The following is a 72,089-nucleotide window of genomic DNA, read 5'->3' on the forward strand; positions in this document are numbered from 1 at the left end:
GTTTAAAGTTAGAGAATCAAGCATTCCGTTCTAATCACGCGACTGGACAGCAAAACGTTTTCAGAAATTTACCTCAGAAACTGACATCAATACCTCGACAAACTCATTCTAGTAATCTAGTTTTCCAAAATAAACCACTATATCCACCAAGAAATATCCAACAACAAATCCCATCTATGATTCCTAGATTTGCTAATTTTGGACAGTTGCAACAGAGACCAATCTTTACTAATCCTACCAACCAATTTGGACAAAATTATAACCCACAATACCAGCCACCTCGTCCGTTTGCAAACAAACCACAACCAAAACCTGAACCAATGGACATCGACAAGAGCATTCAGACTAGACAGGTTAATTACATGAATAGACCACAATTCGAATCAGGGAAAAGACCACCAATGCCAATTGCAGACGTTAATAAGCGACAAAGAAATTTCAATATCCAAACGGAGACCGAACAACAAACTGCAGACATAGGAGAACAAATGCCAACAATGAATGAATATGAACAAATCATAAACGAACAAGAAGAACAGAACAACTACGACGACACACTCGCCGAATATGTTGACCAAATTTCCGCAGGTGAACAAGAATCACAATACAACGAATACACTCAGCTTAATTTTTTAGAATAGCAGACTCCTCACTACCCTATTTCGAATGCAAGGTGAGGAGCGGAGAAACACTCAGTATATTAATTGACACCGGCTCTAACAGAAACTATATTCAACCCAAGTTTGTTCCAAATCCAATACCCAATAAAAACAAATTTCATGCTGTCTCTATAGGAGGCAATATAGCAATAACCCATCACAAAATGGCTAATCTCTTTAATGATCCAGGAGCAATAGTTAAATTCTTCCTATTACCGACTCTCAAAACGTTCGATGCAATATTAGGAAACGATAGCCTAAAAGAACTTGGTGCCACCATCGACGTTGGAAAAGGAAAAATGATCTTAAGGAATGGAACAATTATCCCTATCAAACAAAAGAAATTTGAATCAGTAAATTTAATCATCCCTAGAGCAGATCACCTGACTCATCACCAGAAACTCGTGTTAAGTCAACTCTTAAAGAAATATCCTAAACTCTTTGCAGAAGCTAATGACAAACTTACCTACACCACTAATGTAAGAGCAGAAATACGCACAAATACAGATACACCAGTTTATTCTAAGTTCTATCAATATCCCATGGCTTTAAAAGATGAGGTTAATAAACAAGTTAAAGACCTTTTAGAAAACAATATTATACGACCCTCTAGATCACCATACAATTCACCAGTGTGGATTGTCCCAAAAAAATTAGATGCGTCAAATATAAAAAAATACAGAATGGTCATTGATTACAGAAAACTAAATAGTGTCACAATAGCAGATAGGTACCCTATACCAGACATCAACGGAGTACTTGCACAATTAGGTAACAACAAATTATTCTCCGTACTAGATCTTAAAAGTGGGTTTCATCAGATCCTCTTGAAAGATAAAGACATAGAAAAAACAGCGTTTTCCGTGAACCATGGTAAATACGAATTCACAAGACTCCCCTTTGGATTAAAAAATGCCCCCTCTATATTTCAACGCGCCCTTGATGATATTCTGAGAGATCACATAGGGAAAATTTGTTATATCTATATAGATGATATTATTGTCTTTAGCAAGGACGAGGAAACACATTGTACGAATCTCGACATAATCTTCAATACACTAAACGCAGCAAACATAAAATGTCAGCTAGACAAATGCGAGTTTTTCAAAACAAAAGTCGAGTTTTTAGGTTTCGTAATATCAGACAAAGGAATTGAAACAAATCCAGCAAAAATAGAAGCAATAACCAACTACCCTCTCCCAAAAACACTCAAAGAACTCAGATCATTTCTCGGACTGTCAGGATATTATAGAAGATTCATAATGGGATACGCATCAATAGCCAAACCACTTACATCATTACTTAGAGGCGAAGACGGACGAATATCAAAAGCAGCTTCATCCAGGAAGGTAATACAGTTAAATGAGGAAGCTAGGAAAGCCTTTGAGCAACTTAAAAATGCTCTAATTTCTGATGAAGTAATATTACAATATCCCGATTTCACTAAAGAATTTACATTAACTACAGATGCTTCAGACTACGCAATAGGAGCAGTACTTTCACAAGCCGATAGACCGATATCATTTATATCCAGAACACTCTCAAAAACTGAAGAAAGCTATGAAACTGCAAAAAAGGAAATGTTAGCCATATGCTGGGCCGTAAAATCTTTTAGAGGTTACCTTTATGGTGGCTCTAAGGTAAAGATCTACACAGATCATGAACCCCTTACACACGATTGTAATTGGAAGGGTGGAATAGCAATAAGGCGATGGAAATCGTATCTAGATGAATATAACAAGGAACTACTTTACAAACCAGGAAAAGAAAATGTAGTTGCTGACGCACTTTCCAGATTACCTAAGCAGAATGAAGTTAATGCAATAACAGGAACTCAACACAGTGCCCAAAGTTCTTCGCACAATCTTATTTATAGCATGAAAGTACCAATTAACGCATTTAAAAATCAGATTTTTATCCTTAAGGAACAGCCACCTGACTACAAATTCACTATTCCATTCCCTACATTCCATAGACATACCATTTCTCAGCCAACATTCTCAGACGAAGATCTTATGAAAATATTAACAAAATATTTGAACCCCTCTGTAATAAACGGAATACAAACGACAGAAGACATTATGGGACAAATTCAAAGACTATACCCGGACCATTTTAGATCTTTCAAGGTTAGATTTACTCAATCAAAAGTACAGGATGTAACAGTAGAATCACAACAGGAGGAGATAATTCTACAAGCACACAATAGAGCTCATAGAAATGCCCAAGAAAATAAGTTGCAAATATCAGAAAAATATTACTTCCCCAAAATGAAGAATAAAATAGAAACATTAGTAAAACAATGTCTGGTATGCAAAGAAGGCAAATACGATAGGCATCCCACAAATCCAGAAATAACAAAAACACCAATTCCTGAATTCCCAGGACACACGATCCATATAGATATATTTTCAACAGAAAAAAAACTTGTCCTCACAGCAATAGATAAATTTTCAAAACTAGCACAAGCAAGAATAATTAAATCAAAGTCCCTAGAAGATGTTAAAAAACCATTACACGACATCCTATTCTACTATGGTATTCCGAAATGTGTAGTAATAGACAACGAGAAGTCCCTTAACTCAGCATCCATCACGTTCATGATGAAAGACGAACTAGGCATTCAAATTTTTAAAACCCCACCTTATAAGAGTACAGTAAATGGACAAGTCGAACGATTTCATTCCACGCTTGCAGAAATAATGAGATGTTTAAAAACAAAACAGATACACAGAACATTTGACGAACTTTTAGACAGAGCCGTTTACGAATACAATTATACAATACATTCAGTTACAAAAAAACGACCCCTTGAAATATTTTTTGGTAGAAATATAACAACCAACCCTGAACAGTATGACAAAAGTAGACAAACCAATATAGAGAAATTAAAGCAGAAACAACTTACCGACATAGAAAATCATAACAAACACCGCAAAGAAATCAAAACCTACACTCCAGGGCAGACAATATTTATTAAACTTAATACCAGACTGGGATCCAAACTCACCCCTAGATACAAAAAGGAAACAGTAAAAGAAAATAGAAACACAACCATTCTTACAGAAGCAGGAAGAGTTGTGCACAAAAGCAACATAAAGAATGATTGAAAAAAAAAAAAAAAAAAAAAAAAAAAAAAAAAAAAAAAAAAAAAAAAGATGAATAATAACTAGATATTATGTCCTTTTGTCCGAACAAAATTAAGAGAATGTAATAAATGTTTCACTAACTAATTGAAGTCGTCCCGATCATGGGTATGTATCCGATTGTGACGAATCGGCCCATACCCCTAACCAATCACTGTTTAATTCTCCCGAAATTCCCATTTCAGGATTCTACTCTTGCTCTTTTTCTTGCCTACGGCAATGCCGCATATGGAGATATCAAACTACACAAAGGCCCACACTATTTCAATTCATAAAGGGATTGGAAGATTGCAAACTTCCTCTATAAAACTAATTCATATAATCGACCTCAAGCAGATAGAAACCGAGCTTTTAACTATTCGAGATCATACTATGACAGACTTAAAAAAAAGCTATCTTTATCATACATTAACTCATGAGATGGTTCAAGCCTTATCAGCATTAAGTACACTATATTTTAAAGACAGGAAAACAAGATCAATAAACTGGATAGGCTCAGCATGGAAATATGTTGCAGGAAGTCCAGATCACGACGATCTGATGTTAATCCATAATAACCTAAACAATTTAATTACAAATAACAATGACCAAGTTATAATTAACAGTCAGTTACAAGATAGGATCAATAATCTCACTTTTGTATCCAATATGTTAAAAAATTCTATCAGGGATGACAATGGATTCAGTAACGAAATAGCTATTAGCCTTCAAAACCAAGTTCGACTACTAAAAGAGGAAATAATTAATGTCAAGTACGCAATCCAATGGGCTAGACTCAATGTTATAAACTCACTTCTCTTAAATGAAAAGGAACTACAAGAAGTTCATAACATTTTCCAAAAAAATAATATGTCATCTTTAACAGTTGAAGAAATGTTAGAACTCACCGATATCTCTGTGTTGCATAATAAAACTACTATTATTTACATTGTAAAAATACCAGAATTAGATTCAACAAATTTCGAAAATTTAATAATAAAGCCAGTAATAAAAAATAATCTGATAGTTAATATTGAAGCAAACGAAATATTTTTATCTGATAACGATATATTAAAGATACCCAATAATTGTAAAACAACTAAAGAATTTAAAATATGCTATAAGAAAAAAACTGTAAACCTTCAACACACAAATTGTATTGCTAAGTTAGTTAGGGGAAAAGAATCGCTGTGCGGCTTTACCAACGCAGACCACATCCAGACAATCGAAGAAATAGACAACAGCCTCCTACTACTAAACAACTTTAACGGCAGTATACGACAAGGCAACAAAACACACCAACTTAGAGGAACTTACCTACTACATTTTTGGAATGATTCAATTATAATAGATAAAAAAGAATTTAATAACAAAGAGAAGACAATACTTAAACCCGGAGTCCCACTTATCCAGATGACCCCGACGGAAATGGAAAGGTTACAAATACTTTCATTAGAATCCCTCCAAGCACTAAATGTAAAAAATACAAAACATTTAAACCTTATAAAGACCCATTCAACGAATAATAGTATCGCCATATTCTGCCTACTTGGTACAATAATTACTTCAATCTTCATCACAAGATGTGTTATGAAACCTAAAGATAACATAATCATCCAGGAAACTCTACAAATCCCAAACAATAACATAAAGTTGAACAACATTAAACCAATTCAACTAGAATTTAACAACATTCCATATTTCTAGTACCAACTTGAGGACAAGTTGAATTCTAAGGAGGAGGAGTTAACAACAACATTGTTCGCCACATGAACAAGAGTTCAGTGGCGGAAACAATTCCGCAACTTTGTGACCAAACAGTTGCGCCGACCCAAGATTCCGGGAACATAAATAAAATCCCAAAATGCTTAATTAACAATTGTCGCCGCCAACGGAAAAGTATCCGTTTACGCCGACGTCGCCACCAGCTATAAACAAATCCAAAATGCTGAAACTGCAATTGTCGCCGTCAGCAGAAAAGTATCCGCCTACGCCGACGTCGCCACGAGCTACGCCAGCGTCGCTGCCGAAAGCGCACAGCTAGTTTAGGGATATCTTAAGTTTATAAATTCAGTCCGATTTTTATTCTCCAATAAAGAAGTTCAACATTAAATCTTTTGGAAATTAACTTATACAAGCCGATCGCGGAGCGTGGGAATGCTGAGCATGCACTTTGCAGCTCAACCCATACACGACATATGCATGCCTTCTGCATACATATGTATATACATATATATAAATACATAGATATAAGCATTGCATGTTTTCGGGTTAGCTGGACCCAAGATCAGTATGTAAGAATCATTCTAAATGAAGTAACAGAACGGAGCAGACGCTCCTATAAAAAGATTAACAATAAATTTATTAAGGAAGAACCTTACATGGCGACCGTGACAGCTATGGACTCGGTCCATAGTTGGTGAAAACAAACAACAAAAATAAAAAGAAAACGCCAAGTGCAAGTGTTAAATGGGCTGTCTAAGTTGGAATAAAATATAACATTTAAAAAAAAACTGTGAAAATAAGCATTGAACGTGTCTTTGGAGCACAACGGCCCACCGAGAAAATGCAGAAGTGGATTCTTCAGTGTTGATCGTTTTCTAGCAGAAAGAAAATCGGTACAAAAGGAAAAAACAAAAATATGTACATTCAAATGCATGTTAATGCAAAGACAAAACCTGTCCTTTAAAATTAAATTACAAGACAAATAAAAGAAGATAAAGACCTGAAAAGGCACCGACAACGCTACATAGAGCGTACTTAAATGACCTGTGCGATGACCGGCACCGGCACCGCCTGAGCCCATAGGCCCCGGACAACTGCAGCGGCGAAAATTACGCGTGAGAGGCCTGTCGCCACTTACGCCACCGTTGGAAACAAACTGGAGACAGATCGTCTTCAACACATAGATGAGCAGCTTCGCCCTGGTGCGAAACAACGCAAACGGGCTGCATAATTGCGAATGCCCCAATTTGCCTTAGCATTAAGTTCTACCTTCAAGCCGATGCGGGAAACCGCTGCTTGAAAAATACTAAACTCTGATAGGCTTTTCACTAACAAATGTGGCTGGAGAAATAAAAAAAAATTGTAAACCAAAATGTGAGCCAACCACATTCAATAACAAATAATACATTTTCATGTCTCATTCGTGAAATGATAAATTAAAAAAAAAATTTATATATTTTCGTAAAAAATTATCACTTATAATTTTATTTTTGATTTTCAAAGAAGAAAATATTTTTCTTTCCTTCAAATCCCACAATCTAAAATCTAAAACCTTACTTTTTTTTCATGAACGTTAGAACATTTTTTTTTTCATTGAATAAATAACAACAATTAAATTACATAATGGGATGGTTTAGTGATTCTAGTGAGGCAAAAGGCAATACTGCCAACGTTGTAAACAACGTCAAGATAATTGATCACACAGACGATATAAAATCGTTGTGGATCCTGTTATTAATTATCACGGTAGTGTTAGTTTTACAATTTCTGCTTACAATCTATGTTAAGCATAATAAAATTATCAAGAAAAGATACATGAGTAGGGCAAATAACTTAGATAGGATCTAAAAATGAATAAGGAGAAAACAGATCATGATTTCGAAAGATTTAGGTATAGCAACTACATGGTAAAAGTAAAAGTAAAAGGATGGAATGGAGAGAAATTGCGAAACAAATAGACACATTTCGGAATAAATTTGATAAATCTTACAAATGCATCAATAGAGATGCAGTTATAAAAGCGGAAACACTAAAAAACCATATAGAAATATTAGTAAGGGAATACAATAATATAGTTACCTTAGTAAATAGTTATGAAAATAAATTCACATCTGAGCACAATAGTAAATGTTTAAGGGTAATAAAATCCCTAAACACAAGACTGATTACTGTCAGCAATAGGCGACACATTCAGATAAACGTGCCAGAAAGTCTAAATCAATTGGCGGAGTTTGATCCCGACCAATTTAAAGAATTAAACGAATCAATTCAACCAAGCGACGCTGAATCTGATAGTGACATTGAAACTCTGGAGGAAAGCGATCCAATCGAAACCTAACCGGAAATAATAACAATATCTGAAATGGCACAAACATAAAATCTCAAGGAACAACTTCAATAGAAATTCAATCAACAAAATATATTATTCCACACGAATTTCATTTAGTAGATTCAGATTTTTCAATACCGTGTGATGGAATAATAGGCATTGATTTTATTAAAAAATTCAATTGTCAATTAGATTTCAAACCAAGTGAAGACTGGTTTATAATTAGACCTAAAAATTTAAATTATCCTATTTATGTTCCGATAACATATAGTGCCGGCAACAATACAGTTCTTCTGCCAGCCAGATACCAAGTAAATCGGAAAATAGACATTAATACATTAAATGATTATATATTCGTTCCTAATCAAGAAATACATAATGGAATTTATATTGCAAACACAATATCAACATCCAAACATGTATACATTCGCCTTCTAAACACAACTAATTTCGACGAATTGGTCAAAGTAAACAAACTCCAATATGAAAATTTAACAGATTACGACATTCATACAACTAATCCTAAAAATAGAAGCGAACAAGTACTTTCAAAATTAAAGAAAAATTTTCCAGAACAATTCAAAAGTCAACTAACAGAATTATGCACCAAGTATAGTGATGTGTTCGGACTGGAAACCGAACCATTAGCGACAAATAATTTTTATAAACAAACATTAAGACTTAAAGATGATGAACCAATTTACATTAAAAACTACAGAAGCCCGCATAGCCACGTGGATGAAATTCAAAAACAAGTAGGGAAATTAATAAATGACAAAATCGTAGAACCGTCTGTATTCGAGTATAACAGCCCACTCTTGTTAGTTCCAAAAAAATCATTACCAAATTCGAAAGAAAAGAAATGGTAATTGACTATAGCCAAATCAACAAAAAACTACTTTCTGACAAATTCCCGCTCCCCAGAATTGATGATATTCTAGACCAACTGGGCAGAGCTAAATACTTTTCATGCCTTGACTTAATGTCAGGTTTCCACCAAATTGAACTTGAAGAAAATTCAAGAAATATAACATCTTTTTCAACGAGCAATGGCTCATATCGCTTCACGCGATTACCATTTGGTCTTAAAATAGCACCAAATGCATTTCAGAGAATGATGACTATAGCATTCTCGGGTTTAGAACCCTCTCAGGCATTCCTTTATATGGATGACTTAATGGTGATAGGATGTTCCGAAAAACACATGATTAAAAACTTAACTGATGTTTTTAATGTATGTAGGAAATATAACCTAAAGTTGCATCCAGAAAAATGTTAATTTTTCATGCATGAAGTGACATTCTTAGGTCACAAATGCACTGACAAAGGAGTATTGCCAGATGACAAGAAATTTGACGTCATCAAAAATTATCCTGTCCCTCATGATGCGGACAGCGCGAGACGATTTGTAGCATTCTGCAATTATTATCGTCGATTTATAAAAAACTTCGCCGATTATTCACGGCACATAACTAGATTATGTAAAAAGAATGTTCCTTTTGAATGGTCAAGTGAATGCCAACACGCATTCCAATACCTTAAAGAAAAGCTTATGCACCCCACATTATTACAATATCCTGATTTTCGCAAAGAATTTTGCATTATAACAGATGCTAGTAAACAAGCTTGCGGAGCGGTTCTAACTCAGAACCGTGACGGAATTCAGCTCCCAATAGCTTATACATCTCGTTCATTTACAAAAGGGGAAAGCAATAAGAGCACAACAGAACAAGAGTTAGCGGCAATTCATTGGGCAATTACCCATTTTAGACCATATATTTATGGCAAAGACTTTACTATTAAAACGGATCATAGACCATTGACATATCTTTTTTCTATGACTAATCCCAGTTCGAAATTAACTCGCATGCGGCTAGAGCTAAAGGGGAAAGATAATTTCGTAGCAGACGCACTTTCGCGTATTAATATAAAAGAACTCAAAGATATGCAATATAAAGTCCTGAAAGTCACTACCAGGCGACAAAGTAAACAGAATAAAAACTGTACAGTAGAAAATTATGAACATCTGCCAAGGCAAAGTCATAAAAATGTATCTAAGCCCAACGTACATGAAGTCATTACAAATGATGAAGTACGAAAAGTAGTGACCTTGCGCATAACAGAATCTAAATGTTTATTTAAACATGGAAATAAAATTATCGCAAGAATTGAAGTTAGCGATTTATATACTAATGGAATTCTCGACCTAGGTCAGTTCTTCCAAAGGCTCGAAAAAGAGGCCGGTATATTGAAAATCAGCCAACTCAAAGTGGCACCGAGCGAAAAGATCTTTGAATCAGTTTCATTAGATTCTTTTAAAAATATGGGCAATAAAATATTAAAATCATTAAGAGTAGCGCTACTCCAGCCGGTGATCCAAATACAAGATGAAAAAGAGATACAAAAAATACTGTCTACATACCATGACGACCCAATTCAAGGAGGGCATAGCGGCATAACAAGAACGCTATTGAAAATAAAAAGACACTACTACTGGAAAAATATGACACGTCATATAAAAGAGTACGTACGTAGATGTCAAAAATGCCAAATGTCTAAAACAAAGACGCACACAAAAACTCCTTTGACCCTCACAGAAACACCTGTGAATGCTTTCGATATAGTGATAGTGGATACAGTTGGTCCACTACCTAAATCGGAAAATGGCAATGAATACATAGTCACATTAATATGTGACCTTACGAAATATTTAGTAGCCATTCCAATAAAAAGCAAAAGCGCAAATAATGTCGCAAAAGCTATATTCGAAAATTTCATACTCAAGTTCGGTCCAATGAAGACGTTCATGGGACATGGGAACAGAGTATAAAAACCAGATTTTAACTGATTTATGCAAGTATATGAAGATCAATAATCTCACCTCTACTGCATATCATCATCAAACATTAGGGACAATAGAACGGCGTCATCGAACATTCAATGAATACATTCGTTCATACATCTCTGCAAACAAAACTGATTGGGATGTCTGGATTCAATATTTCACTTATTGCACTTATTGCACAACACCATCAGCAACGCATGAGTATTGTCCATACGAACTAGTATTTGGCAGACTACCAAAACAGTTCATAGATTTAAACAAAACTAATTACATAGATCCGATTTATAATTTAGATGACTATTCTAAGGAAATAAAGTTTAGATTAGAAATAGCATACAAAAGAGCTAGAATTATGTTAGAAAAAGCCAAGGCTTATAGGAAATTAGCATATGATGAAAAAACAAAAAATTTTGAATTAAAAGTAGGAGATAAAGTACTTATAAGAAACGAAACAGGGCACAAATTAGACCCAGTATATTTAGGACCATATATAGTAGAAAAAATAGAAGATAATGACATTTTTATTAAAAATAGTAAAGATAAGAAACTAAAAGTACATAAGGATAGGCTAAAAAAATATATTCAATAGAACGTTTCATGAAAAAAAAAGGGGTCTGATCAACGAAAAAAAAAAAAAATTTGTTCCCGTTATTCTTCTAAGAAAGTTAACAATAAAATAAAACATAAATTCAATTATATTAAAAACAAGAAATTTGTCAATGAACACAAATGGAAAAAAAATTAAACCATTTTCAATACATAAATTTATAATAAGTAAACAAAAAAAAAATTAATTTATTTCTTTTAAAAAAATTAAATACAATATATTAACGTTGACACTAAATGACTACATGTATTACGTCATTTCTTTAAAAAGGGAGGTGTAGCATATCTACCCTACCATTTTCATAAATCAAAGGGTATAACAATCCGTTAATACATTGTGACACTTTGTCATAATGAATACAAATATACAAATGCCCGAAGACCACTAAGAATTACATAAACATTCCAGCGCACAAGCAATACGATCCATCGCTTATATACAAGCCGATCGCGGAGCGTGGGAATGCTGAGCATGCACTTTGCAGCTCAACCCATACACGACATATGCATGCCTTCTGCATACATATGTATATACATATATATAAACACGACATATGCATGCCTTCTGCATACATATGTATATACATATATATAAATACATAGATATAAGCATTGCATGTTTTCGGGTTAGCTGGACCCAAGATCAGTATGTAAGAATCATTCTAAATAAAGTAACAGAACGGAGCAGACGCTCCTATAAAAAGATTAACAATAAATTTAATAAGGAAGAACCTTACACGATATCAACTAATAATTTTTATAAACAAAAGATAAGAATGAAAGATGATGAACCGATATATATAAAAAACTACAGAATTCCCCACAAAAAGAGGAAGTAACAAAGCAAGTAGAAAAGCTCATAAAAGACAAAATAGTAGAACCCTCAGTCTCTGAATACAACAGTCCATTATTAATTGATAATGATAGTAAAAGATGGAGCCTAGTGATTGACTACCGCCAAATAAACAAAAAAGTTTTATCAGACAAATTTCCACTTCCCAGAATAGATGATATTCTTGATCAATTAGGTAGAGCTAAATACTTTTCATGCCTAGATCAAATTCATCAAATAGAACTTGAAGAAAGTTCAAAAAATATAACTTCATTTTCAACGAGCAATGGCTCCTATCGCTTCACGCGATTACCATATGGTTTAAAAATAGCGCCCAATTCTTTTCAAAGAATGATGATAATTGCATTTTCAGGTATCGAACCTTCTCAGGCATTCCTGTATATGGATGACCTAATTGTCATCGATTGTTCCGAAAAACACATGATTAAAAACCTCACCAGCGTTTTTGATATGTTGTGAGGTCCTATTTCAGGCTGAGGTAAGCATCAGCCTGTCCAGGGTCCACTACAAGACAATTTGTAGATCGCAGGTGACTTTCAGGTTTGGAGCGGCCTTGTCTGACCGAAAGAGAGGTAGGCCACCGGGGGGAGCGTTTTGTTGCTGACGAAAACACTTCAAGAAAATCGTGGTTTTCGGTTTTGCTGGTGTTTATTATTTTTATTACTTAATTCTTTGTGGGTTTGTTTACGATGGATTACTCGCGGATCGTGTTACTTGTCCTGTGAGCCGGTGGTTGGTTGTTTTTGTTGGGGTTCTTTTGCGTTGTTTCTTTTATTATTTAATTCTGGTTTGTTTACAATGACTTAACTCGCGGATCTAGTTACTTGGCCTTGGAGCCGTTGGACTGGGTAGTGCAGTGTCATGTGTTTGGGCTGAGGGACTGCCTTGTGCAGTGTCTTGGGTGTGTGACTGAGGAACTGCGTAGTACAGTGTCTTGGGTGTGTGACTGAGGGACTGCCTTGTGCAGTGTCTTGTGTTTGGGCTGAGGGACTGCCTGTATCTTGTATTCGGGCTGATGGACTGCCTGTATCTCGTATTCGGGCTGATGGACTGCCTACTCTTTCAGCCGATCTTGGCCTTTTTATGCAGCTGGCGATCGCACCTGAGACCCGGAAATAATTAATTCTTGCTAACTTATGATTACGACAATAAATGTGGGGCTAGTAAGTGGGTCGAAGCGTGGTGCTTCGTTGACAATTGTTAGTGGGGCAGTGTGTTTTTGCTGAGGCTGCATCCCGTAATTTGGGTATTGCTAACTTATGATTACGACAATAAATGTGGGGCTAGTAAGTGGGTCGAGTGTTAGTGGGGCAAAAATGTGTAGAGTTGAGAGTTCTTAATTAAATTGTGAGCGTTGCTTAGAAGTATTTTTATTTCCTGGGTGCTGACACACAATATTGGTGGAGAACCGTGGCTAGAGCCATGGTTCTTCTGTTCTGCATATCTTAGTTGAATTTTGGTTGCTACCTGCCGTGGAGGTGTCGCGGTGGGAGTTGTTTGCAACGAACCATGGGTAGAACCATGGTTCGTTACACCCCCCCCCCCCCCCCCCTTTCTTCCGGGTGGGTGATGGAGAGATTAGTGGCGTCGCTTGGCGGGTGCTGAGGATCGCCTTTTTACCGGGTTATCCTGTCCTTGGGCTTGTGCCGAGTCTTTGGATTCGTCGGTGTTAATCTCGTCACTTTAGCGTGGCGTCGGTAACGTTATATTTTCTACTGCTGCTGTGATCGTGGAAGTTTTTCTTCGGTTCTGGGTGCTTTGTAGTTCGTGTCTGCTTGGTGGGTCGATTATCCTATATGACGATGGTTTTTTCGGCGGTTTTCTTCGGTAGTTCCTTGTCCAGGCATTCTTGAATCGGCGGTGCTATGTCGGGTGGCCAAGGATCCGTCGGTAGTTCTGGGTCGTCTTCGGTGGCTCCGGGGTCAAAGGTTTGATTCGGGTCTTTCGGTAGGATGGGTTTGTCGAATGTAAATGCTTGGATCTGCGGGGCCAAGTCCGGCGGCCACGGCTCCGGTACTGGTTCGGGCTCATTTTCGGTTGGATCGGCTGCTTCGGAGTCAAATGGCTGGCTGGGGTCTTCGGGTAAGAGGGTTGTATCGAAGGCGCTGGGCGGTTCGATCCTCCGTTGGTAGTCGCTTATGTGGGCGACGATGGGTGTGGTGTCGACCATGGGTATGATGTTGTGGTACGCCGGGTGTAGTACTCGTGTTATACTACAGCCAGACTGGTACGTGAACAGGTGCGTCGCGATGGGGGCATCGTGCTGGTTTCCGGGCCCTCGTTGAGGGGCTCTGTGGAGATCAGTTCGATTATGGGCCCCGTCCAGCGTGGGGTTAGCGTGGCTGTTTCCCGTGTGGCTGGGCTGTCGGATGGTGGTGGCCGTTGTCGTTTTTCGCTGCTGGCGGTCGGTTTTGAGGGTGTCCGTACGTTCCCTGCTTCCGATGCGGTTTCTCTGCGTGCTTGCTCTGTTGCTTGTCTTGGACCTGGGCTTTCTGTGTCGAGCGCCGGGTTCAAGGGTGTTTGTCTCGTGTGTGAGATCCTCGTGGTTTGTTTGGGGTGTGTGTCCCCTGTGGTTGGCCTAGGACGCGGTTGCTCCGTAGTGACCGTGGGACTCGTTTTCCCGATTGCTTGGTTGTGGTTGGCTTGTGTTGGCCTTGGATTCGTGTTCTCCGTTGTGGGCCGGCGTTTCGTATTCGTTGCGATTGGTTTGGGTGTCAAGTGCTGCGTTGCGTTATTGGGTGCCGTGTGCGTTGTGGTAGGTCGTGGACGTAGGTTCGTTGCGATTTGTTGGGGTTTCTGGTATCGGGGTTCGGCGTCTTGTACGTGGATGGTAGTAAGCACGGGTTCAGTGGGCATGGGGTGACAGTCTCGTAGCTGTAGCAGCGTGGAGCCGCATTGGATCGTCGTTTCGGTGGCACCTAGGAAGTCCATGCCAACAATAACTTGTCCCAACATGTTTGGCAGGACCAGGAGCGGGATTTGAACCTCTCGTTGATCCAGCTTGATGTGCGCCAGTAGAACTTGTGAGATCTCTCTGACCGAGCCATCGGCCAGGCGTATGCGGACGCATGTATCTTGCAGGTTGGTGTTGTTGCTAGTTGTCGGGCGAGGTTTGCGCTGATGAAGCTTCTGGATGCCCCGGTGTCGATTGTGGCTTCCGTTGCGTGTCCTCCTATGGTCACCATCGCCACTATCCGGCCGTTGCTTACGTGTAGAGAGTTATTTAGTCGCGGGTTGGAGGAGGCGTCGTTTCCGGCTGATCCCGTGTCAGTTGGGGACGCATGTCGTTTCCCGACGTGTTTTGGCGGCAGCAATTTACGGTCCGTGTGCCGCGTTTGCCACATTCCCAGCAGAATAGGATGGGGGGATTATGGCAGTCGTATGCCGCATGCCCCGCTTCACCACACCGGCGACAGGCTGCGCGTGGGTTGATGATGGGGGTCGTGATCATGTGATGGGCTGCTTCGGGATTCGCCGTACTGTTTGGATGAGCTGGTGGTCTCCCTGGTGTGTCTGTCGATTCCCAATGGGGACTCAGAAATGGCGGCTGGTGCGAGTCGCAATTCCTCTGCTCTGAAGCCGGCCTTGCGTATCTTGGAGTGTTCCGCGGGGGTGCGAAAGTGGTCGGGATGGTCCGCTCTTGGATGCTCTCGAACTCGGTGGCCAACATTGTGAGCTGTGCTAAGCTTTGTAGTTCGTGTCGCCGCACATACATCTGGTATGCTGGCAGGGCGTTATCGTAGATCCTGTTTAGTTCCTTGGCTGCGTCGTACCTGGCGTGGTGCATGAGTAGACGTATCTCGATGAGGTAATCCTTGAACAATTCTCCTACCGCTTGCTTGCGGGCTCGGACCTGGTCTTCCAATTGTTCAAAATACCGTGGCGGCAAGAAGAAAGTCAAGAATTCTTGGCGGAAATATGCCCATGAGCTGCCTTGTAGTTGGCTGGTGCGGTACCAGCGACTGGCCCGATCGGTGAGAAGCTCTGTCATGGCCCGAGGTAGCTGATTTGTGTCCACCCCATATGAGAGAGCACGTTCCTCGAGTAGTTCCAGAAACGCGAGTGGATCGTCCTGTCCGTCGAACCGGATCCCCCATTTCCGAATCTGTTCCGCGATGTGGGCGGTGGAAGAGTCCATGGCTGGCACGATCCTCTGGGTGGGCGAGCGGCTGGTCTCCGTAACTGGCGGTCTGGGCAGATCGGCTGGCGTTACGATGCGTGGTGGGCAGGGTGTGCTGTATTCGGCCGCTGTGGGGACTTGTAACCCGGCTTTTGGGTCGGTTTTCCGCTGGTCAGACGGCCCAGGAGTGGTGGGCATGGGCGACTTGGAGCGTCCTGCTGGTCTGGCGTATTGCCGTTCGAGGTCGGCCAGTCGAACCCAGGCATCCTGCGAGAGTGTTCCGGCGACTAGTGCGGCGAATCTCTTTCTTCGTTCCTCGACTGTTCCGTCGTTTTCGAATCCGAATTCCTCGGCCAGGACTTCCAGCTCATCCCGCCGGAGTTTGTAGATCCAGCCGGTGGTGACTCCTGGATTGGTATGGTGTCCCTCCGGGTAAAATTCGTCGGGTTGACCGGCTCCGTGGGCTTCCATGGTGTGTTTCTGTGGTTAGTAGCACTGACTTACGTGTTGTGGTGGTATTTCTGCTTGCGACCGGATTTTGCGTTTTGTGGTTGACGGTTATTGATCCCTGGTAACCTAGTCTCTTTCAGTGGCCGTGGGTCTTTACTCCACAAAGCTCCGTATTAAGGTGTTAGTCTCCTTAAAGTCACCAAAAAGTCCCTGCTCGGGCGCCACTTGTGAGGTCCTATTTCAGGCTGAGGTAAGCATCAGCAAAAACAATATAAGTATAAGATGCGTAAAGCTCATACATTTCAATTGCCATATGCAAGACAATTTTGCGGCCAGCGACGAAATTCGCGCCATCTCGCTCGCTCAAATTTGAGAGCGTGCGAATCTAAAAATAGAATCCGCTTGCATGTGTAAGTACACACAGAACAGCAAGTACGTATGTGTGCGTACTTGTGCTAAGCGGACGATTTTCGAGACGGAAACCTTTTTACGAGTTGAGAAACGAAATTATATACCGGCGTTGAATACGTCGCATCCTGAATACCCTAATGGCAATTATTCCGATGTGATTCATGGAATTTCATGTATTAAATATATTATGTATTTTTATATATGTATATCCGATCATTTTTATCGAATATACCATCTGAAAAGAAATTATCATTGGAGGGATATATACATATAAGACATATATGAGTTTTTTAATATTGGGGTGGTAAGCGTCCTGCAAAATTAACTTACACTTATAAAGTGAAGGGTATATTTCGACAGCGCTGTAAAAAACGTATGCATGTGCACACATACAGTCGTCGCGACGACTCGGCTCGGCTGTCGCATCGGCAAAGAACCAACTTCGTGTGCCTTCGTATGCTGTATGCATACAAGAGAGCGGCTGGCTCTAGAGCGCTCTCTCTCTCTAAAAAATTTCAAGAGAGCCTGGAGCCAGCTCTAGAGCCAGCCCCGAAAATTCGTGTGCAGAAATTTCGTATGGCGTTACGCATCTTATACTTATATTGTCTTTGGCATCAGCCTGTCCAGGGTCCACTACAAGACAATTTGTAGATCGCAGGTGACTTTCAGGTTTGGAGCGGCCTTGTCTGACCGAAAGAGAGGTAGGCCACCGGGGGGAGCGTTTTGTTGCTGACGAAAACACTTCAAGAAAATCGTGGTTTTCGGTTTTGCTGGTGTTTATTATTTTTATACCCGTACTCAAAAAAGAGTTAAGGGGTATATTAGATTTGTGGTAAAAGTGGATGTGTGCAACGCAGAGAAGGAAACGTTTCCGACCCCATAAAGTATATATATTCTTGATCAGCATCAATAGCCGAGTCTATATAGCCATGTCCGTCTGTCCGTCCGTCTGTCCGTCTGTCCGACTGTCCGTCTGTCCGTCTGTCCGTCTTGATGAGCGCCTGGATCTCAGAGACTATAAGAGCTAGAGAAACCAAGTTTTGTTTCCAGACTCATGTGATATCACACTGCTACAAGTGTATTTCAAAATTTCGCCCCGCCCCCTTCCGCCCACACAAAGGACGAAAATCTGTGGCAGGCACAGTTTTAAAGATACGATAAAACTAAAAACGCAGTATCGTAGAAAATGCCCATATCTACCAGATTGCCGAATCTGAATCAGATCGGATCATAATTATAGCCAGAATGAAGAAATTTTCAGTTGCTTCCCCTCCCTCTCCCGCCCACGACAACGCAACTCATTTTCCTTCTCGCTCGCACACTCTGCCGCGTTCAGTGCGCGAGCAACTCCTAGCGGAGAATATGTAGAATCTACATTTTACATGTACAATCTACATGTTAGATGTAGAATACACATTGTAGATGAGATGTAGATAACAAATGTAGAAAAAAAATGTAAAATGTAAAATTTTTTTTTAAATTCTAAAATTCTAAAAAATCATGCTCAAAAATGTATATACTGACTGAGTACGGGTATAAGTAGAGTCGCGTCCCCAGAAGCGACTCACACGTTCCTTCTCGTTATTACTTAATTCTTTGTGGGTTTGTTTACGATGGATTACCCGCGGATCGTGTTACTTGTCCTGTGAGCCGGTGGTTGGTTGTTTTTGTTGGGGTTCTTTTGCGTTGTTTCTTTTATTATTTAATTCTGGTTTGTTGACAATGACTTAACTCGCGGATCTAGTTACTTGGCCTTGGAGCCGTTGGACTGGGTAGTGCAGTGTCATGTGTTTGGGCTGAGGGGACTGCCTAGTGCAGTGTCTTGGGTGTGTGACTGAGGGACTGCGTAGTACAGTGTCTTGGGTGTGTGACTGAGGGACTGCCTTGTGCAGTGTCTTGGGTGTGTGACTGAGGGACTGCGTAGTACAGTGTCTTGGGTGTGTGACTGAGGGACTGCCTTGTGCAGTGTCTTGTGTTTGGGCTGAGGGACTGCCTGTATCTTGTATTCGGGCTGATGGACTGCCTGTATCTCGTATTCGGGCTGATGGACTGCCTACTCTTTCAGCCGATCTTGGCCCTTTTATGCAGCTGGCGATCGCACCTGAGACCCGGATTAATTAATTAATTAATTCTCTGCTAACTGTTTGAGATGCCAAGCTTTTTTGACACCTATATTTATCCAAATCAGTTAAAGACTTTGATTTAAACGTTATAATGTTTATTAATACCGGCGGCTAGCTGAAGCCAACTGCTCGCTCTTTTGCCCAGCCAGATAAATGCTCACAAGCGGGGGTTCAGTATGCAACCTATGCGGCGAGAGATTAGCATAGAACTACTTGGGCCACGACGGCCGATCAATGCCAGAGCCGACGCAACAGGTGCAGAGCGCCCTTTAACAGGAGAGCGCAGCAGCACTGCCGAACGCTGGGGACATACATAAGCTTAGGTTTCGATACTCTTATATAACTAGTTACAGCTACATTTAATATTATGATAGACGCTTAAGTAGCCGCTGGCCCGAACAGTGTTCGTCTCCTTAAAGTCACCAAAAAGTACCTGCTCGGGCGCCACTTGTGAGGTCCTATTTCAGGCTGAGGTATGCATCAGTCTGTCCAGGGTTCGCTACTTGAAAATGCAGTAGGCAAGCGAGAAATGATGATGCGGGAGTTTTGTTGTTCTTGGATTATTCAGTATTTATTCATTCACTTTAATTCTTTGACGTTGCTACTCTGGCTTGTAGTTGTATGGTGCGCTGGTGGACTGCGTAGTGCAGTGTCTTGGGTGTGTGACTGAGGGACTGCGTAATGCAGTGTCTTGTGTTCGGGCTGATGGACTGCCTGCTCTTTCGGCCGATCTTGGCCCTTTTATGCTGGCGATCGCACCTGAGACCCGGAAATAATTGATTCTTGCTGACTTAAGGTTATTGGATAACAATAATTGTGGGGTGTGGTAACTAGGTCGATGCTTGGTGCTTCGTTGACGATTTTTAGTGGGTCAGAGTGGTTTTGCTGAGGCTGCATCCCGGAAGGTGCAGTTGGGAATTGGGTTTAGGATGGATTTTGCTAACTCGGCATCGCGGAAGGTGATAGCTGAATTTAGGCCGGTAGTCCGATAATTTTATGCTGGCTTGACCTATTGTGAAATAACGCAAATGATATTTCTTATGTAGGCCGTCGATTGCGAAATTTCCCAAGAGGTGGGGTGTTTTAAATTGTTGTGTGGACAATAATGTGTTGAGTTGTTGATCGAGAGTTCTTAATTAATTGTGTGCGTTGCTTAAGACTATTTTATTTCCCGGAGGTGCTGACACACCGCTATTTGTGGAGAACCGTGGCTAGAGCCATGGTTCGCTAGCTATGTGTATATCAGTTTGATTATTGTCTCCCGCCAGCGTGGAAGCGCTGACCCTCCGCCGTTTGTGACGAGCCATGGCTAGAACCATGGTCCGTTACACCAGCCCAATATCCCGTATCTGGCTGACGATTTCCCTTCCTGGAGTCTGCACTAACTCCAAAGCCATTCCAGAGGGACCTGGTAATTCAGTTGGTTAGGCTTCAACATATGATTCGGCAAGGTTACGCAAAACAGCATAAATACTAGTTCCAGACAACCATATGAAAACGCTTCTGCCGTTGCAATAATATCGAACCAACGCACTGGTATGAGTGTTGTACGATTTAGATGTAAACATCAAACCGTATGGTTAGACCTAAATTTATGTTTGTTATTAGGTAGTATGAATTCTCAGCAACCTAAATAAATATTCTCAAAATAACCCAATAAATATGAGACCTGACCTAAACAAATATTCAACAGACAGCTGGATGCACGTGCATGCATGCACATAATCTTGTTATATTGATATACATTCGAGATGATCTGCAGTGGTAAAATGTCACACCATCTGTATGATAATCGTTTTACGACAGTCATAAAATTATCTTAGAATTGACCCACAGACCTTTGCACCCGGACCCATGCAGTGAAATTTGTAATCATTGTTAAGTCATAAATAAATATAGCATGTTTCCATACCTACTTATACTTAGAACTAATTAAACAAGCCTATGATCCTAAGTAAATAATTGTACTAATAGAAACTGTATATATACCTCGCATTTTACCGAATAAAATCAGTACGAAAGAAAACTCTGACGTATTCACATCTCCGAAGCCCAATTTGTTCAAGTACCGATTGCGGCGACATTTTGTTACTGGTACATGAACCGGTGGCATACACATTTATATTTCAGCATACGATTGTCATATTGACAATCACCAGAACCAAGTGAATCTACATCAACAGATTCATTTGATTCGTACATTTGGTGACCCCCGATTTTTGGACATTTAACCGTTCATCTGGAGTATTGTTCCCGATTTGGAACTTGGATTTATTTGGAAAATCCCACATAATTGGTCAACTTGGCGACCAATTTACATACATACATCATCAACACAGTTGTGATTACTCATTACTTTCTGTGAAGGAAAAATAGTTGGATTTATTGAAATCTACCCAAACCGATACAGTCAACTTGGCGACTACGGTTGGATTGGAAAAAAATATATTCCACAGTGTCATTAAAATTTGTTAGATTACTTTGACCACTTTTTTGGTTGTGAGTAGAGGCACAGCCTGTCATAACGACAAACAAATTACCTCCATCGGGTCAAAGTAGTACGACAAATAATAAAAAATGGCATCATCAAGCATTAATGTTATACTGGACAGGCAATTGGCCACGGGCGAAGAGATCCAAAACATCATCAGGAACTACAAAAAGGATCCCGCTGAAAGGAAGCAGAAGCCTGAATATTTTCAAACCCGACTTGAGAGGTTAACGAATCTCTGGAGCACATTTTTAATGGAAGACACAAACATTCAAGAAATAACACATGGATCGAATTATGAGCATAATTATTTCTCTAATAAATATTTTAAAAATATCAAAGAATTGGTCAGCAAATACAGCGACGAGTTGACCCAACAATTGTCTTCTTTGGAAATGGAGATAGATTCTGGATTGAGCCCATGATCCGAGAACAAAGGGTGCTTCTTGAAAGTCTACAGCGCATCATGAACAGAATGACAACTGAGACGCGAAAGGATTTCAAACCAATAATCATAAAATATTGGGATGAGATTAGAACGATTCATGTCAAAATACATTCCAAATGCACCGATCCTGTGAAATTGGGATATAACATTAACAGTTATATTGCAGCTGAAGATGCAGTATTAACAATTCAAACAATGACTGTATCAGATCCTGTTCAGCCATTTATCCCTGTTCCACATATGCATAATGCATTACCCCTGCCAAAGGTTGCAATTCCAAAATTTGACGGAAACTACCTTAAGTGGCAACAATTTCATGACATTTTTAAGAAAATGATTCATGAAGCATCTGTACCCGTCATTCAAAAGATGTGGTATTTAAAGACTAATGTTACGGGAGAGGCAGAAAATTTAATACGCCACCTTTCGTTAACAGAAGGAAATTACATCACAGCATGGAATATGTTACAAGAGCGTTTCAGCAACAAGAGAGTGCTCAGTAACGCATTGATTCAAAAAATATTGGATCAACCAAATATATCAAATGATGCCAAATCGATTAAGGCATTACACGATAATATCAAAGAAACTTTATCAGCGCTAAATAACATCGACATAGAAACAGATAAATGGGATACGCTCCTTCTATGTTTTCTGACAAAAAAATTAGATCGTCAAACTCATACGTTGTATGAGCAGTCCATACAAAATACTAAGGAATTACAGCCTTTGAGCGAATTCATGAAATTCCTCGAGCAAAGGTTCCTTACATTGGAAGCCATTGGATGGGGGAACCAAAGAAACCCATCACATGTGCCTCAGCAGGAGCTGAAAGTCAGTACTACTGCTATTTTTGTGAAAAGCCAAATCACGCTATCTATAAATGCACACAGTTTTTAAAGAAAACTTCTGCAGATAGATTAAATTGGGTTCAAAAGAACCAACTGTGCGTCAAATGTTTCAAACGCGATCACACAGCAAAAAATTGCCAAAGAAGAGACTGTTTTAAATGCAATAAAGGGCACAACACTCTTCTCCATTTGGAAATTAAGTCCGAAGCCAAAACTGCAGCATCAGCAAATAGTATACAAAATAATTATGTATTATTGGCTACCGCTCGAGTTCATATCCAAGGCAACAATGGACAAATTGCTGAGTTCAGAGCACTGCTTGACTCAGGCTCACAAGTCAATGTAATCTCGGAAAGAGCATTGAAAATATTAGATCTGAAAGTGGAAAAATCAGATCTACAAATAAATGGAATTGGCGGACGAACACAAACATCAAAAGCAAGAGTCAATGTTATGCTCAAATCAAGACATAACAAATTCAGTTCAAGACTAGAAGCAGTTGTACTGCCACACATAGTCTCAGATCAACCAGCACAGTCAATTGATACGTCTCGTTGGAAGCTTCCAAAAAGCAGAACATTAGCTGATCCCGATTTCGACAAAGTTGGAAAAATAGACATTCTGTTAGGAGCAGAACACTACTTCGATATCATGCAAGACAAGCATGTATCGATTGGAAAAGGATTGCCTAAATTACAAAAAACCAAATTAGGATGGATTGTGGCTGGAAAGCTAAAAGACGCTTCAAAACATCCGAGCACATGTGCAGTATTGACGGAAGAAGAAAAGGTCGATCAACAGATCGCAAAATTTGGGGAACTGGACTCGTTTCCAAATAACGCAACATATCTTTCTCCACTGGAAAAACGATGTGAGCAGCATTTTGTACAAAATGTTCAGATGGCATCAGATAATAAACTCATCGTCCGATTGCCTTTTTTGGAAGACCCTTCATCTCGGGGAGAGTCGTGATCTAGCGACACGACGACTTTTTTGCCTAGAAAAGCGGCTCGCTCGAGATCCGGAGACCAAGGCAAGCTACGTTACATTTATGAAAGAATATGAGGCTCTTAGTCATATGAAGGAAATGCAGACAAAAGAAACAGCAAGATCACGTTATTTCATCCCACACCATTGTGTAGTAAATCCTGACAGCTCTACAACTAAATTGAGAGTGGTTTTTGATGCGTCCGCAGTTACCTCGTCCGGAAAATCGCTCAACGACCTGATGCATAAAGGTCCAACTGTGCAAAATTCAATATTTTCAATATTGCTTAGGTTCAGGATGCACAGATATGTATTTACTGCGGACATCGAAAAAATGTATCGTCAGATCTGGATGAATCCCGAGGACCAGTACTATCAGACAATAGTATGGCGCAATGATCCATCAGAAGATCTACGATACTATAGACTAAAAACAGTGACTTATGGAACAAAAGCGGCTCCATATTGAGCCACAAAATGTCTACAAAGAGAAAGAAAGGAATACCCGTTTGGATCTGCTGCTCTGGAAAATGACTTTTATGTGGATGATTGCTTAACAGGAGCAGATTCCATACCAGAGGCCCTCCAGAGACAGCAAGAACTTAACAAACCACTGCATAAATCAGGGTTTAACTTAAGAAAATGGTGCACGAATAACGTTCATGTACTTCACGGAATTCCAACGGAAGACATCACTTCAAGCGTACAGTTGGACGACACTGCTTATGAAGAGTACAGCATTAAAACCCTGGGAATCACTTGGATGCCTAAAACTGACCAGTTTTGTGGAAGAACAGAAATTGCCACCAAGGATGTAATATCTAGAAGAGATGTCGTATCGGAGATCTTTAGGATTTTCGACCCACTTGGACTCTTCTCACCGGTGGTAATGAAGGCAAAGATCTTCATGCAACATCTCACAAAGGAAGGATTTGACTACAAAGAAGCGCTTCCAGTTCATCTTCAGGAGGAATGGAAAAGGTACAGGGAGGAGTTAAAAATATTAAACACCATAAAAGTACCACGTCATATATTCCAAGGAAAAATTCCGATAGCATCAGAAATACACACTTTTGTTGACGCATCGGAGAAAGCTTTTGGAGCTGCCGTATATATCCGAGCACTGCATAAGGATAAACGAGTAACAATTCAATTGCTATGTGCCAAATCACATCTAGCTCCCATAAATGCGTTAACATTACCTCGTCTGGAACTAAAGGCGGCTGTATTGGGTGCACAACTGACAGCTAAGGTAAAAGAGGCATGGAGGCATTGGAGGCATGTTTCATCTGAAAATAATGCAGCAGATGCATTGTCTAGAGGAATGACGTCGATTAAATTCGCGAAAAATAGTATGTGGTTTTATGGCCCACTATTTCTTCATGGCCCACCATCTACATGGCCACCAGCATTTGTGGCTACAAAAGAGGAAAATATCAGTGCAAATCCCAAAAAAATTAGTGAATCATCAATTATGATCATCACTCAGGAGGATGATATTATATACAAAATAAAGCACAACAATTCATACAACAAACTAATTCGAATAATTGCTTACATGATGCGTTTCCGAGGAAGGAAAACGTACACAAGCAAAACTATCCAATTCAGTGAGATGAAAGAAGCACAAAAAATTGTCATTCGTAACATACAACAGAATGACTTCAAAGAGGACATACGTCACCTAACAAGACATAAGGAAACGCAAAAGGGAAGTTCGATTAACTCACTTACCCCGTTTATGGATCAGGAGGGAATCCTGCGAGTAGGTGGTCGACTGGAAGCGGCAAATATTTCATTTGACGCCAAACACCAAATGCTCCTGCCTTACAACGATCCAATTGTCAAGTTGATCCTTGCTAAAATACACAAGGACAACATGTATTGTGGCCCCCAGGCATTGCTGACAGCATCACGACAACAATTTTGGATACTAAAAGGAAAAAACATGGCCAGAAGCATTGTGCAGAACTGTGTAAAATGCACAAGAGCTAAACCCAAATTACTAGAGCAGATCATGGGAAATCTGCCACCTCTTCGAGTCACCCAAGCAAGGCCATTCCTCAATTCTGGAGTTGATTACTGTGGACCATTTAAAATCCACTATAAAATACGAGGAAAGAAGCCTAATATAGCTTACATAGCCATATTCTGTTGTTTCGCGACTAAAGCAGTACATTTAGAGTTAGTCAGCGATCTCACCACAGAAGCATTTTTAGCAGCACTCCGACGGTTCACCTCTCGTCGAGGAAAGTGTCAAGTGCTACATTGCGACAATGCTACGAATTTCGTAGGAGCCAAGAACAAACTTCAAGAATTAGAAGAGGCCATATTCTCAGAAAAGGCAAAGGAACAAATTGTACAGGAGTGCAACAACAAAGGGGTACAGTTCAAATTTATACCTCCTCGTGCACCACACTTCGGCGGTTTATGGGAAGCTGCAGTAAAATCTGCAAAGCATCTGCTTTTAAAAAATGTGACGACGGCAAATTTAACATATGAGGAATTAGAAACGGTTATAGTCGAAATAGAAGCCATATTAAATTCTCGACCATTGACACCGTTATCTGACAACCCAAACGACGTAACAGCGTTAACACCAGGGCACTTCCTGATAGGAGAGCCGTTAACCGCACAAGTTGATAGTGAGCCATCCCAACAACCGAAGACGCTAGGAAATCGATGGCAAGCAGTGTCCAAATTAAAACACTCATTCTGGACGCAATGGTCCAACGAATACCTCCAACAACTACAGCAGCGTCAAAAGTGGAGGAAATCGTCAGCAAACATTAAAGAAGGAACATTGGTAATACTAAAGGAAGATAATACACCGGTATTACAATGGCCACTTGGAAGAATCACTCAATTGTTTCATGGCAAGGACAATTTCGTACGAGTGGTTGAAGTAAAAACAGCCAAGGGAATCTTCAAACGAGAGATTCAACATGTTGCTCCACTGTTCAATGAAGAGGAACCCACACATAAGCATCCGATTGATGATCCATCTGAAAATGGAGAGTCATCTGAAGACCGACAGCCTAGAAAAAGGACACAGCCGAATAGACTGTCGCTAACCATGACAATGTTTGTCATATTGTTACTGTTACCGTTAGCAATGGCGCAGTCAATCAACATAACCCAGTTTGGTTCAAAGCCGGGTATATACTTCGAAAGAGTAGGAACCAGCCAACGTGCGACAACTGACTGGACCATCATTGTCTATTACAACCTAAAGCCCTATTGGAAAGACATGAACACATTCACCATGGGTACTTCAAAAATTGGACATCTATGCAAGCAACTTCAACAAGTAGACGCATGCACCAGCATGTATCAACATTTCAAACATATAGAAGAGGTCCTGCAAGCTGAAAATGCGTTAATAGCAAGGACACGGAAACAAAGAGCTCCGCTGGACATCATTGGAAACATCGCAAGCAGTCTGTTTGGTGTATTAGACTCAACATATGCCCGTGAAATGTCGGAAACAATAGCAAAGGTTAAGGATAACGAGAATCACTTATTAACCCTGCTTAAAAATCAGAGATCATTGATTGACTCTACAATTAATGTAATAAAAAGGGATGAAATCTCAAACTCCAAAAGACTAAGTCGAGTTGAGGACTTTATCACCAAGTCAAAAGGAAGAGCTGATCACTTCATCGCTTTTCAATGGTAAATAACATTGTCGACTCAATTGACTCTATTATCTGCAAACCTCCAACGAATGCAAGCGGAAATTATCAACGTCTTGACAGATATCCGACACAACACGATAAGCCCTGTGTTAATTTCGCCACGACAACTAAAGGAACAACTCGAGCAGATACGGGATCACTTAAAGCCAGGACAAGTTCTCCCAGTAACTCCTGAAAATATGTTAATGGTGTATCAGATGATGAAAGCTGAAGGCACGATTATAGATGATCATGCAATCATCAGAGTTACGTTTCCATTAGTTTCAGCATACGAACTGGAAATCTACAAGCTGACACCTATCCCATCACCAACTGAAAATGGGATAAGTATGTTCGAAGTCAAGACACCATACATCGCAATCAACAGTCACCGAGACGAATTCGTTGAACTGTCAGAGAGTGATCTAAAAAATTGCCATCCGAGAGCAAACAATGATTTTGTATGCTATAATAAGCAAACAATGTTCTCAGCTGAAACAAGTTGTGAATTACAAATGTTCCACAACAAAACGGATCCATCATGCAACTTAATCAAAACAAAAAAATCATTTATATGGTTGAGTATGCATGGGAAAAATCAATGGATATTTTCAACAAAATCATCATTGAAATTATCAACAGTATGTGTAGATGGAATATCGGATATCAAACTACAAAATTCAGGATTATTGATCGCAAAACCTGGATGCATCATTCGAAATTCTTTGATGACCGTAACAAGTCAAAGCACAATGGAGACGACATGGCATTCGTCATACGCTCGGTTCGGAGAAAATGACATCAACAAAACATCAACTGAACGTCCGACAGATACAGCTTCAACGAATGAAGAAAATTTAAATTACAAAGAGCTGTATCAAATGGAGACAAGGCTGCTACCACCGACTAGTTTCAAGCTACCCCACAACCTTGAAAATATCGGTCATCACCATATTGCCATATACATTGCAATGATCTTCATAATGATCATTGTAATAGTTCATTTGGTCAAGAAATGGCACAAAACAAGGAATACTTCGCAGCCAATGCAACAGCCTATCACATCAGCGAATGGAGGCAACACATTAAATCAGCCGTTTACAATCAACATTAATGATGGTTGAACATACCATGGTCAACGGCCGGGAGGATGTACGATTTAGATGTAAACATCAAACCGTATGGTTAGACCTAAATTTATGTTTGTTATTAGGTAGTATGAATTCTCAGCAACCTAAATAAATATTCTCAAAATAACCCAATAAATATGAGATATGCACCGCTGACCTAAACAAATATTCAACAGACAGCTGGATGCACGTGCATGCATGCACATAATCTTGTTATATTGATATACATTCGAGATGATCTGCAGTGGTAAAATGTCACACCATCTGTATGATAATCGTTTTACGACAGTCATAAAATTATCTTAGAATTGACCCACAGACCTTTGCACCCGGACCCATGCAGTGAAATTTGTAATCATTGTTAAGTCATAAATAAATATAGCATGTTTCCATACCTACTTATACTTAGAACTAATTAAACAAGCCTATGATCCTAAGTAAATAATTGTACTAATAGAAACTGTATATATACCTCGCATTTTACCGAATAAAATCAGTACGAAAGAAAACTCTGACGTATTCACATCTCCGAAGCCCAATTTGTTCAAGTACCGATTGCGGCGACATTTTGTTACTGGTACATGAACCGGTGGCATACACATTTATATTTCAGCATACGATTGTCATATTGACAATCACCAGAACCAAGTGAATCTACATCAACAGATTCATTTGATTCGTACAAGTGTATCCCAAAGTTGGAACCGTTATCTCTGGGCTTAAATCCCCCGTACAGTGACAATCAGTACTGATATCGGGTCTAAACCAAATATGCAATATTCTGCAATTTTATGTAACCGTATTGTTTAGAGGAGGATACCAAATGTATCACCTGGTTTAACAATAAAAACAGCCGGTGTTTTTTTTAATCTATAATATAACTCTCTACCTAACTTACATTAAAATCATACTTTTACAGCGGGTGCATGCCTGATAATTGTGTAAAAACACAACTTATTTAATAAATTTTGTGCGTCGGTTAGTCGTGTGTTTGTGTTGTTGCTTTTCGTAAGTTCGCCCTCTTATTATATTTAGCCGCTCTTTGTCGTAGTTATTGCCGTCTATCACTCTCTCTATCACCTAACTCTCAATAACTGTTCTTTCTCTCTCGCTCTTGTAACTTTTTGTGCAGTAACGCTCTCACTTATAAGCTGTTGCTGAACCACTCTTCCTCTCTCATCTTTTACCGATTTCGCTTTAAGCATTGCTCTAAGCATTTGCTCTGCACAGTGGTCTGATTGCTATTTGTTTTGAACTTTTTTTCCCGAAGTAAAAAAAATAAAAGACATAGATATGGAATTTTCTGTCGTCTGTGCCAAAAAAACCTGCAAGAAGCAGATCACCCATGACCAGCCCAATATCCCCTGCTGTCTTTGCGAAATCGTATTGCACGCAAAATGTGTAGGGATCTCGGGCCGTGTAGGAGACGCCATTTCCCAAAACAACGGCCTACATTATAGTTGTGAGGAATGCCGTTCTGTGGAAAACGACATGCGTTCGTTCATGAGGCAGACGCGGAGTGGCTTCAAAGAGCTGATCGTAGGCTTTAAACAGCAATATGATCGGCTCTTGGCCATGAACACTCAGTTCAGCAGTTTACAGCTGCTGGCTGAGTCTCCGAGGCACAAGAAGTCTACTCCGCGGGACTTGCAAGTGTCGACTGCCTTATGTCCGCCGGCATCTAAAAAACGTACTCCGACCACTCTGTTATGTTACAGCTTAGCGAAACAATACCGCTCAGCTTGGTGGCTTAATTCAGAATGTTTATTGAATATCTTTTTGTTCTTATCCTAGGGAACAATCGTTCTTATGTATAACGAAGAGCGAGAGTTCTCCCATGCATTATATGAAAAGAGTACCACCGCATAAGTATTAGTGCGCGTGGTCTCTGCCTGAGTCTAATGGAAATGCAAGATCAGCGTTAAGGAGCTTTTGAGAGAGAGACCCATCGCCTCAGTGTTAGGGCGTTTGGGTTCTGCCTGAGTTCGGGTAAATGCCTGCTCAACAGTTTTGGTAGCTGACCGATCTGCGTTCAAGTCATAGATCGTTGCTGTGCAAAAGGAATGTGTAACATAAACATAAGTTGTTTATGTCACTGCTCATATGTACGCGCTTATATATGTATTTATATATATAACAGAGTGTTACATATGTACATGCATGGGTTCACTACACCTGCCTTTTTAAAAAAATAACGTAATATATGAAGAATTTTGTGAACTAACATGTATGTTTATGTATAAAAAAATATATATTTTTTATTTTTATTTTTTTTTTATTTTTTTATTTTTTTTTATTTATTTATATATTTATTGTTTTTATTTTTTATTATTTTTTTTTTTTATTTTATTTCCGATGAACTGTGTCATGGTTATATACGTGTGCTTACTTAAGTCATGGTTATTTTACGTATGCCTACCTAAGTCATGGCCATGACAGGATAAAATGAAATTATTATGAAATGAAAAGTTTTAATCTATCCTTATGTACTTTTTGTTTTTTGTCTTTTATATTTGAAATTGTTATATTATCATTTTCTCCTATACTATCTACCTTATATGGTCCAGTATATTTAAAATCTAACTTATGACCTGTTTCATTTTTCAATTAAACCTGATCTCCTGTTTTTAATTTGAAATCTAAGCAGTTTTTATCATAATTAATTTTTTGTTTCTGTTTATTAGATTAAAATAAATAAATAATAATAATAATAAATAAAATAAATAATAAAAGCTTGTTCTAGTCTAAATTTTGATTCTTTAGCGTAATCATCTATATTATAAAGAGGATCTATTCTATCTATGCTATTAAAATGTATTAGTAAGTTCGAAGTCTTACCGAAAACTAATTCATATGGACAATAATCATGTGCCATAGAGGGGGTTGTGTTGAAGCAATATACGAAGTATTGTAGCCATACATCCCAATCTGTTTTGTCAGTTGAGATGTATGAGCGTATGAACTCAATAAAAGTTCTGTGGCTTCGCTCCACGGTTGCTACAGTTTGGTGATGATGTGCAGTGGATGTTATGTTTTGAATATTTAAGTTTTTACATAAATCTTCAATTATTGAATTTTTGTATTCCGTTCCCATGTCTGTAATGAACATCTTCATTGGACCGTACTTTAGAATTAAATCTTCAAATATAGCTTTAGCTACTGTTTTTGCATTTTTGTTCTTGATGGCTACAAGGTATTTTGTCAAGTCACAGATTAAAGTGACTTCATATTCGTTTCCTTTTTCTGATTTAGGAAGTGGACCGATCGTATCCACAATTACCCTATTAAACGCCATTTGTGGTGTTTCAGTTATAGTCAGTTATAGGTCTTGGTATGTTTAGTCGTTTTGGACTTTTGGCATTTGGGATACTTTCTCACATAATTTGTAATTTGACGTGTCATGATTTTCCAATAATAATGCCTTCTTATTTTCGCTAATGTTTTAGCTATACCTGTGTGACCTTTTTGGATTGGATCATCATGGAATGTAGACAGTATCTCTTCTTTTTCTTTATTTTCTTTTATTGTGGTCACCGGCTTGAGTAGCGCTCCTCTTAAATTCTTTAATATTTTATTGCCTTGTTCTTAAAAGAATCTATTGAAATGTTCTCAAAGATTTCTTCGCTCGGTGCCATTTTAAGTTGGCTGATGTTATTTATACCGGCTTCTTTTTCAAGCCTTTGGAAAAATTGACCTAAGTCGAAGGTTCCATTAGTATAAAGGTCGCTAACTTTAATTCTCACATATATCTTTGTGAGTGGATTCAACGGTTCTATCTTTGGTCACCCGTAGAGACGACAGCCAGCTGCAGGACCTGAGCAAAAGCGTCTACAAGGTACGCCGTACAGCAAATGGAAACTTGCTTCTTGAGCTCAACAGAGGCGACGTTTCAAGTGCAGCCTCGATAAAGGAGCGACTGGACAAGGTACTGGAGGGAGCAGTGGCAGTGCGAGCCCTCTCGGAAGAGTCGAGGGTGAGAATGATAGCGATCAGCGACCTGGACCCACTTGTGCGTGCGGAGGACCTCACTAAGGCTCTTGCGGACCAGTTCTCTGTAGATGCCAACTCCGTGACCGTGAGAAGCCTGCGCCCATCCTACAGAGATACCCAGTCGGCCGTAATTGGACTGCCGAGTAAGGACGCCGAAGTGGTCCTGGGCAAAGGCAAGATGAAGGTGGGGTGGACGATGTGCAGAGTCAAGGAAAGGCATTCGAAGCCAAGGTGCTACAAGTGTCTGGAGATCGGGCACATCGCGCCCAAATGCCAGAGTGCAGGGGATCGAACGGGATGCTGCATACGCTGTGGCGACAGAAGCCGCGAGGACAGAGGTCACCAAGCGGGAAACCGGCAGTGCCCCCTCGCCATGCATGAAGTCGTATCAAGGAAACGACGATGGAAGTGATTCAGCTCAATCTGAATCACTGCAGGGCCGGACAGGACCTGCTCCTGCAAACGGTGAGAGAGCTCAATCTAGTCCTGGCTATCCTCAGCGAGCCGTACCAAACTGGCGACAAGGAGCAGTGGGCGACAGACGCAACAGGGAAAGCAGCATTGTGGGCATGCGGAAGTGCTACCTTCACACTTCATAACGTGATGGCAGGGGACGGATTCGTGCGCGCGAGAGCTGAAACTTGTGGGTATACAGTTGTTACCTAGCGCCCAGTCTATCCCTTGAGTCATTCAGCCGGAGCATCGAGGACATTGCAAACGATGAAAGGAGCCCCGGTCCCGTTCTAATCGCAGGGGACTTCAACGCTTGGGCACACGAATGGGGTAGCCAGGCCACTAACGCAAGGGGCCGAGCGCTGCTCGAAACGTTCGCATCACTCAACCTAGCCCTGCTGAATTATATCCGATGCAAATATTGAAACGGAAAACCTTGAGGATTATGAACTAATTAACAATAAAAACATAAAAATAAACAAAAATAAAGAAATTATGGAAAAACTTAATACGAATTTTCCGAAATTTATAAAAAAGGAAATGAATACCCTCTGTTCTGAATACGTTGATATATTTGCATTGGAGAGTGAACCAATAACAGTAAACAACTTTTACAAACAGGAATTAAAACTATTAAACGATGAGCCGGTTTACATAAAAAACTATCGAATACCCCATAGCCAAAAAGACGAAATAAATATTCAAATAAAGAAACTTATAAAAGATGACATAATAGAGCCCTCAGTGTCAGCATACAACAGCCCATTGCTATTAGTACCAAAAAAATCACTACCAGGAAAAACTCAAAAACGATGGAGAATGGTAGTTGATTATAGGGGCATAAATAAAAAACTAATAGCCGATAAGTTCCCACTGCCCAGAATAGATGATATTTTGGACCAGTTGGGAAGATCAAAATATTTCTCCTGTTTAGATTTAACATCTGGTTTCCACCAAATTGAACTAGAGAAAAAGTCAAGAAATGTCACATCTTTTACGGCAGATAACGGAACATATAGATTCAAAAGATTGCCTTACGGCCTCAAAATAGCCCCAAACTCATTCCAAAGAATGATGACCATGGCATTTGCAGGATTATCACCTGCACAGGCATTCCTATACATGGACGACTTGGTCGTATTAGGCTGTTCCGAAGAACACATGTTAAAAAACCTTAGAGATGTGTTCACTATCTGCAGAAAATACAATCTAAAGTTGCACCCAGACAAATGTTTATTTTTTAGTCACGAAGTAACATACTTAGGCCATAAATGCACAGACAAAGGAATATTGCCAGACGACACTAAGTTCACATTAATTCAAAACTACCCAACACCAACATCAGCAGACGAAACAAAAAGGTTTGTTTCATTTTGTAACTACTATAGAAGATTTATTCCAAATTTTGCAGAACAAGCTCGTAATTTAACAAGATTAAGTAGAAAAAATACACCCTTTATATGGACGGAAGAGTGCAATACAGCTTTCAATTTTCTTAAAAATGCTCTTATAAGCCCTCAAATCTTACAATACCCAGATTTCAAAAAATCATTTTGCTTAACAACAGATGCCAGCGGCTTCGCATGTGGAGCAGTACTAAGCCAAGAGTACGATGGTAAGCAATTACCAGTTGCATATGCATCTAAGGCATTCACAAAAGGCGAATCCAATAAATCAACAATAGAAAAAGAATTAGCAGCAATTCACTGGGCTATAACATATTTCAGACCATACCTATACGGTACAAAATTCCTGGTGAAAACAGATCATCGCCCATTAACATACCTATTTTCAATGAAAAACCCGTCGTCTAAGTTAACACGAATGCGATTAGATTTGGAAGAATATGATTTTGTGGTGGAGTACATAGCAGGAAAAGAAAACTATGTAGCGGATGCGCTATCCCGCATAGAAATATCAGATTTAAAAAACTTAACTGCCAAGGCAGCCCAAATACTTAAAGTAACAACACGGTCAGAAGCCGAAAAAGTAAAAACAAAAAACACTCTTAATACGACTGGTAAAGAAAGTCTTAAGGTCCCAAAAATATATGAAGCGCTATATAAAAAAGAAGTAAAACGACATGTCGAGCTCATTCTGACCCTTCCGAATTTACTATTCAAAAAGGGAAAACGAAATTGTAGCCAATTTATAGTGAATGACCTGATTATTAACGAGAAAATTGACTTAGGACAATTCTTCAAGAGGCTTACTTTAGAAGCCGGTAATCTAGGCGTCACTAAATTACAACTGTCCTTAGAAGACAGAATATTTAAATATACCCGGGTAGAAGAATTTAAAGAAATGGGAAATAAAAACCTTACAGACATAACAATTGCGTTAACGCCAAAAACAACATACTTGCAAGACAAAAAATCGATCGATAAAATATTAAAACAATTCCACGACGACCCAATTACTGGAGGCCACCAGGGAGTCAATCGTACAATTACCAAGATTAGAGAAAAATACAACTGGAAAAACATGACAAGGGATATAAAAAAGTATATCAAACATTGTGACAAATGTTTGAAGAACAAAACTCTCAAACACAACAAAGAAGAAATGCAATTAACTGCAACGCCAGCGAAAGCATTCGATACGGTTCAGATCGACACAATAGGACCCCTACCAAGGTCAGAAAATAATAATGAATACGCCGTTACAATTCTATGCGATTTGACTAAATACCTTATTACAATACCAATCCCTAGCAAGCATGCTAAAGTCGTAGCCAGTAGTATCTTTAATAACTTTATTCTTATCTATGGTCCTATGAGGACGCTCATAACGGATATGGGTACAGAATATAAAAACAGCATTTTTTCCGAATTATGCCAGTTATTAAAAATTAAACATAGAACATCGACAGCCCATCACCATCAGACACTCGGTGCAGTAGAACGTACACACCGAACATTCAACGAGTATGTTCGCTCATACATCTCTAGTGAAAAGAATGATTGGGACGAATGGCTAAAGTACTTTACATATTGCTACAACACAACACCATCAACAGTACATGGGTATTGCCCATTTGAACTGGTTTTTGGTAAAAAACCACAAACGTATGACTTTCTAGAAGAAGGTAAGGTTAGTCCAGTATACAACCATGAATCATACGATAAGGAAGTAAAATATAGATTACAGATAGCTACGAATAGATCAAAATTATTATTAGAAAAAGCAAAAACCAAACAAAAAGCATATTATGACAGGAACCTAAATAGCATACAAATAAATATAGGAGATTTAGTATTAGTTAAAAATGACACAGGTCATAAACTAGATAACCAATATAGGGGCCCATATAAGGTAATAGGAATAGACGATAGGAATAACTACATATTAAAGGATAGAAATAAAACCACCAACGTAAACAAAAATAGATTAAAAGTATATAAAGAAAATAAAATATAAACAATTGGTTCTTTTTCACCATTTCATGGGCATAGAAAAAAAAATGTAATAATAATTATATAAAATTACTTATACATACACAAATATATTTAAACACACACAAACACACTTTGTAAAACCTTGTAACACCTTAGAATAACTCCATTACTATATTACGTTATTCCTATAAAAAGGGAGGTGTAGTGTATTCATGCAGTGTGCTTGGCCTAACCAATTTAAGCACCACCCCAAGGCCAAGTTGCAATATGATGCAGTTTCGGCGGCGGTCATTGTCACTGCCCAAAAGTGATGCGTCTGCATCTAAACCGTGAGAACCTTACGTAACGGGCATTGGGCAGGTACCACCGCTGACCGAAAGCTGACGCCTCATATTGCATATTGACTGTGGGAACCTTACGCAACAGGGCTTTGTTTCCCACCTGCATGGAGGCAACTCGCCCCAACGATTTTGTATAAATATAAGCTTCATTTAAATAAAAATAAATCATAACAATTATAACATCCAAGCGTACTACACTACCCGGGTTCTTCTGTCCTCTGTCCACTACAGAGGGTTCCCAGCAGACCTTTTGCAGGGCAGGAGCAGGGTCGATTATCGACCTTACGTTTACGAGCCATTTCGCTCCTGCGCAATGCAAGGTCGCGAATAGGGGGCGTGTACACCGGAAACGATCACGAAGCGATCGTATGTACCATTGGCGAGCATCCCAGATCCAGTCGACCAGTCAGACAGGTTAAGGCGTACAGGGAGGACACACTCAGCCCTAGAGCTCTCGCGCAAAGCCTCGGAAGTTGGGAGGCTTACCGCGGTGAAAGCGCCAACGAGTTGGCCAATCAGCTCGCCACGAGAATGGAGGAGGCCTGCGACGCAAGCATGAGACGGCGCAAGCCGTTCACGCGGCATCACGAGCCATCATCGTCTGGTGGAATGCAGAGATCGCTGAACTTCGCACAAGGTGCCTGATGGCCAGACGAGCGATGCAGAGAGCGAGGCGCACAGATCGATTCGAAACATCCCACCAGGAGTATAGGTCTGCTAGGAAAGCGCTAAAAAACGCGATCCGAGGTAGCAAGCGGGAATGTTTTCTCAAGCTATGCGTCTCAGCGGAGGGAGATCCCTGGGGCAGGGCCTACAAGCTTGTAGTGAAGCGACTCAGCGCCGGAAGTAAGGCGCCAACGGAACCCGAAAAGCTCGAAGCGATAGTCCGCACTCTGTTTTCAAGTAGCCCGCAAACAGCCACAAGGCCCCCAGGAAGCGACGCGCCGCTAACCAACATCGAAGTAATCACGGAAACCGAGGTCTTAGAGGTTGGGAGGAGCCTGCCCAGCAAAAAAGCCCCAGGACCCGACGCAGTTCCGAACAGAGCGCTAAAACTGGCACTCGCATTACAGCCAGCAGCCTTCGCAGCTGTTTTCAACAACTGCCTCAAGGAAGGAACGTTCCCCAATCGGTGGAAGATGCAAAAGCTGCCTCTGCTTAATAAGCCAGGGAAACCACCAGGTGATCCATCTTCGTACAGACCAATTTGTCTTCTGGACAACTCGGAGAAGGCGTTCGAAAAACTTATTGCGCGCAGGCTAAGCGATGCCATAGAGGACGCCGGCGGCCTATCGAACAACCAGTATAGATTCCGTAAAGATCGACGCTGGATGCCATAGGAAAGGTTACAACCATAGCGGAGAAGGCCATCAGCGGAACACGTTGGAGAGGGGGTAACAAACAGTTCTGCCTACTGGTTACCCTTGACATAAAAAACGCCTTCAACACGGCAGACTCTACGCACACTCCGGATCCCAGAATACCTACTGAGAACGGTGGACAGCTACCTCAGCGACAGGGTGCTGACGTACGAGACGAGCGACGGGTCGAGAACGCACTTGTCATCGCGGGACTCATCCCAATAGCGGAACAAGTAAGGGAAAAGGTGGAGTTGTAAGAGCTGGCCCAAACGGGCACCCGCAATACTCCTACGAGAGCAGCGAAGGCAACGTCTAGGCTGGGGAGCATCGCGAGATGGCAGAGACAATGGGACTGCTCGACCAAAGGACGCTGGACGCATAGACTCATTCCGGATGTTAAGGTCTGGGTGGAGCGGAAGCAGGGCCAGGTGGACTTCCACCTCACACAGCTGCTAAGCGGACACGGCTGCTTCAGGTCGTACCTAATGCGGTTTGGCCACGAATCTGAGGATTGGTGCGCGGCTTGTGGCCGTGGCATCGAGGAGGACGCCCACCACGTCTTCTTCGAGTGCCACCGCTTCGAGCAAGAGAGGCGCCTGCTAGAGGAGGAGCTAGGTGCAAGCACAAGCGTCGAACACCTCGTGCAACACATGGTAGCGGATCCCAAAGCATGGGACGCAACGGCCAAGTTTGCCGCAACAATATTGCGGAAACTTCGGGCGGCGGAGAGGGAAAGGAGAGTGCGAGCGGAATGAGACGGAACGGGTGTGCGAAGCAATGCTTTGCGGCAGTACCGCGCAGCCTTGTCCTATCATTCCCCAAATACTGTATGAGACCCTAACATCAACAATTTAATTTAAGTGTAGCATAAATAAAAGAACTGAATACAAAAAAACACCTGTGGAATGGCGACGGATCTCAGCAGCGGTACATCTGTACATATATGTATGAGCTGCCTGTTGTAGGAGGAGAAAAACTTCGCTTCGATTAGGAAATCTTTGAATAGTTCCCCCGCCAATTGCTTTCGGGCTTGGATCTGGTGGTCCAATTCTTCAAAATAACGTTGTGACGCCCAGCAACAGCGTCACAAATAAATGACATTTATTACATTCATAGTCCAGAATTTCCGTTATTCCATTTAATTAGATATATAAGAGAGCATCAATGAAGACTTAATTAATTAAACATAAAATAAATAAAAAAAACAGATTCCCCGACTTTTAAATCTACGCGCCAACAATGGGACCAGCGATCCTTACAAACGGCCACACTCCAACATTCAACGCTTTATCCATTATCCTCCGCAACGCTTTCTCTCTCGGAGCGCATTATCCTCCACAACGCTTTCTCTCTCGGAGCGCATTATCCTCCACAACGCTTTTTCTCTCGGAGCGCACTATACTCTGCAACGCCTTCTCCTCGGAGCGCATTATCCTCAGCAACGCCTTCTCCATCGGAGCGCATTATCCTACGCAACGAATACTTATCCTCGGAGCGCATTATCTTCCGCAACACTTTCTCTCTCGGAGCGCATTATCCTCCGCACCACATCTCTCTCGGAGCGAACCATCCTACGCCGACCCCGTTTTGCCCCCCTGGAGCGCATTATCCTCCACGACCGATCTTCACCAGCGACCGTATCCGATCCAGATTCGACCTGCACGCTTCGTGCGGCCCCGAAGGAAGACCTCGAGGCCGAGCCAGTGATCCTCCGGAGAAACAACATTTAACTCTGTACCTTTAAGATTAATAAACATACCACCCTACTTGTGCCGCCTTTTGGCGCGGCAAGCATACCCCGGCCGAAGTGCCGTCATAATGGCGCCCGAGCAGGTTGTGGTAGCATAGAATTGAGATCTCATTTATGGTCAAGATGGCAAAAGTATGGATCAACCAGGCAACGCAGGCAGACCTGATCAGTTACTGCGAGGAGTTCGGACTAGATAAGACTGAAGGAGTGGAAGTATTGAGGAAACAACTACTACAATTTACGGAAAGGAAGGATCTAAGCAAGGATCAGCCAGGACCATCAGCCAGGAGAACAGCACAAGCCAAGCCAACGATGAAAGAACCGCCAACGAAAGACAGGAGCCCAGGGCAATCACCAAGACCACAGACCAAACAAACTATGGAGGAACCACAAGGAGAGCCAAAAACGGCGAAGAAAAAAACATTATTTCCGAAACAGATTCGGAAAGGATCACTAGAGGCGGTAACCGTAATCGACAAGATACGGAAATGGGACCTCACATTCACAGGGAATGGAGTGTAACATATAACGGTGAGAGGGGCTGTTATTTCTCTGGTCGGCTGGGGAGGCTTTTGAGGAAGAGGCCGTCAGTTATTGTTCTCACTTGGTGCAAATAAACAAGAAACTAAATTCGCGTACGGAAGGAGGGGAACGGAAAGGGAAGACTACAGTACAGCAGACCAACAATAACGGAAGAAGATACATCAAAGAAAAAGGGGTATAGCGGTCAGGCGATGCTCGATCTTGGGCTACTTTTGTTAAATAAATGAACTTTCACCATGATACTTCAGGTTCTACCTAGATAGTTATCTATACATATCTCTTCTTCATAATATTACAGTTGTCGAAAATTCCCTAAAGTGCGGGAGAGTAATAGGGTGAGCAACCTCAACTTAGGTCTAGGAATAAGTATAGGAAGTTGATTAAAAAGAATAAAAACAATAATGAATATGCAATACGATCTAATATAATATATAATATAAGGTAATAGCTAAACCACAAAAATATTCAAGTTAATTCAGGCTAACATCAGATGGAAAAGAATGTGTCTAAGTACGGGGTACTACAGGTGTCTTCATGCCCATTCTCACGGCCAAAAATAATCCGCAACCTTTTTAATGCAGTTTCATTTTAACGCCCGTGTGGATCGTATGTTCAATATTTTCGTTCACCTACACGGAGGTTTTCTTTTATGTCATGTCGCTCTCGCGCTCATAACACTCACTCTCACCCGCACAAGCCAACTTTCTTTGGCCAGGCAAAGTTATAGCGAATTCTCACTTACATGATCATACATATGTTACCGGGTCCAGCGCCGAAAAATCTTTCGTCGAGACTTAGGTTCCACCTGTAGCTGCGAAAGAAAAACGAAAAAGGGCGACGAGAGAGAGAGAGAGAGCTTAGCCCTCTGCTGCCATCGGAGCCACTACACTGGGAGGTTATGATTATACTGGAATTTTCTCCTTTTTTCTTTAATTTGCGTTAATTCAATTGGTTACCACACTTTGCACATTTTTCTTTTCGCCCCGTTACATATTTTCCACAGGGAATATCTCCACTACTAATGTCTGGTTTCCCAGCCTGATATTTCCCAATAAATTCCTCAAAATAGCCAGTGGAGCAAATTAACGTAATCTCACCTTTGTTTTCTATTTGCATTGCCCACTGCATATATACATTGTAACCGATTATAATTACTCATGGCAGCGGCCGTTCTTTCGCCTCCTTATATCTCCTTCTTCATTTGCTACTGCAGCTGCAGCATCTATGCTGTTCTCTCGCATTCTCTCTCTCTCTATCTATCTATCGCTCGTGCTCGGCTCAGCAGCAGCCGAGCTTCTATCGCTTCTTTCGTTCTCTCTATCGCTTGCATTAGGGCACGGGCAATTCGGTCCGCCTGCCCTCTTTTAGTCTTTAATTGATCGTCATCAATCGTCTTGATCAATCACTCACTTCTCTCGCATATTGAACAGACCCTGCGTCTTCCATCCTCGCTTTGATTTGATCAACCGGCACCTCTCGCTTTATTTCGCTACACCTACGCACCCCATATTTCGCCTACTTAACAAATAAACGGTACACACATAAAGTATATTGATCGCTTGTCTTCTTAATTTAATCTAAATTCAACAGCTAGTGAAAAAGCTCGACATTTGTTGACCCCGACGTGATTTGTGCAATAAACAATTCGGTAGTGCTAATTACAAACTACAATTTAATATCGAAATTACCCTCAAGTTCCGTTCGTTCGTTTGCCTGCTGTCTCAAGCCGTATCATCGACCACATAGGCGCACACAAGCTTATAGAGTCAGCCCTTGCATATAGGCATAGCTGTCGGCAGTCTTTCCCGTATATTTTGCGTGTTGCTCTTTTCGGTCATCTTCCCGCTAGAAACGTTTCTAACTCTGCGCTTGCTATGGGAACCGATGCTGGAAACGACATTGTAGTAGCCGCAGCTAAGAACAGGGTGACTTTCCTGAGACTGAAAGTAGCCTCATTAATAAAAGAATTGGAAAGGATGAAGGCTATTTTGGAGAGTGAGATATCGCTGCGTGATTATTTTACACTAGCTGTATGGCTGGAGGAGATCGAGGAGCTGCAGGGGACTTTTAAAACCCTGCACAACGAGCTCCAAGAGTTGGATTACGACAATAATCACATTGGATTGTGCGAAAAGTTTAATTGTGGTTTCATGCCGCTGAATGCTTCGATTCGGCTTGAAATCTCTCGTCTCAACCCTCACCTGCCTCCCTCTACAGTTTCAGCAAAAACTATTATTGCTAATATTGTTGGCAGGCAGCTTCCACCACGGAGGAATCCGGCACCCGTTCTATGCCTTGTACAATCGCCATCTGCGGATACAAAGAAGCCTTATCTGTGGGGAAAATGCTGCAGTTGACAACAGATGAGCGGGTAGAGCAGTCTGTTGATGCAGAAAATCATTTTCGCTACGTATGCATGGATGTCTCGGAATCCAGCTCCCGTTCTCAGCAGGAGTACAATACGATTTTGGAGAAATCAGCTTTATCAGCTGCTCAATTGACGATAGGATACAAGGAACCACATTTGAAGTTCGACATTGGCAGCGATGTCCCAGCACCGTTGGAACTAGCTTCGGAACCGGCTACTGAGGAACCAATACTCTCGTGCTTGAACATTCAGTCGTCGACGCGCCCCTGCAGGCGCTCAGTTCATGCCTTGTCTACAGAAGAACAGCCCAACGACCCCTCCGAACTACCTGGTCCTAAACTTCCTTTATCAAGACCCGCTCTAAACTCTGAGTGTGCAGCTGACGGATTCTGCAACGTCAGCATTGAGACTTATCGTGCCAGTAGCTGCGTGAAATCAAACGGTCAGAATCCGGATGGTATTTCTTCTCGTTGGTCTCGTCGAATTCATTTGAACGAGTCCCCTCGTTTGGTTTATGGAACTCATTCTCAATCTTCGTTAAACCTGGCTGGCCGTCATCCAATCAGTGTACCAAACAAGACTCTAGTTCAGCGCACCACCTCCTTAGCGTTTATCAACGCTAATAAGCAGAAACTTCGCGCTTGACTTCGTGCTCTGCTTCCACTAAGTGCATCCCAATATTGGCCTATTGGGGGGAGTGGAGCTGCCGCAACTACAATTGCTTTCGTATCACTGACAATTCAGGCCACATTTTGGGAATTTTTAATCCTACAACATTAGCTTCAATTACAGAGAGCTCTGCCGATCTGGATGTGCCAGTTCGTGGCCCTCTCTTTTCGTTTCCTGAAACTAGCGTAACATGCCTGATCTTGCTTCAATTGGATGACAGGCAATACGTTACCTACTTACTCCATATCTTCTGTACGCGATGGAAAGAAGACTACATCTCGTCGCTGCAGCTGCGTTCAAAGCGTCTACAGAACCCTGGGACATTGGTCAAATTCATCCCCGGATTCATTGGCGGGTCTCAAGATGCTTTGCTAAATACGGAATCAGGATTGCTATATCAAATCAGCCACAAGCGACGGCTGTGAAACCCTTCAGCATCTGTTGAAAGTCAGGCTTTCAACGGGGGGAGTATTTCTGGTTTCCCAGCCTGATATTTCCCAATAAATTCCTCAAAATAGCCAGAGGAGCAAATTAACGTAATCTCACCTTTGTTTTCTATTTGCATTGCCCACTGCATATATATATTGTAACCGATTATAATTACTCACGGCAGCGGCAGTTCTTTCGCCTCTTTATAACTCCTTCTTCATTTACTACTGCAGCTGCAGCATCTATACCATTCTCTCGCATTCTCTCTCTCTATCTATCGCTCATGCTCGGCTCATCAGCAGCCCGAGCTTCTATCGCTTTTTTCGTTCTCTCTATCGCTTGCATTAGGGCACGGGCAATTCGGTCCGCCTGCCCTCTTTTAGTCTTTAATTGATCGTCATCAATCGTCTTGATCAATCACTCACTTCTCTCGCATATTGAACAGACCCTGCGTCTTCTATTCTCGCTTTGATTTGATCAACTGGCACCTCTCGCTTTATTTCGCTACACCTACGCACCCCATATTTCGCCTACTTAACAAATAAACTGTACACACATAAAGTATATTGATCGCTCGATGAAAAAGCTTTCCACTGACATTTGATCAGCTGTTCTTGCAGAACAGTGTGTCCCCTGTCTTTGCGTTCAGGGCGTTCTGCCGTCCTATCAGCTCTTCCCTTTTTGTGAATCCGTTGTTCCATGCAAAAGAAAACAGAAAAGCTGCGACTTGGCCGTTTATCCATCGATTCTTACAAACAATACCTTACACGACGCCTTATTAATGCGTCTATCTAAAACTAAAAACTATTAATTTTTTGTTTTTTCAAGGAACACCCCCAATTCTATTCTTTGTTATTCAATAAAATTATACAATTTTTTTCAAATTTTTAGTTTAATTAGGGGGTTGCTACCACGAAGAGGAAATACAAATTTTTGGGTAACTATACATTAAAAACGAGAAGGAACGTGCGAGTCGCTTCTGGGGACGCGACTCTACTTATACCCGTACTCAGTCAGTACATACATTTTTGAGCATTAGATTTTTTAGAATTTTAGAATTACAAAAAAAAATTTTACATTTTACATTTTTTTGCTACATCTGTTATCTACATCTACATATATTATGTATACTCTACATCTAACATGTATCTTATACTTGTACCATTTAGATACTACATCTCCTCCGCTAGGGGTTGGGCGCGCACTGAACGCGGTAGAGTGTGCGAGCGAGAAGGAAAATAAGTTGTGTGGTCGTTGGCAGGAGGGGGCAGGGAAAGCAACTGAAAATTAATTTCTTCATTCTGGCTATAATTATGATCCGATCTGATTCAGATTCGGCAATTTGGTAGACATATGTTTAAAATTGTGTCTGCCACAGATTTTCGTCCTTTGTGGGTGGCTGAAGGGGGCGGGGCGAAATTTTGAAATACACTTGTAGCAATGTGATATCACATGAGTCTGGAAACCAAATTTGGTTGCCCTAGCTCTTATAGTCTCTGAGATCTAGGCGCTCATCGAGACAGACAGACGGACAGACAGACATGGCTCTATCGACTCGGCTATTGATGCTGATGAAGAATATATATACTTTATGGGGTCGGAACGTTTCCTTCTCTGCGTTACACACATCCACTTTTACCACAAATCTAATATATCCCTTAACTCTTTTTTGAGTACGGGTATAAAAACTCGTGCCAAGAAATATTTTTTTTTCGACTTTTCCTGAGTTTTGAAATTAAAAAATTCCGCAAAAAATTATCAAATTTGAATTGGAAAGATTAATATCTTCCAGACGTTAAGGTACAGCAACAAAGTGTCTGAGTGGGATTTATAGCTGCATCTGCCAACTTTTCAGAAATTCTATGCAACCAGGTATAAGCTACTTAAGTTAGGTGCACTATGTATGCACTACCTCTGAAAAAAAACATAAAAAATAAATAATTTTAAAAATTTAAACATTTTTAAAATTTTTAAATCCCGAAATCTATCAGAAAGTTCATTTTGGTCCACAGCAAGAGGAAAATGTTTAACAGGACGTAGTGTGGCACAGCAGCAGCAGAAATCAGCCGATATCAAGCAGTTACAGAAAGCCCAATTATTCTTACCATTACCTTGTAACGAACCATGGATCCCATGGTTCGTCACAAACAGATGAAGCAGCCAACGCTACTCCCAGGTGAAGCGATCAACACCCAGCAAAAATGCAACCTCAGCACACGGCAAAAGACAGGAGACCAGCAGAAGGGGTTTACGCAATAAGAACCTAAAATAATATTAAATAAATAAATATTCCAATATTTTTCAATATATATTCCCGAAGCGTCAACGAAATTCCTTTCCCACGGTACTGGTGCACACCGATCACCTTACCTGGGACATTGGGAGGCGAGTGCTTAGGTAACCATCGATTATTGGATATTGGACACTGACTGCAGGGAATGATTTGGTAACCATCTGGTACCGATCAGTCCGTCTGCACGCGCAGGCTATACTTCGGCCAGAGAGATTTACGTAAGAACCCTTCCCACGGTCTGGAGTAGAAATAAGATATCTATAAGACATTCATGGAAGGCCGGCCGATCTATAAAAAAGGGCAGTCCACCAGCCATCGTGGGAGGCAGTCCACCAGCCATCGTCGGGAGTCAGTCAATCAGCCATCGCGAGAGGCAGTCAAAATCACCATCCGCGTCGTAGTACAAGTAAAACCTAACATAACCGGGTAGAATAATCATACGGAAGAATAAAGAAAACTATTAAAATTAAAAGAACCAAAAAGTGTTGTGATTTCTATTTCAGTTTTCTGGCAAAGTTCCTGGTTTCCCGATAAAGTCCTCGTGAATTATAAATATCTTGTAATTCAGGACCCTGGACAGGCTGATGCATACCTCAGCCTGAAATAGGACATTACAAGTGGCGCCCGAACAGGGACTTTAAAGGATTTTTCGTGGAAACTTCAAGAAAACCGAAATCAGGGACTTCGTGGATTAAAGACCCACTGCCATCAAAAAGAAAATTGAATCGATAACAAGTCCGCGCACTTACATAATCCGGGCGCGAAAACAAACGCGAAAGTATACGCAGTGCCGATCCTAAAAGTGCCGTTTAACAGTGACTCAGTGCCAAAAATCAACAGAAATCAACATGGAACATCACGACGACGAACAACCAGAGGAGGTATACCTGCGGGACACTTTACCAATCCAGGGGTCAGCACCGGTTGGATCCACAAGCTCCGTCGGGACGAACTAGAAGTCCTCGCCGAAGAATTCGGATTCGGCAGCGAAGGAACGGTCGATGAACGCCGAAGGAAATTTGCCGCTCTAGTCGCCGGGCCACTCGCGCAAGAAGCCTGGGTCCGCCTAGGAGAGTTCGAGAGGCACTATGCCAAGCCAGCCTCACGCTCTCGTTCCAAGTCACCACGGCCCACTACTCCTGGACTATCCGACACTCTCCAAATGGATCCTAAGACCGGACTACGAGTCCCCGCAGCCACCGAATACCGCACTCCTGCTGCCCCGTTTCCAAGGCCCCTAGCTACAGAGACCCACCCAGCACCCGTGCCAAGGATCTTGCCAGCGATCGACCGACCCATGGAAGGGCACCACTACAACCACGCTGCACCAATGGCGGAACGCATCCGAAAGTGGGGAATCCAGTTTGACGGCCAAGATGACCCTCTATCATTCATCGAACTGCTCGAAGAACGCGCGCTCTCGTATGGGGTGGACACAAACCATCTGCCGCGGGCCATGGCCGAACTTCTCACAGACCGTGCCAGTCGTTGGTTCCGCACCAGCCGCCTACAAAGTTCCTCATGGGAAAATTTCCGCCAGGAATTCTTAACGTTCTTCTTGCCACCACGGTATTTTGAACAATTGGAAGACCGGATCCGAGCCCGGAAGCAATTGGCTGGGGAACTGTTCAAAGATTTCCTCATCGAGATACGTCTACTTATGCACCACGCTGGGTACGACGCAACCAAGGAGCTAACCAGGATCTACGACAACGCCCTTCCAGCCTACCAGATGTACGTGCGCCGCCACGAACTGCAGGACTTGTCACAGCTAACACTGCTGGCCACAGAGTTTGAGAGTATTCAAGAGCGGACCATCCCGAGCACTCTCGCACCACCACGACACACGCCCAGATACGCACGGCCTACGACAGATCAGAGGAGCGACGATTCCAATCGGACACCATTCCGGAAGCCTCATTGGAACTCGGCAGACTCACCAAGAAGACAGCCATCCAACCCAGTGAGTACGACAAAGCCCGAGGTAGCACATCGCATGATCACGACCCCCATCGCCAACCCACGCGCAGCCTGTCGCCGGTGTGGCGAAGCAGGGCATGCGGCATATGAATGCCAAAATCCCTCGATCCTGTTCTGTTGGGAATGTGGCAAGCGCGGCACCCGGACCATCGATTGCTGTCGCCAGAACACGTCGGGAAACGACTCGCGTCCTCGACTGACACGGGATCAGCCGGGAACGACGTCTGCCCCGACCCACGAATAAAAACCCCGCTACACATGAACGAGAACCGGATAGTGGCAATGGTAACCATACGAGGACAGGCAACGGAAGCCACCGTCGACACAGGGGCATCCCGAAGCTTTATCAGTGCAAACCTCGCCCGACAACTAGACAACAACACCAACCTCCAAGATGCATGCGTCCGCATACGCCTGGCCGACGGCTCGGTCAGAGAGATCACCCAGATTCTACTGGCGCACATCAGACTGGATCAAAGAGAAGTTCAAATACCCCTCCTGGTCCTACCAAACATGTTGGATCAAGTTATCGTCGGCATGGACTTCCTATGCGCCATTGAAACAACGATCCAGTGCGGTACCACACTTCTACAATTACGAGATCAGTGCCACACACCACATATCCACACCGTTCCGACCAACAGAGTACAAGGCCACGAACCCCGACACCAGAAACTGAAGCCAACGGCGGCCGTCATACGTCCGCAACCTATCCCAACAATTTCGGCACCCAGCCACGCCAACATGACACCCATACAAACCTCAGCGAACACACGACCACGACCTACCCCAACGAACAAAACGACCCAGATCGCCACGAAGAACACGACACCCAGCCCAGCCCCAGCAGAGGCAAAGCGCCGGCCCACGAACATGAAGCCGAAACCAACAACACGAAACAACAATCAAGCAAACGGGAAAACGAGTCCCACGGTCACTACGGAGCAACCGCGTCCTAGGCCAACCACAGGGGACACATACCCCAAAGAAACTACGAGAATCTCACCCACGAGACAAGCACTAACGCACTGGAACCCGGCGCTCGACACAGGAAGCCCAGGTCCAAGTCCAGCAACAGAGCATGTAAGTACCCTCTCCTCCCAGGAGAAAGTGAACATAGAAACACCCTCAGAGACGACAATCAGCCCTGAACCAAGACAACAAAATCGACACCGACAACGGCAGCAACAGATCAACAGCCCAGCAACAAGGGAAACAGCCACGCTGACCCCACCCTGGTCGGGGCCCATAATTGAACTGATATCCACAGAGCCCCTCAACGCGGGCCCGGAAACCAGTACGATGGCCCCACGATACACCGACCGCAGCCCTGTCGTACCCACGGCCGACGCCACACCGATCCTCGCCCACAAAATGGAGTACCTTCCGCGTACTGACATGATTTTTAGCGTCATGCACCGAGCCATGCCTAGAGCCATGTCCGAGATCTTCGTCGCCCATACAAGTCGTTGTTGTGATACCAGAGGCGTCATCGCGACTCACCTGTTCACGTACCAGTCTGGCTGTAGTATAACACGAGTACTACACCCGGCGTACCAAAACATCGTACCCATGGTCGACACCACACCCATCGTCGCCCACATAAGCGACTACCAACGGAGGATCGAAACGCACAGCTCCTTCGACACAACCCTCTTACCCGAAGACCCCAGCCAGCCATTTGACTCCGAAGCCGCCGATCGAACCGAACATGAGCCCGAACCAGTCCCGGAGCCGTGGCCGCCGGACTTGGCCCCACAGACCCAAGCATCCGTCGCCCAAACAAGCCATTGGTCCAACAAAAGAGACATCGTCGAGACCAGCCAGTTCATGCACCAGTCTGGAGACAATACCACCCAAGTGTTCCGCCAGAGCTACAAAACTACTCTACCCACGTCCAACGCCTCCCCGATCATCGCCCACATAAGCGATTACCACCGGGGCATCGATCCGTCAAGCACATTTGACAAACCCATCCTTCCGAAAAACCCGAATCAAACCTTTGACCCCGGAGCCACCGAACCCACCGAAGACGACCCAGAACTACCGACGGATCCTTGGCCACCCGACATAGCCCCGCAGATTCGAGAATGCCTGGACAAATAACGACCAAAGAAAACCGCCGAGAAAACCATCGTCATATGGGATAATCGACCCACCAAGCACCAACTACACCAACTACAAAGCACCCAGAACAGCAGAAAGGCCACGATCACAACCGCAGTAGAAAATATAACGTTACCGACGCAACGCTAAAGTGACGAGACTAACAGCGACGAATCCGGAGACTCGGCACAAGCCACAGGACAGGATAACCCGGAAAAAGGCGCCCTACAACACCACCCACCCGGAAGAAAGGGGGGGGTGTAACGAACCATGGATCCCATGGTTCGTCACAAACAGATGAAGCAGCCAACGCTACTCCCAGGTGAAGCGATCAACACCCAGCAAAAATGCAACCTCAGCACACGGCAAAAGACAGGAGACCAGCAGAAGGGGTTTACGCAATAAGAACCTAAAATAATATTAAATAAATAAATATTCCAATATTTTTCAATATATATTCCCGAAGCGTCAACGAAATTCCTTTCCCACGGTACTGGTGCACACCCATCACCTTACCTGGGACATTGGGAGGCGAGTGCTTAGGTAACCATCGATTATTGGATATTGGACACTGACTGCAGGGAATGATTTGGTAACCATCTGGTACCGATCAGTCCGTCTGCACGCGCAGGCTATACTTCGGCCAGAGAGATTTACGTAAGAACCCTTCCCACGGTCTGGAGTAGAAATAAGATATCTATAAGACATTCATGGAAGGCCGGCCGATCTATAAAAAAGGGCAGTCCACCAGCCATCGTGGGAGGCAGTCCACCAGCCATCGTCGGGAGTCAGTCAATCAGCCATCGCGAGAGGCAGTCAAAATCACCATCCGCGTCGTAGTACAAGTAAAACCTAACATAACCGGGTAGAATAATCATACGGAAAAATAAAGAAAACTATTAAAATTAAAAGAACCAAAAAGTGTTGTGATTTCTATTTCAGTTTTCTGGCAAAGTTCCTGGTTTCCCGATAAAGTCCTCGTGAATTATAAATATCTTGTAATTCAGGACCCTGGACAGGCTGATGCATACCTCAGCCTGAAATAGGACATTACAACCTTTGCACCGCATTTAATATCAATAAAACTATACGTAAATAATATATTACATGTATGATTTAAACTTGCGACATTACCCAAATAAAACATATAATTTGTAACACCTACACGTATGTAATTTTATTTTGTTGTAGATGGCAATTGAATGGTACAGTTTTGTTAATGTATTTGATGATATGCTTGCAACAGCTTTTCTCACAAGCGCAAGAAATTCTTTGACAATGGTGTCATCTGCCCTACATCGTGAGGCTGATATGGCGGCTGCACCTATTCTCGTAATGGAATCTGATATTAAGAATAGACAGGTTATATTAAATCCTGACATGGACGCAATTGCAAATTTACTGAGTTCTAATATTGACCGAGTTCATAATATACTTGAACAGTTTCCTCGGATCGCTAATAAAATGAAATTGCCAAAAGAGCAACAGTCACATCCATTTCCTAAAGTTTTTCGAGACGATTCGGAATGCAGGGGAATAATTCGAAATATTGAAGCAGAAATAAAACACGAGCGTGAAGAGATTGATGGCTATGTATCATTTTGGAATAGTCACAGGGCCTTATGGGAAACATCGGAATCTGAATTTACTAAACGTGTTAAGTCCACTCCAATGACAGCCGATATTTTTGAGGCAAGCATTGAATACTACAGCACAATGGCAGACGACATTTCTTTTGTTGATGCTATATCGCATGTTTACTTTATACTTATGAATCAGAATTACATAAAGAATACGATACTTGATTGGATTGAAAAATGGCAGGCGTTGAACATTAAAATTCTGGTAAACCATTCATTTTCATTAATACGATGTAAGTATCAAAAATTTTATATGAAAAAAGTTAATATTTATACTAGGGGCAAACCCCCTGCGTTTAGCTCGAGCGCGAAGACCCGGATCGCTCGCTCACACAACCCATACAGCCCACACACCCATTGTTCTGATCACTGCGCTTTTTTCTCATAATTTTGAATTGATACTGAAATGGATGATAAAATGCGAATTTCTAAGGCAACCAAAAAAAGAAAGAAACAGAAAGAAAAAACGGCTCAGAAAATAAAATATCGGGAAAAATCAGTCACTGCTGTACTAGTAACGACTTTTTCTAATAACATTACACGGATGACAGTATTTTTCCTTTTTTTTTTAAGAAATTCGTATTTTTTCATCATTTCAGTATCAATGCAACATTATGTTGTAATAATAAGACGCAGTGATCAGAAGAATGGTTGTGTGAGCGAGCGAAGCGATCCACCCGGGGATTGGCGAGTGGGAGTGCGCAGGGTCTGCCCCCTAGTGTTGATATAAACTTATATAAATATATTCTCTTTTTTTTTTGTATTTAAGCGATCTACAGATATATGCGGAGAAACGAGCGAAAACTAATTTTGGTTCCCCGAACGCTAAAAGAGTCTTTAGCATCTAAGGAATTTTTCGAGCAACTAATTGAAGATGTGCCGATTAGGCAAGCAACTTTTCCTCCCATGCTTGAACTTTTTGGAGTATTAGACAAATATCAGGTTGACATCCTTGATGAAATACGTCAAAAAGTTCTGGGTCTAAACAATGCATGGCAGCACTATCTTAAGAAGTTAGCAGAGGCGGACGAGATGTTAGACAACAATCGCGAAGAATTTAAGAAAATTTTGCTTCAGCAGGCCGAAAAGTTTAAAATTATTCTTAAAGAATTTCTTGATGATTTTTATTTGAAGTTACCAACTTCGGCTAATATGTAAATTAATGAAAATGGAAATTTTTCTGTTGTTATTTTAACTTTCTTTTTTACAGAAATCCAAAAATTGCACTAAAATTCCTCAAAATTATAGCTCTAAAGGTTGAAGATTGTTTTAAATTTGAGGAAAGTTTAATGCGTGACTTGTCAGTATTTAATGTTAATCAACCTGAAAGTGTCGACCTCCGGAAACTGGAGGCTGAAGTTAAAATTGTACAGAATATATGGGATCTAATACTTGACTGGCAAACCAGTTGGGAAGGTTGGAAAAAGGGAAATTTTTGGAAAATCAATATTAATGAAATGGAAGATTTTGCTTTAAGTTTGTATAAAGAATTTAGCATTTTAAGTAAGAAATTTTATGATCGTCATTGGGAAATGCTGGAAGTAACCACGAAAAATTTAGACAGTTTTCGACGTACTTTGCCATTGATAACAGCATTAAAAAACACATGTATGCGAGAGCGTCATTGGAATCGGGTTCGCGATGTACTTCAGGTGTAAGTAAATTATAAATATTGTGTACTACCCATAAATATTGCTATTGTAGTGTATTCATGCAGTGAATAAAGACAATCCAGCGGCGGTCAGCATCAAGACATCCAGAATCTTGGATGCATAGGCAGCTGCCGCCGCACAGTGGGCGGCGTTCTATGGGAGAGCGGCCAAAAATACTTACAGTAAAGGTAGAGGCTTGAAAGTTTGCACAAAATTTTTTTGTTGTTGTTGTAAATTAACGTATATAGCTATAGCTATAGCATAAAGCTGCCATATGAACCATTGGTATGAAATCGATTGTTTGTATGGAAAACTTTTTTTTTATATTTTAATGCAATTAAATATTATATTTCTGCACAAATAAGGACTTTATATATCGCGGGCGAGTGTAGTCAAAATCGGGATACTATATCATACAGCTTCCATAGCAACAATTGCAAACAAACATAATTTTAGAAAATATACCAGATTCAAATATTATTATTTTTATTATAACTGTTCGGCTAAGCGCCGGCCCATGGCAGCACAATGAGCAATGAGACCATATGTAACATCTCTTAAATGTAACGTCTCTCTTTATTACCGTTTTGTTTGCTTTGCTTATGCTCTATCTGGTTCTTTGCTCTCTGTCGGCGTTCGACAGCCGCTGTGGGGGAGGCTCGTCAGAGAAAGCAGAAGACACTTCAGATTCGATCATCACAGTAGTTAAACGTTTTGCTGTCTGGCACAGTGACCTGCCTGCCACAGAGTTCTAACCTAAACCTTACATAAACCTGTAACGAACCATGGTTCTAGCCATGGCTCGTCACAAACGGCGAAGGGTCAGCGCATCCACGCTGGCGGGAGACAATAACCAAACTGATATACACCGAGCTAGCGGACCATGGCTCTAGCCACGGTTCTCCACAAATAGCGGTGTGTCAGCACCCCGGAAATAAAATAGTCTTAAGCACACAATTAATTAAGAACTCTCGATCAACAACACCCCACCTCTTGAGACAATTGTGAAATCAGCAGCCTACAATGTCGCAATAAGCCAAGCCGACACAATTTCGCAGTAAGAGATATCATTGGCGTTATTTCACAATAAGTCAGGCTAGCATAAAATTATCGACTTACCACTCAACTTCCGTGATGCAGAGTTAGCAAAAACTCATTTCTTTTGAAACCAAATACCCAATTCCCAACTGCACCTTCCGGGATGCAGCATCAGCAAAACCACCCTGACTCACTAAAAATTGTCAACGAAGCACCAAGCTTCGGCCTAGTTACCACACCCTACAATTATTATTACCCAATAACTTTAAGTCAGCATGAATTAATTATTTCCGGGTCTCAGGTGCGATCGCCAGCTGCATAAAAGGGCCAAGATCTGCCGAAAGAGTAGGAAGTCCATCAGCCCGAACACAAGACACTGCACTAGGCAGTCCATCAGCCCGAATACAAGATACAGGCAGTCCATCAGCCCGAACACAAGACACTGCACAACGCAGTCCCTCAGTCACACACCCAAGACACTGTACTACGCAGTCCCTCAGTCACACACCCAAGACACTGCACAAGGCAGTCCCGGAGAGCGAACGGATTACCGAAAGTGAACGGTCGTGTTTTTAAATCCTCCAGCGAAAGTGCCAAGTTGCAGGCGATAAACCACCCTAAAAAAAGGGGAAGAGTAAGAAGGAGGAGTCCAAAGGGAAGGGGTACGTACCGAGCCAGGCCTGCACGCCAGGGGAACATCTCCGAGCGCTTCTACCAGGCGGAAAGCGGTGCTCCATCCCGGGAGGAGGGGCGGGGGGGACACTTAACACTGTTCCACGCTCTCTCCTGTGTTCTCCGAGCAACAAAAAACGAAATTTCCACGCGAAATTTTGTTTTTCTTTTCCTCGCCGACTCGCCAAACAGCTGACTGCGATCGATAGTGCTGGGTAGTTCAGGAATCTACCAGCTGGCACTCATCTGCCACGACTCCACCGTAGCAGGCAGCAGCTGTCAGGGTGCAAGAAACTTGCAGATCACGCAAAAGCCTTGCATACCCCCAGGCTGAGCGCGAGGCAAATAAGGAAGTGCATACTTCGAGGCGTAACCAGGCAGCACAGGTGGCACGTGGGAAAAGGTCACGGACCCGACCAACCTCCGATCCCCCGCTCAGGCGGTGTCCCGGTCAACGGGACGTCGGGGACCGGGGAGGGGCGGTATATCCCCCATCGTGAAGCCAAGGGGAAATCTGTGGCCAGCGCGGGAGCCACCTTGTGCAGACCAAGAAGTAGAAGAGATGGAAACAGCGAACCCGTTCGAGGGCAGCTCGCTCATCCGTTCGCCAGCAAGCGCGTCAACTCCAGCAGCGGGACTGAGAGCGGACCCGGACCCTAGGGAGACCCCTAAGAGGACGAGGGACCCCGCAAGCCCGGGGAGCTCGCAGAGATCGACGCCTCCAAAAAAGTGCAAGGCATCGCAGGAAGCTACCGATCAGCAGAACTTTGCGGAGCTGGGTAGACTTCTGGAGGAGATCACGTTCTCTCGCCATATAAATGAGGCGACCAGAACCCTGTTCGTGCGCATAAAGGCGCTGCATTTGGCCATACAGGATGCAAACCAGGCAGCCGCAGCGGGCAGCAGCGACATTCAGGAGGGCGCAGCGGGCGTAGTCCGGTGCTCGAAATGCTCACAGAGCGTTCAGAGCGCGGACAAGGAGCAGCAGACAACGACCATCTGGAAGACGGATGCCGCATCGCAAACCGAGCCGTGGCGAAGGCTTAGCCAGCCTGTTGTGTCGGATGGCCCCGCTGGGGGGCAGGCTCCAACGCTTATGCGCCCAGCAGGTCACAAAGGCGCACCCACGAAGAAACAGAAGAAGGCCCAGATAAAGCCACACGAGGAGAAGGCGACGCGCAATGCCCCCAGCCAACAAGAGAGCCTCGGAAACCGTGAAAGCGGGTGGAGTTTAGTGGCCAAGAAGGCGAGGACAGCGCACCGCGCACGCCCTGACGCGGTCGTAGTGCATGCGGGCGGCAAGACGTATAGCGAGGTGCTGGCCATGGTGACCAGGAGGGAGGATAACCAGCTGTCGGACCTGGGAAGCTGCGTTTCCAGGGTACGCCGCACCATCAACGGCAACCTTTTGCTGGAGGTGGCAAAAGGCAGCTCAGAGAGCGCAGAGGCCATGAGAGAGAGCATCGCACGCGTACTTGGCGACGCAGCGGCAGTGCGTGCACTGACAGAGGACTCGAAGGTGGTCGTCTTGGAGATCCGCGATCTCGACTCCCTCGCGACAGAGCGTGAGATCTGTACCGCCATCGCGAGCCAGTTCGGGATTGAGGAGGGACGAGTCAGGGTGCGAAGCCTGCGACGCGGCTACGCGGAGTCCCAAACGGCGGTGGTCAGCTTGCCTTTTTCCCTGGGCAAAGCAGTAATGCAGCGGGGACAGGTGCGGATCGGCTGGACCGTTTGCAGGATCCGCGAAAGAGGAGGACTCCCGAGGTGCTACAGATGCCTGGAACCTGGGCACATCGCGAGCAGCTGCAGGAGTGCAATAGACAGGAGCGGCTGCTGCATCAAATGCGGCGAGCAGGGGCACAAAGCCGTTGACTGCATAAAGGAGCCATTATGCTTCATTTGCTCGGCAGCGGGCAAGAAGGAGTCCAGGCACCAGGCCGGCAGCAAAAGCTGCCCGGCAGCGTTCAGCGGGGTCGGTCAACGCAGCAAGACATGCGGTTGATCCAGCTCAACCTGAACCACTGCAGGGCCGCGCAGGACCTCTTGCAACAGACGGTGCGTGAGCGGGGATCGGAGGTGGCAATCCTCAGCGAGCCCTATAGGGTTCCCAGCTGCAGCGACTGGGCCACAGATCGCTCGGGCAGAGCTGCGTTGTGGGCATGCGGAGTGGAGACGCCCCAGATCTGCGACATAAAGTCGGCCGATGGGTTCGTCCGAGGCAAAGTAGGCGGTAAGTGGGTCTACAGCTGCTACCTGGCGCCCAGCCTCCCGCTGGAGACCTTCAGCCGAATAATCGACGAGCTGATCGGAGACCTGCGAGGACGAAGCGACGTCGTAGTCGGGGGCGACTTCAATGCCTGGGCCCAGGAGTGGGGGTCCTCCCTAACCAACGCTAGAGGACGCACGGTGCTGGAGGCCTTCGCTACCTTGGACATGGTGCTGCTCAACGAAGGATCCCAACAAACGTTCAGCAGGGGAGGCATGGGGTCAGTCATCGACCTCACATACGCCAGCAGCGCGTTGGCCAGAAACTCCAGTTGGAGAATCAGCGACGCCTACACCGCTAGCGACCACGAGGCCATCGAGTGCGTGTTTGGCGGACCGGATCGGGTAAGAGCAGCTCCTACTCAGCAAAGGAAGGCGTATCGGCAGGCCACGTTGAGGACACAGGCGTTTACAAGCGCCCTCCGGACCTACACGGCATCAGAGTCAGACGGAGCCAACGAGCGGGCGACCCAGCTGGGGGAGGCAGTGGAAGCGGCCTGCGACCTGAGCATGCTTCAGCGAAGTGCGTTTGGGAAGCACCATGCCCCAGTCTTCTGGTGGAACGAGGGCATCGCCGAGCTCCGCAAAATCTGCCACGGCGCGAGAAGACAGCTCCAACGAGCCAGGGGAACTCCGCGACTAGTAACCTGTTGCGAGGCATACAAAGTCGCGCGGAAGGAGTTGAAGACCGCCATTAGAGACAGCAAGAGAGAATGCTTCCTCAAGCTGTGCGACGCCGCCGAGGAGGACCCCTGGGGAGGCGCCTACAAGATGGTGGTCAAGAGCATCAACGCCGGAAGCAGAGCCCCAACGGACCCAGTAGTGTTGGATGGGATCGTTGGGACCTTGTTCCCGCAGGGGCGGCCCATAACAACATCCCCGAGCCCCGAGCACAGCCTGGACGACATCTGCGAGGTCACGGAGGAAGAGGTGCTGCAGGCAGGCAGAGACCTGAACCCCAAGAAGGCACCGGGGCCGGACGCGATCCCCAACCGTGCGACGAAGCTGGCACTAGCGCTGATCCCAAGCGAGGTCACGGGTCTGTTCAACAGATGCCTCCACGAGGGTACGTTCCCATTGAGGTGGAAGAGGCAACGGCTCTTTTTGCTGTCCAAGCCGGGGAAGCCGCCGGGCGAGGCGTCCTCCTACAGGCCCATCTGCCTCCTGGACACGATAGGGAAGGTGTTCGAGAAGGTGATTGCCACGAGGCTGAGTGCAGCCATCGAGGCAGCAGGCGGCCTCTCCCCGGAGCAATACGGGTTCAGGAAGGGGAAGTCGACGCTGGACGCCATCTCCAAGGTGGTTAAAACGGCAGAGGAAGCCTGCGCTGGTACCAGATGGAGAGGAGGGTCCAAATCCTACTGTCTCGTGGTGACACTCGACATAAGGAACGCGTTCAACTCGGCCGATTGGAGCCGCACGCTAGAGGCCCTACAGCGCTTCAGCATCCCTGGATACCTGCAGAGGATAGCACGTAGCTACTTCAGCGACAGGGTGCTGACGTACGAGACCAGTCTGGGTTCCAGGGCATACAAAGTCTCAGCCGGAGTCCCTCAGGGCTCCGTTTTGGGACCCCTGCTCTGGAACGCCATGTACGACGGAGTCCTGAGACTACCGTTGCCAGCCAACACCAGCATGGTGGGATTTGCGGACGACGTCGCCATAGTGGTGGTGGCCAAGCACCTCGCCGCAGTGGAGGAACTCGCCAACGCGGCCGTCCGAGCCGTGGAGTCGTGGCTTACGGTCGCCGGATTGGACCTGGCAGCACAGAAGACGGAGGCGGTGCTCATATCGAGCCGGAAAGCTGTAGAAACCGCAAGTGTGCAGGTCGGTGGCACCACGATACGCTCGCAGAGGTCAATCAAGTACCTCGGGGTGCTCATCGACACTCGCCTCTCCTTCAAGGAGCACTTAGAGTACGTGCAGAGGAAGGCCAGCGGAACCGCAGGAGCACTCTCGCGAATGCTTCTCAACACCAGAGGCCCGAAGCATGCAACGCGGAAACTCCTGACGAGTGTGGTGACGTCGCAGATCCTGTACGCTGCGCCCGCGTGGGCGAAAGCCGCTCAGGTGAAAACCTACATGCGAGGCGTGGAGGCGACGTACAGGCTGTGTGCCTTAAGGATCGCGTGCTCGTTCCGGACTGTGTCGGACGAAGCAGCGCTGGTCATAGCCGGGCAAGTCCCACTCAGGGAGCTGATAAGGGAGAGAAAGGATGTCCATACGGCCACGCAGGGAGGAAGCGAGGCGACAAGAGCCGAGCTGAAGGCTACCGCAAGGAGGAACAGCATCAGTAGATGGCAGACCCAGTGGGACAGCTCAACCAAGGGGCGCTGGACACATTCCCTCATCCCGAAGCTGCAAGACTGGATCGATAGGAAGCACGGCCAGGTAGATTTTTATCTCACCCAGGCGCTTAGTGGACACGGCTGCTTTCGCAGCTACCTCAAGCGCTTTGGCCATGAGACGGAGGACTGGTGCCCAGCGTGCGGCACCGGCATAGTGGAGGACGCACAGCACGTCCTCTTCGAATGCCACAGGTTTGACCGCGAGCGTCTCCGCCTGGAGGCGGTAGTAGGCGACAGGATCGCTACCGGGACCTTGGTGCCGATCATGCTGGCCGAGCCAAGTGCATGGGAAGCGGCCGCAGAGTTCGCCTCTAGCGTCATGCGAACTCTGAGAGTTTTGGAGAGAAGGCGTAAGCAGGAGACGGAGTAGAAGCCTTCAAGCGTGCGAAGCAATGCTTTGCGGCAGTACCGCGCGCGTTGGGCGCCCACTCCCAAACACGGCCTGCACTAAATTATATCCAATAGCAAGACTGTAGTATTAAAAGCAAGAAATTAGACTAGAAGAAATAAACGTATGAATACAAAAAAAAAAAACAAGGCAGTCCCTCAGTCACACACCCAAGACACTGCACTACCCCAGTCCAACGGCTCCAAGGCCAAGTAACAAGATCCGCAAGTAATCCATCGTACACAAACCCACAAAGACTTAAGTAATAAAAATAATAAACACCAGCAAAACCGACAACCACGATTTTCTTGAAGTATTCTTCGTCAGCAACAAAACGCTCCCCCTGCGTCCTAACTCTCTTGCGGCCGCTCCGAACCTAAAAGTCACCTGCGATCTACAAATTGTCTTGTAGTGGACCCTGGACAGGCTGAATGCTTACCTCAGCCTGAAATAGGACCTCACAAGTGGCGCCCGAGCAGGGACTTTTGGTGACTTTAAGGAGACTAACACCTTAATACGGAGCTTTGTGAAGTAAAGACCCACGGCCACTGAAAGAAAACTAGGCTAGCAAGGACCAATACTCGTCCAACACTAAAAACCGGCACCCTCGCAACATCCGGTCGCAAGCAGAAATACCACAAACAACACGTAAGTCAGTGCTACTAACCACAGAAACACACCATGGAAGCCCACGGAGCCGGTCAACCCGACGAATTTTGCCCGGAGGGACTCCATACCAATCCAGGAGTCACCACCGGCTGGATCTACAAACTCCGGCGGGACGAGCTGGAAACCCTGGCCGAGGAATTCGGATTTGGCAACGAAGGAACAGTCGAGGAACGACGAAAGAGATTCGCCACATTAGTCGCCGGAACACTCTCGCAGGATGCCTGGGTTCGACTGGCAGACCTCGAACGGCAATACGCCAGACCAGCAGGACGCTCCAAGTCGCCCATGCCCACCACTCCTGGGCCATCTGACCAGCGGAAAACCGACCCAAAAGCCGGGTTACAAGTCCCCACCGCGGTCGAATACAGCACACCCTGCCCACCACGCATTGTAACGCCCGCCGAGTTGCCCAGACCTCCAGTTACGGAGACCAGTCGCTCGCCCACACAGAGGATCGTGCCAGCCATGGACTCTTCCACCGCCCACATCGCGGAACAGATTCGGAAATGGGGGATCAGGTTCGACGGACAGGACGATCCACTCGCATTTCTGGAACTATTCGAAGAACGAGCTCCCTCATATGGGGTGGACGCGAATCAGATGCCCCGGGCCATGACAGAACTTCTCACCGATCGGGCCAGTCGCTGGTACCGCACCAGCCAACTACAAGGCAGCTCATGGGAATATTTCCGCCAAGAATTCTTGACTTTCTTCTTGCCGCCACGGTACTTCGAACAATTGGAAGACCAAATCCGGGCCCGCAAGCAAGCGAGAGGAGAACTGTTCAAGGATTACCTCATCGAGATACGTCTACTCATGCACCACGCCAGGTACGACGCAGCCAAGGAACTAAACAGGATCTACGATAACGCCCTGCCAGCATACCAGATGTATGTGCGGCGACACGAACTACAAAGCTTAGCACAGCTCACAATGTTGGCCACCGAGTTCGAGAGCATCCAAGAGCGGACCATCCCGACCACTTTCGCACCCCCGCGGAACACTCCAAGATACGCAAGGCCGGCTTCAGAGCAGAGGAATTGCGACTCGCACCAGCCACCATTTCTGAGTCCCCATTGGGAATCGACAGACACACCAGGGAGACAACCAGCTCATCCAAACAGTACGGCGAATCCCGAAGTAGCCCATCACATGATCACGACCCCCATCATCAACCCACGCGCAGCCTGTCGCCGGTGTGGTGAAGCGGGGCATGCGGCATACGACTGCCATAATCCCCCCATCCTATTCTGCTGGGAATGTGGCAAACGCGGCACACGGACCGTAAATTGCTGCCGCCAAAACACGTCGGGAAACGACATGCGTCCCCAACTGACACGGGATCAGCCGGGAACGACGCCTCCTTCAACCCGCGACTAAATAACTCTCTACACGTAAGCAACGGCCGGATAGTGGCGATGGTGACCATAGGAGGACACACAACGGAAGCCACAATCGACACCGGGGCATCCAGAAGCTTCATCAGCGCAAACCTCGCCCGACAACTAGACAACAACACCAACCTGCAAGATGCATGCGTGCGCATACGCCTGGCCGATGGCTCGGTCAGAGAGATCTCACAAGTTCTACTGGCGCACATCAAGCTGGATCAACGAGAGGTTCAAATCCCGCTCCTGGTCCTGCCAAACATGTTGGGACAAGTCATTGTCGGCATGGACTTCCTAGGTGCCACCGAAACGACGATCCAATGCGGATCCACGCTGCTACAGCTACGAGACCGTCACCATATGCCCACTGAACCCGTGCTTACTACCATCCACGTACAAGACGCCGAACCCCGATACCAGAAACCCCAACAAATCGCAACGAACCTACGTCTACGACCTACCACAACGCACACGGCACCCAATAACCCAATAACCAATCGCAACGAATACGAAACGCCGGCCCACAACGGAGAACACGAATCCGAGGCCAACACAAGCCAACCACAACCAAGCAATCGGGAAAACGAGTCCCACGGTCACTACGGAGCAACCGCGTCCTAGGCCAACCACAGGGGACACACACCCCAAACAAACCACGAGGATCTCACACACGAGACAAACACACTTGAACCCGGCGCTCGACACAGGAAGCCCAGGTCCAAGACAAGCAACAGAGCAAGCACGCAGAGAAACCGCATCGGAAGCAGGGAACGCACGGACACCCTCAAAACCGACCGCCAGCAGCGAAAAAGGACAACGGCCACCACCATCCGACAGCCCAGCCACACGGAAAACAGCCACGCTAACCCCACGCTGGACGGGGCCCATAATCGAACTGATCTCCACAGAGCCCCTCAACGAGGGCCCGGAAACCAGCACGATGCCCCCACGATACCCAGACAGCCGTCCTGTCCGACCCACGGCCGACGCCACACCGATCCTTGCCAACACAATGGAGTACCTTCCGCGTACTGACATGATTCTTAGCGCCATGCTGCGAGCCATGCCTAGAGCCTTGTCCGAGATCTTCGTCGCCCACACAAGTCGTTGCTGCGATACCAGAGGGGTCATCGCGACGCACCTGTTCACGTTCCAGTCTGGCTGTAGTATAACACGAGTACTACACCCGGCGTACCAAAACATCATACCCATGGTCGACACCACACCCATCGTCGCCCACATAAGCGACTACCAACGGAGGATCGAACCGCCCAGCGCCTTCGACACCACCCTCTTACCCGAAGACCCCAGCCAGCCAGTTGACTCCGAAGCAGCCGATCCAACCGAAAATGAGCCCGAACCAGTCCCGGAGCCGTGGCCGCCAGACTTGGCCCCGCAGATCCAAGCATTTACATTCGACAGACCCATCCTACCGAAAGACCCGAATCAAACGTTTGACCCCGGAGCCACCGAACCCACCGAAGACGACCTAGAACTACAGGATCCTTGGCCACCCGACATAGCACCGCCGATTCAATGCCTGGACAAAGAACGACCGAAGAAAACCGCCGAGAAAACCATCGTCATATGGGATAATCGACCCACCAAGCAGACACCAACTACAAAGCACCCAGAACAGCAGAAAGGCCACGATCACAGCAGCAGTAGAAAATATAACGTTACCGACGCCACGCTAAAGTGACGAGATTAAAAGCGACGAATCCGGAGACTCGGCACAAGCCAAAGGATAGGAAAAAGGCGAACCTCAGCACCCGCCAAGCGACGCCACTAATCTCTCCATGACCCACCCGGAAGAAAGGGGGGGGGTGTAACGAACCATGGTTCTAGCCATGGCTCGTCACAAACGGCGAAGGGTCAGCGCATCCACGCTGGCGGGAGACAATAACCAAACTGATATACACCGAGCTAGCGAACCATGGCTCTAGCCACGGTTCTCCACAAATAGCGGTGTGTCAGCACCCCGGAAATAAAATAGTCTTAAGCACACAATTAATTAAGAACTCTCGATCAACAACACCCCACCTCTTGAGACAATTGTAAAATCAGCAGCCTACAATGTCGCAATAAGCCAAGCCGACACAATTTCGCAGTAAGAGATATCATTGGCGTTATTTCACAATAAGTCAAGCTAGCATAAAATTATCGACTTACCACTCAACTTCCGTGATGCAGAGTTAGCAAAAACTCATTTCTTTTGAAACCAAATACCCAATTCCCAACTGCACCTTCCGGGATGCAGCATCAGCAAAACCACCCTGACTCACTAAAAATTGTCAACGAAGCACCAAGCTTCGGCCTAGTTACCACACCCTACAATTATTATTACCCAATAACCTTAAGTCAGCAAGAATTAATTATTTCCGGGTCTCAGGTGCGATCGCCAGCTGCATAAAAGGGCCAAGATCGGCCGAAAGAGTAGGCAGTCCATCAGCCCAAACACAAGACACTGCACTAGGCAGTCCATCAGCCCGAATACAAGATACAGGCAGTCCATCAGCCCGGACACAAGACACTGCACAACGCAGTCCCTCAGTCACACACCCAAGACACTGTACTACGCAGTCCCTCAGTCACACACCCAAGACACTGCACAAGGCAGTCCCTCAGTCACACACCCAAGACACTGTACTACGCAGTCCCTCAGTCACACACCCAAGACACTGCACAAGGCAGTCCCTCAGTCACACACTCAGGACACTGCACTACCCCAGTCCAACGGCTCCAAGGCCAAGTAACAAGATCCGCAAGTAATCCATCGTACATAAACCCACAAAGACTTAAGTAATAAAAATAATAAACACCAGCAAAACCGACAACCACGATTTTCTTGAAGTATTCTTCGTCAGCAACAAAACGCTCCCCCTGCGTCCTACCTCTCTTGCGGCCGCTCCGAACCTAAAAGTCACCTGCGATCTACAAATTGTCTTGTAGTGGACCCTGGACAGGCTGAATGCTTACCTCAGCCTGAAATAGGAACTCACAAACCTAACAGCTTCAACAGTCTTGAACCGGCCCCCGCGTCTTCAATCGACCTCAATCGTCTTCAACTCTCGTTATCAAATCCGCACACCTTTCGCTAGTTGTGGATAAAACATGTATATTAACTTAAGTACAATAAACTGTGAATATATTAACTGAACAATCGTCGTCTCTTAAATAATCTGGCAAAACAACGCTACTGAAGAAGTTCAGTAGCTCAATATTTGGTGACCCCGACGTGATAGAAACATAAACTCGTTAAATTTTATCACAAAAAACATAACATTTTCGTTGGATAAATTTGCTTTGAAACACGGTTTTTCGGTTTGTCGTATGTGCACAAGCAACAGAAACTGTTCTCGCGTCATCTGCTTTGCGGTCTGCTTGCTTGCTGCTGTTTCGTTTCGGTTTCGTGCTCTCGAGGTTATTCACCGGCTGTTAACCTCCTCACTCGCTCAGTGATTCTAAACCCAGCTTTCTACTGAGCATACACGATGGCTTCTAATAGCACCCCTTCAATCTCGCCCCCCTCACCTTTGTTCGTCGATTCGGAAGCTGCATTCAACAAGCGCAAGGTGCAATCCATGGTAGGAGCAGCACGGAGAATGGAAACTGCCGTCGGCAAGGAGAGGATTGGCGAACTCAGTGAGGAGGAGTTAAATGTGCGACTAAAGTTGCTAGCGGATCTGGTCGCTTCGTTCAACGAGCACCATAATGCCCTGGAGAGGATTGATCTCGATGAGATTGGCAGTCCCTTGAGGGAGGAGTTTGACGAATGCGTGGTCATGCTGGAAATTCGCATGAAGCGTGAGTTGAACAAGCGGCAGCCCACAATGCTCCCATGCTCAACAATGCGGACGGATCATGTTGGAGAGGCCCCAGCTACAGTCATAGTGCAGAGTCGGCCTCGCCTGCCGGAATTAAAGCTTCCCAAATTCAGCGGGGGCTACGCGCAATATGCTGCGTTTTGGGGCATGTTTGCCTCCATAATTGACAAGGATTCTGACCTAACGAATGTGGAAAAGCTGCAGCACCTACGATCCTGCCTGAAAGGACCTGCTCTAGACACACAAGACACAATCTCTTCGCTAGAATTCAGCCACGCCAGCTATCCCATCGCCCTAGACCTTCTTAATAAACGATTCAATAACAAGCGTTTAATATTTCAGGCACATGTCACCGATATTTTGGGTGTGCAGCGTATTGAGACCTCGTCTGTTTCCCAGCTCCGGTCATTGTCAGATACTGTAAATGCCAATCTGCGGGCCTTGCAGAGTGTGGGGACAAAGGACCAGATTGCTGACTGCATTCTGATACATATTCTGCTACAGAAAGTGGACTGCGCCACACAAGCCAAGTGGGAGGAATGCTCGTCAATGGATAGCATACCCACAAGCCAGCAATTTACCGCTTTTCTGGAGCAGAGATGCCAGAGGTTGGAGACTCAGGAGCACGCTAAGGACATGTACACTAATAGCAATCGGAAACACTGCCTAGTTGCAACTACCTTCAAGCCGATTGCCTGTGCGCTCTGCGGCGATACCGGACATTCGATATATCGATGTTCTCAGTTCAGCAACCTTTCTGCTCGACTTCGGCTCCAGGAAGCTAATAAGCTATCCCTATGCACCAACTGCCTCCGATCAGACCATCAGCAAGGTGAATGTCGTTCACGATCCTGCCGAGTATGTGGTGCTAAGCATCACACACTACTTCAGCATCACATCGTCAGCCACGTCGCTCTTGGCCCAGAGTCATCGACGGGACGCTGTGATTTTGCCCACTGCCATAATCAGCGTAAGGAGTCGCTCCGGGATGTTGATTCCTTGCCGTGCCCTGCTCGATTCTGGATCGCAGGTGCATTTCGTCACTTCTCGTCTGGCTCAACAGTTGCAGCTACAGAAGAAAGAGTCGGAAGTTTCCGTTTCTGGTCTAGGCGATTCGTGTGCCATATCCGAAGGATGCTGCGTCGATATCCAACTGGAATCACACGCATCCAACTATGCCGCGACCATTACGGCACTTATTGCTCCAACCATTACGGGTAACCAACCCAACGGTATCCACGACATTAATGGCTGGAACATGCCCTCCAACATACCTCTGGCGGATCAGAAGTTTCACCAGCCCCAGCCAGTTGATATTCTGATTGGAGCGGCTCTGTTCTTCGAGCATCTATGCGCTGGCAATATCAAGTTGGGAACTGGACTGCCACGTCTTCAGGAGACCAGACTGGGATGGATAGTTGCAGGAGAGGTTTCTCCGTCTCTCAAGGCAGCTCCCCTTTCTGCTTCTCTATTTTCAGGTAGCTCATCTGAAGTGGCCCCTCGCTCGACCCAGCATAGGGTCAGAAATAAAGTCCGGAGTAGCGGTACTGAAGACGGTGCTGAAGACAACAACAGTGCTGCAAAATAAGGATGTTAAAGACCCGTTCTCTTCAACGGGGGGAGTATGTTCGGCTAAGCGCCGGCCCATGGCAGCACAATGAGCAATGAGACCATATGTAACATCTCTTAAATGTAACGTCTCTCTTTATTACCGTTTTGTTTGCTTTGCTTATGCTCTATCTGGTGCTTTGCTCTCTGTCAGCGTTCGACAGCCGCTGTGGGGGAGGCTCGTCAGAGAAAGCAGAAGACACTTCAGATTCGATCATCACCGTAGTTAAACGTTTTGCTGTCTGGCACAGTGACCTGCCTGCCACAGAGTTCTAAACTAAACCTTACATAAACCTAACAACTTCAACAGTCTTGAACCGGCCCCCGCGTCTTCAATCGACCCATCGTTAACTCTCGTTATCAAATCCGCACACCTTTCGCTAGTTGTGGATAAAACATATATATTAACTTAAGTACAATAAACTGTGAATATATTAACTGAACAATCGTCGTCTCTTAAATAATCTGGCAAAACAACGCTACTGAAGAAGCTCAGTAGCTCAACAATAACAATAACATACTTTTATACAAACAAAATAGGAGTCATAACAAAAGAAATGGGCGTGGTTAAAATTAAATAATCAAAAAAAAAAAAAGGGAAGAAATAATAATTAATTCGATTCTTCTAACAAATCTAATGCAGACTTCATTAAATTTGAATTGTATTTGCATGGTAATTTCCTTAGTCCGGTATAAAGGGATTGGAAGACAAAAGTAGTCTGTTTATTAAATCCGTGTTTGTTTCAATTCGAGATATTTTCCTAGTATGCTGCTTTCTAAATATTTGTATATCTTTGTTTCGCGATTCTGCAGCTTCTTCTGATCATTCTCCAATTGAAACAAACGCAAAATTCATCACATCTGCACCATGGATTAAAACTTTGTGAACTGTGGGCGGAAAGTAAATCATACAAATCTAGTAACTTCTTGGCAGTGTCAAGAGCATATATTCGGAATTTGTCAGCATTAATCCTGTACCCTGATGCCATAGCTTGGAGCAATGTTGAACATCGTATTATAAGGCTTTCATCTAAGCCAGTTATTTCAGCCGATAATTCCGAATTATTAAAAATGTTCTCGCAGTATTTCCATCATTTGAATGACCGCTATCTCCACTTCTCGGCTTGTTTACTATTAGCCCCATTTTTGCCTTGAAGACTTCTTGGATTTTTTTTTTCTTAACTAAACGGATTGTTTTCCTTCTGCGGTAGAAATTCGCCAAATTTTTAAGTCTAATCTGTACGCAACGTGCAAAAAATATTCGAAGAATCGAATGTATGAGTTGTAACCATGGGTCTACCCAGCCGATTAGCCCAGACCTCCAGTTATGGAGACCAGTCGCTCGCCAACACAGAGGATCGTGCCAGCCATGGACTCTTCCACCGCCCACATCGCGGAACAGATTCGAAAATAGGGAATCAGGTTCGACGGACAGGACGATCCACTCGCATTTCTGGAACTACTCGAAGAACGAGCTCCCTCATATGGGGTCGACGCGAATCAGCTGCCCCGGGCCATGACAGAACTTCTTACCGATCGGGCCAGTCGCTAGTACCGCCCCAGCCAACTACAAGGCAGCTCATGGGCCTATTTCCGCCAAGAATTCTTGACTTTCTTCTTGCCACCACGGTATTTTGAACAATTGGAAGACCAGATCCGAGCCCGCAAGCAAGTGGCGGGGGAAATGTTCAAAGATTTCCTCATCGAGATCCGTCTACTCATGCACCACGCCAGGTACGACGCAGCCAAGGAACAGAACAGGATCTACGACAACGCGCTGCCAGCATACCAGATGTACGTGCGCCGACACGAACTACAAAGCTTAGCACAGCTCGCACTGTTGGCCATAGAGTTCGGGAGCATCCAAGAGCGGACCATTCCGAGCACTCTCGCACCACCACGACACACGCCCAGATACGCACAGCCGGCTACAGATCAGAGGAGCGGCGACTCCAATCGGACACCATTCCGGAAGCCTCATTGGGACTCGGCAGACTCACCAAGGAGACAGCCATCCAACCCAGTGAGTACGGCAAAGCCCGAGGTAGCACATCGCATGATCACGACCCCCATCGCCAACCCACGCGCAGCATGTCGCCGGTGTGGTGAAGCAGGGCATGCGGCATATGAATGCCAAAATCCCTCGATCCTATTCTGCTGGGAATGTGGCAAGCGCGGCACCCGGACCATCGATTGCTGTCGCCAGAACACGTCGGGAAACGACTCGCGTCCTCGACTGACACGGGATCAGCCGGGAACGACGTCTGCCCCGACCCACGAATGAAAACCCCGCTACACATGAACGAGAACCGAATAGTGGCAATGGTTACCATAGGAGGACAGGCAACGGAAGCCACCGTCGACACAGGGGCATCCCGAAGCTTCATCAGTGCAAACCTCGCCCGACAACTAGACAACAACACCAACCCACAAGATGCATGCGTCCGCATACGCCTGGCCGACGGCTCGGTCAGAGAGATCAACCAGATTCTACTGGCGCACATCAGAATGGATCAAAGAGAAGCTCAAATACCCCTCCTTGTCCTACCAAACATGTTGGATCAAGTTATCGTCGGCATGGACTTCCTATGCGCCATTGAAACAACGATCCAGTGCGGGATTACAGTGCGGGATCGTACAATTACGAGATCAGTGCCCCACACCACATATCCACACCGTTCCGACCAAAAGAGTACAAGGCAACGAACCTCGACACCAGAAACCGAAGCCAACGGCGGCCATCATACGTCCTTAACCTATCCCAACGATTTCAAAACCCAGCAACGCCAACATGACACCCATACAAACCCCAGCGAACACAAGACCACGACCTACCCCAACGAATAAAACGACCCAGATCGCCACAAAGAACACGAAACCCAGCCCCCCCAGAAAAGGCAAAGCGCCGGCCCACAAACACGAATCCGAAGCCAACAACAAGAAACCACAACTAAGCAACCGGGAAGACGAATCCCACGGTCACTACGGAGCAACCGCGTCCTAGGCCAACCACAGGGGACACATATCCCAAAGAAACTACGAGAATCTCACCCACGAGACAAGCACTAACGCACTGGAACCGGGCGCTCGACACAGGAAGCCCAGGTCCAAGTCCAGCAACAGAGCATATAAGTACCATCTCCTCCCAGGAGAAAGTGAACATAGAAACACCCTCAGAGACGACATTCAGCCCTGCACCAAGACAACAACATCGACACCGACAACGGCAGCAACAGATCAACAGCCCAGCAACAAGAGAAACAGCCACGCTGACCCCACCCTGGTCGGGGCCCATAATCGAACTGATATCCACAGAGCCCCTCAACGAGGGCCCGGAAACCAGCACGATGCCCCCACGATACCCAGACAGCCGTCCTGTCCGACCCACGGCCGACGCCACACCGATCCTTGCCAACACAATGGAGTACCTTCCGCGTACTGACATGATTCTTAGCGCCATGCTGCGAGCCATGCCTAGAGCCTTGTCCGAGATCTTCGTCGCCCACACAAGTCGTTGCTGCGATACCAGAGGGGTCATCGCGACGCACCTGTTCACGTTCCAGTCTGGCTGTAGTATAACACGAGTACTACACCCGGCGTACCAAAACATCGTACCCATGGCCAACGCCACCCCGACCGTCACCCACATAAGCGACTACCAACGGAGGATCGAACCGCCCAGCGCCTTCGATACAACCCTCTTACCCGAGGACCCCAGCCAGCCACTTGACTCCGAAGCCGCCGATCCAACCGAACATGAGCCCGAACCAGTCCCGGAGCCGTGGCCGCCAGACTTGGCCCCGCAGATCCAAGCATTTACATTCGACAGACCCATCCTACCGAAAGACCCGAATCAAATCTTTGACCCCGGAGCCACCGAACCCACCGAAGACGACCCAGAACTACCGACGGATCCTTGGCCACCCGACATAGCACCGCCGATCCAAAAATACGTGGACAAAGAACGACCAAAGCAAAACGCCGAGAAAACCATCGTCATATGGGTAATCGACCCACCAAGCAGACACCAACTACAAAGCACCCAGATTAGCAGAAAGGCCACGATCACAGCAACACTAG

The 72,089-nt window shown here is 44.6% G+C and overlaps 2 protein-coding genes across 2 annotated transcripts; both read left to right on the forward strand.

Annotated features, from left to right (window-relative positions):
* The first annotated feature begins 31,922 nt into the window (after positions 1–31,922).
* LOC121405164 lies at positions 31,923–33,232 on the forward strand. The gene is made up of 2 exons (XM_041595771.1): positions 31,923–31,951; positions 32,623–33,232. The coding sequence occupies exons 1-2, from the start codon at positions 31,923–31,925 to the stop codon at positions 33,230–33,232; spliced, it is 639 nt and encodes a 212-aa protein (XP_041451705.1).
* An 18,477-nt stretch (positions 33,233–51,709) lies between these two features.
* On the forward strand, positions 51,710–54,004 carry LOC121405122 (dynein heavy chain 2, axonemal-like). The gene is made up of 4 exons (XM_041595722.1): positions 51,710–52,384; positions 52,921–53,305; positions 53,362–53,805; positions 53,869–54,004. The coding sequence occupies exons 1-4, from the start codon at positions 51,745–51,747 to the stop codon at positions 53,873–53,875; spliced, it is 1,476 nt and encodes a 491-aa protein (XP_041451656.1). The 5' UTR covers positions 51,710–51,744; the 3' UTR covers positions 53,876–54,004.
* The last annotated feature ends 18,085 nt before the right edge of the window (positions 54,005–72,089 follow it).

The sequence above is a fragment of the Drosophila obscura genome, unplaced genomic scaffold, assembly GCF_018151105.1.
Source record: "Drosophila obscura isolate BZ-5 IFL unplaced genomic scaffold, ASM1815110v1 contig_75, whole genome shotgun sequence".
Classification (NCBI taxonomy): Eukaryota; Metazoa; Arthropoda; class Insecta; order Diptera; family Drosophilidae; genus Drosophila; species Drosophila obscura.

What these genes read in the sequence shown, in the direction of transcription:
- LOC121405122 (XM_041595722.1), top strand. Translation starts at nt 51,745, where the DNA reads ATGCTTGCAACAGCTTTTCTCACAAGCGCAAGAAATTCTTTGACAATG. An exon ending in TTCATTTTCATTAATACGAT is followed by an intron (nt 52,385 to 52,920) that starts GTAAGTATCAAA and finishes TTTGTATTTAAG; the next exon opens with CGATCTACAGATATATGCGG. An exon ending in TTACCAACTTCGGCTAATAT is followed by an intron (nt 53,306 to 53,361) that starts GTAAATTAATGA and finishes TCTTTTTTACAG; the next exon opens with AAATCCAAAAATTGCACTAA.
- LOC121405164 (XM_041595771.1), top strand. Translation starts at nt 31,923, where the DNA reads ATGTCTGTAATGAACATCTTCATTGGACC. An exon ending in ATGAACATCTTCATTGGACC is followed by an intron (nt 31,952 to 32,622) that starts GTACTTTAGAAT and finishes GGTCACCCGTAG; the next exon opens with AGACGACAGCCAGCTGCAGG.